At 44.8% G+C, this 71,349-nt stretch overlaps 2 protein-coding genes and 1 long non-coding RNA gene across 4 annotated transcripts; all 3 read right to left on the bottom strand.

The window, feature by feature from the left end:
* Window positions 1-11,545: 11,545 nt before the first annotated feature.
* On the bottom strand, window positions 11,546-23,203 carry LOC119149813 (L-threonine 3-dehydrogenase, mitochondrial-like). Its single transcript, XM_037391550.1, has 9 exons — window positions 23,092-23,203; window positions 19,465-19,666; window positions 19,067-19,109; window positions 17,567-17,637; window positions 16,664-16,813; window positions 16,403-16,575; window positions 15,497-15,587; window positions 14,755-15,024; window positions 11,546-14,520 (listed from the first exon to the last, which is right to left on the bottom strand). The coding sequence occupies exons 2-9, from the start codon at window positions 19,646-19,648 to the stop codon at window positions 14,381-14,383; spliced, it is 1,122 nt and encodes a 373-aa protein (XP_037247447.1). The 5' UTR covers window positions 19,649-19,666; window positions 23,092-23,203; the 3' UTR covers window positions 11,546-14,380.
* A 10,937-nt stretch (window positions 23,204-34,140) lies between these two features.
* On the bottom strand, window positions 34,141-41,282 carry LOC119150588. The gene is made up of 4 exons (XR_005105141.1): window positions 40,996-41,282; window positions 39,768-40,569; window positions 37,700-37,881; window positions 34,141-34,424 (listed from the first exon to the last, which is right to left on the bottom strand). It is a non-coding gene; the product is annotated as an uncharacterized LOC119150588 (long non-coding RNA).
* A 3,415-nt stretch (window positions 41,283-44,697) lies between these two features.
* On the bottom strand, window positions 44,698-71,070 carry MTMR9 (myotubularin related protein 9). 2 transcript variants are annotated; one of them, XM_037391873.1, is made up of 11 exons: window positions 70,268-70,434; window positions 67,575-67,680; window positions 67,305-67,413; window positions 66,451-66,576; window positions 59,127-59,300; window positions 56,913-57,130; window positions 55,154-55,315; window positions 52,495-52,636; window positions 51,713-51,933; window positions 49,358-49,509; window positions 44,698-48,650 (listed from the first exon to the last, which is right to left on the bottom strand). In XM_037391873.1, exons 1-11 carry the CDS (start codon window positions 70,317-70,319, stop codon window positions 48,499-48,501), a joined length of 1,614 nt encoding a protein of 537 aa, XP_037247770.1. In that variant the 5' UTR covers window positions 70,320-70,434; the 3' UTR covers window positions 44,698-48,498. The 2 variants fall into 2 exon arrangements, with proteins under 2 accessions (XP_037247770.1, XP_037247769.1); XM_037391872.1 differs by lacking the exon at window positions 67,575-67,680 and having other exon boundaries at window positions 70,268-71,070.
* Between the last annotated feature and the right edge of the window lie 279 nt (window positions 71,071-71,349).

The following is a 71,349-nucleotide window of genomic DNA, read 5'->3' as shown; positions in this document are numbered from 1 at the left end:
TGGTGGGGTGGGGTGAGGAGCTGAAAAGTCCTTGGCTCTGTGTAAGCACTGCTCAGCAATAACTAAAACATCAGTGTGTTATCACAGAATCGCAGCATGGTCAGGGTTGGAAGGGACCTCTGGCGATCATCTAGTCCAACCCCCTGCTAAAGCAGTTCTCCTACAGCAGGTTGCACAGGATTGTGTCCAGGCAGGTTCTGAATGTCTCCAGAGAAGATGTTACTCTCATCCTAAATTCAAAACACAGCACTATACCAGCTGCTAGGAAGAAAACTAACTCTATCCCAGCCAAAACAAGGACAGCCTTAAAAAATTAGGGACCTGACTTGCTGGACTTGCTCTGAACATCCTCAAAGGTGGCTGGGACCAGCTCCAAAGTGAGAGGTACAGTCTGAGGTGCCCCTATAGAGAGTAGCAGCCCTATCTGGCAGCTCTCAGATGAGGCTCTGGCTCCATCTCCTGACACTTTTTACTGGCCCAAGCATCCTCCCAGAAGCTGGTGGGAAAGGCACTGGGGATGCTTCTCACCCATCAGATCTGGGCCACAGGCATAAACAAAACCGCTGAGTGGCTCAGGCGTCCCTCAAAAGCCAGTGTTTGTGATGGTTCACTCACAGAACCCTTTGAAGGACTAATCAATGTGCTTCAGCAAAGCTTCTTCCAAGAAAACTATAATAAGCATGCTGACCCAAATCAAAGCACCGCCAGCACTGTGCTGAGCATGGCCCCCAGACCTACAGCAAGTTTCCCCCATGTCTGGCTCTTTCCAGTGCATCGGGGTTTGCACCTGGAAGAGGCTCTCTTGCTTCTCTAAGCTCTGTTGTCCAGAGTTTTCTCCTGGGGTGGGCTTCACAGCCCCCTAACCCCATCAAAATCCATGCTGTGACCACTGTGGGCCAGGCCACCTGCAGCTCATCCTTGGGACCTCTGCGTTGTGGAAGGTGAAACCAGGACAACAGCAGCAGAGACAAGCCAGAGAAGGGAGCATCCCTGAACCAAACCTGAGGGACCAAGTGGGGAGGTATCCCTGAGGAAGGTTTAGGGGGGAGATGATGTTATCACGAGGATGAACACGTTTAAGCAGATTTTAGTAGACCACAGGAGCAAGGAAAGCCTTCTGGAGAGCAAGAAATTACCTTGCAGGGCTGTGCTTGGTTCCCTCCTGGTCAGGCTGGACCCCCATGGGGGGTGCCAGCAGCAGCTCCCGGCGGTCCCCCGCCCCTGCTCCTCTGGCGCGCTCCCACCAGTAGATGGCAAGACAAGCCCACGTGTCGGGTGAGAGCAGCCAGGCGCCCCAGGGAGCAGACCTGCGGCAGGGAAGGGCTTCTCTGCTGTCTAATATAGGAGTCAGTTTACCCTGTGGTACATCTCTCTCTCTCTCTCTCTCCTTGGAAGGAGCTGGAGCTTCCCCTGCCCAGAATTTTTACAGACATGGCGTTCTTTGTCTCGCTAGCTCTTGGTGCAGCTTGGCTGAAATCAATCACGGGATGCAATTATTGCTGGGGAAGCACTGACAGGCAGACAGAAAATGTTGGGCATATAATGCTTCATTTCCTCAGGAAGGAGGCTGAAACTTGTCCATGGCACTGGAGCCTGAGGAAGAGCAAAGGGGAATGGCTGTATCTCAAGTCCTTTAGAAAATAACCGAAAAAGTAACACTGGCCCCGTGCAAACCCCCTTGCAGATCACCTGGATGCATTCCCTGCCTGAATTGGCCTTCTCAGGAACGATTTGGTTCACACACCCCCAGTTCCCATTTTTAATCCTTTTTGGATTTATTCCAGGGACCACTTTCCTCTCTCTCCATTAGCTTCCCATCCTCCCCTCCTGCTTATGGGGGCCATGTGGGTTTCCAAGACACGGTGCACAGCTTAGGGCAGGAAATCTCCTGTCCCCGGGGCCGGGGACCATGCTGCTAACCTCTCCTGGCTGCTGGCACAGGCTTGGCAGCAGGGTGGCACTGGCCATCCCCTAACAGTACCTGGAGTCACTTTGGGAGTTACAAGAGCCATATTTATCACCACGCATGTGACCTTGTCAGACACCCGCATTTGACCTCACCAACATGGTTGATACAGGAGAAACACAAAGTTCAAAGCAAAACACATCGTGTTGCAGAGTAACTGCATTGCTCAGGTTTAGAGTAATGTTGGATTCACTCTGTAATGCCAATCCACAGCTGGACAGGGAAGAAAGGCAGGGAAGATAGTGATAAAGTTTACTTAAAGAAGTTGTTGGGAAAGGGACAGGTGGTTTCACATAAACATGTGTATCCTAGTTGTGCACAACCATCAGTTTCCCTTAGAAAAACCAAAACAAACAAAAAAAAATCAAACAAAATCATAGAATCATTTTGGTTGGAAAAGACCTTTAATATCATCAAGTCCAACCGTTAACCCTGCACCGCAAAGCCCACCACTAACCCATGGACCTAAGTACCACGTCTATGCATTTTTTAAACACCCCCAGGGATGGTGACTCCCCCACCTCCCTGGGCAGCCTGTGCCAATGTTTGACCATCCTTTCAGTGAATGTTTCCCAGTCTCCAACCTAAACCTCCCCTGGCACAACTTGAGGCCGTTTCCCCTTGTCCTGTCGCTTGTGACCTGGGAGCAGAGACCGACCCCCCTGGCTGCAGCCCCCTCCCAGGCAGCTGTAGGGAGCGATCGGGTCCCCTCGAGCCCCCTCCTCTCCAGGCTGACACCCCAGCCCCCCCATCAGATGGTGCCCCAGCCCCTGCCCCAGCCCCCTGCCCGGCTCTGGACACGCTCCGGCCCCCCAAGCTCTGTCTGGGAGTGAGGGGCCAGAACGGACCCCAGGGCTCGAGGGGCGGCCGCACCAGTGCCGAGCATAAGGGGTCAGACTCAGTATTTGGGAAGTTTAGCATCATCAGCCCCTGCAACACATCACGCACAAGGCTTTCAAAATCCATGATGGAGGTGGGAGAGGCGTGACAATGCAAAGCAGCTTTTTCGGCCTCAGCGCACCACCTGAGTATGGAGAATCCCCCATCTTCCCACTTCTGAAATCACTCCTTGAGCAACTTCTCTGGGGTCACAGAAGAAACCTGGGCTATATGTACCTCTGACACCAACCTTGGCTGTAGAAAAGCCTTTTCCAAAGACTTCTGCTCCAGTGGTGTTGCTTGCCCCATGCCTACCCCAAATCAGGGCAATCACTGCACACCCAAGTGTCTCCCACACCCAGAGGAGCAGCAGCATTCACCACCTCAACTTCTGCCTCCCAGCCAAAGACAGCGCTAATTAATTAATGGTTTCTAGGGAGAGAACAAGTCAAGCCTTAAATTAAACTTTCTACTTCAACAGGCATCTCAGCAGGGATGGAGACCCCTGCCCTGGCCAGACAACAAACAAAGCTGCGACAGGCTCCACGTCTTGGAAGAGATGGAGATACTGCTTCTTGTGGCATGGCACATGGCTACAATAGGAAGGGATCTGGAAGCTAGCATGCAAGCAGCTCGGTCCTGGAACTCGTCAAATATCTAATCACCATCCCCGGAAAAAAAGCTATCATAAAGAAACATTGGCCAGAGCAATGAGCAGAAACTTCTTGGCATTAACTGCAAGGTGTTGGAAGAGCATCTGGGCTTTGAGTTCCCCAAGTGTAGCTGCCGGCAGCATCACCACCAGTGTGAGTGGTACTCCTCTCACTGCATTTTCATCACTGCATTCATAGAGCTTAAATAGGGCCTTTCTTTCAAAAACGTTGCCTGGTTCTGAATTGAGAAGGGAGTACTTTTAAGAAAGAAAATCAACCATGAAAATTTTATTAAACCCCTGCATTTTGGTTTAAAAAAACCCAACACCTTTTTTGTATTATTTAAAATACAATTTGTAAAGCAAATATATAACACCAGAAAACTGAAGAGAAAAAAGGAACAAGCCAACACCAATGCCATAAACAATTTTTTTCCCTCCTTTGATGATTGAGAGTACGGAGAGTGGGAAGAAATTTGGAAAAATCTTCCCAACTAAAGCTGAATCCAACTATGTTAACTTTGCTTTGTGCTCCTTGCAAAGGAGCAAGGGTGGAGGGCACCACCAGTGCCCCAGCTGGTATGTGTGGTGGGGCTGGGAAACCGTGTGGTTGGTTTTTTGGGAAGGACATCTGGCAGACAGTTCTGATCACTCCGTACAACTGGTCACCTGAAGTCCCAGAAACCTCCTGGGAAGGTCCCAAATCCTCATGTTCCATCTAGACAGTATTTCTAGGGAGATCCAAAATATCAAGGCAGGGGCTGACAACAAGATTTCGTGTCCTCCTCCCACCTCTTTGCATTCCCCTCCAAGTTCCCTGTTGCACACCTGTATCAGCTGTGGCCAGCTCCAGGAGCCTGCATTGTCCAGGCTACATAGAGCTTTCACACCTTCCCCACTTGGCCTCTTTAGGTGGTCTTCTGGGTATTGAACAGTTTACAGAGAGAGAGACAGGAGAGATGGAAGAAGATCCTGTAGGAAAAAGCAATGGGGAGACTTTGGTTCCTGTGTTTCTTTCAAAGGAGGTGGCAGATGGATGCACACCAGGGTGATGTCTGAGCCCCAAAAGGGCTACCAGCCAAGGCAGCTGGTTGCAACCTCCAGCAAACAGCTCAGGGGCTGTGGACTGGGGTCCCTCATCCTCCTTGGATTCTCAGCACAATGACTTTTTCCTCCTGTGCACACTGCAGCTGCCCTTCCCCATCACAACCCCCTTCACCACGGCGGCTGTAGCTCTGTTGCAATCTCTGGAGAGTCAAAACCCTGCCAGACTGCCCTGGACCCTTGCACAGACACACCGTCTGGAGGAGGCCACGGTGTGTCCCCAGGGACCCAGGTACAACCATTCCCATGCAATGTAGATCCTGCTGGCCCCAGTCTCCTGCCAGCTGAGGACCTGCAGGTCACTGGCAGGCATATGTGCCTGGGGATGGGTGGGAAACGTGTGTCCCCTCTCTCCCAAAGGCTCAGTGTTATCTCAGGCAAATGGCCCAGCTGCTGTTGCCAGGCTGGAGGTGGAAAATCTACTCCTGGCACTGATCCTGGGACATGCTGCCAACAGAGCAAATGCTCCCGGGCAGCCATGGGTCATCGGCAGCTCAAACATCTGCTCTGTCGTCTACAGCATGTCTCGAGTGAGACCCTACTGCCCTTGTGCAATGGATGGGGCAGTTTCTCCACCCAGCAAGAAGACAGCAAGGCTGGGGGTCAGCTGGATGAAGAAATAAAGATATTGCTGTTTTCTTGGCAGCTTATCAGTCAGCCAGCAGAGAAAGCAGCTGAGCAAACCTCTGCGTAGATCCTGTCCTCTGCTTGGTGTCATCACAAGGCTTTGCAAGTCCTCTGCCATTAACAGAGGAGGAAATATTCATAGACAAGCGCTGAAAGAGGCGGTGCCACAGTGCAAAGCAAGGGCTGAACCTTAGCTGCCGGGCACGCGGAGCTGATGTCCACAAGGCAGTTTGAGCACGCAATGCAGTGGAGTGATGGGGCCACACTGAGTCCCTCATGTGCAGTGGGGTCCTGTTGCTCCTGGCAAGAGCTCAGATTCTGCCAGAGTCCACTTTCTATCCACATGCTGGATATGAACCCCTCTGGTCTCCATCAGCACACTGGAGAGGTAGCAGCTCCTCCAGGGAGACTGCTGCATGGTCTGGTGGGGAAACCAGAAGATCAGCTGTCCTGGGCTTGGACAAGCAGGATCTGCATGTCATTGACTCCTCCTCCTCCTCCTGCCCTCAGTACCGGTAAAGATGGCAGCTACCTGAGCGGGGCTTTTTAATTTTTGTTACATATGTCAGGTTTCATACCAGCTTCAAGTGGGAAGAGACTGCAGGAGGAATTTGGGTTATTCCCAGTTTCCAAAGCACATATGGCTTCAACAAGGGCAGCTGTAACATTATTGGACCCCAGCACAACTTCAAACCCACTTAACCCACGCAGAACCATGGAAAAAAATAAGCAGATGTGACAGGGAGAGAGATGACATAAAAAGGAATAAGAGGAAGAAAGTGAAATTGCACATTTATTGACCTTTCCTCCTTTTGCATTCCCCAAAGGCAAGCGCAATGTGTGTCTGGCGGTGAGGAGGCTGGACTCAGGCAGAGGGAGGGGGTGTCCATATGCAAAAGGAACATTTTTTATTTCATTATTAGACACCCATATCAATCAGCTGCAAGACACAAATTCACACCAAACCAAGTTTCCCTAGTGCCAGAGCTCACTAAGCCATTTATGCCATGGAATGGCATCCTTGGGGTGGTGTGTCTATGTAACTAAATGCATCCAGACACTCCGATGAGCTCCCTATATGACACAGAAAATGTCATTTTAGCAGTTTATCACAATTTAGGAAATGTTGGCAAGCCGTATCTGAGCAATAATAGTGTAATTCCTGTATTCATCAAGGGAATGTGTGAATGTTGCTGTGGCCATGTAGTGACAATCTGCGAGTCCACTAAATTAAGTAAGATAATTAAAATATAAACAATGATTATAAACAAAATAGCAATAAACCAAAAATAGTAACAAAACAACTCTGCACTTTTAAAAATTAATTACAGATATTTTAGTTCATACAGCTCGTACTCATTTTCAGAAGATTTATTTGTTTCTTAAAATTATAAGGATTAGAAAGGTAGGGATTGCTTCTAAACCTCATATGAGTCTCTCAGAATCACGGGACTCCAGCAGGTAAGGCTTTAAAAAGTGCACCAAATCTCATGAATCTTGGGCTTCAGATGGCAAAGAACCAGCAGCAGTGGTTGAAGGGGAAGCGGATGGTCACTGGATGAACTTTGGACTTTGCTTTCTCTCCTCTGACACATCACTTTCGCAACAGCTCTGCTGATGACAGGGCTTTACCCTGGCATTACAGAAAAGCTGGAGAAATTAAGGACCTATTGAACCAGACAGGTAAGGAGACCTCATCTTCACAGCAATGTTCCTTTCTTGCCAAAAAATGATCGTCTCACTGGTGTCCTTGGAACTGCACTCTGATGTCCCCTGCCAAGAACCTCCTCTATCGAAAACTGGCCGAAAGGTCATCTCACCCATGCAGCAACACGCTATGACCTCACTGCAGAAGGGTAATTCCAGGGGATGCATTTATACTGCCAGAAACATGGTCCCGGCCCTTTCCTCTGGATGACAAACGTGCTGAGGAGGCCCACAGGACCAGGAACAAAGGCAAGGGACATGCTAAGCAACTAGCAGCAGGGTGGAGGACACTTCTGTTGAACTTAAGAGGGACATGGGACAGATGATTTGATTACAGGAAGATATTCAAGAGTCTCCTTGTGCTTTTTCTTACGTGTGGCTGGATGGCAAAATCCCAGGACCTTGGTAGAAAGGGTGGTAGAAAGGACATGGCCCAGCCTGTTGGTGTGAGACCCCAAGGAGGGACACATCCTAACCCACAGTGCTGTGCCACATCCCCTTTCTCCTGCTTCTTGGTTCCCATGCCAGGCACTGAGACACCCAGAGGGGAGATCACACGACTAAACTGAGCAGAGCCTGGACCCCCTCTGGCTGGCACAGTCTTGCTGTAGCCAGATAATGGATTCGTTCATGCTCCAAAGCAGGCACATCTCATCAAAACCGTCTGCTGGTTCTTGCCCTGGACTAACCCCTGACCTATTCCCAGGGATGGGGTTGGCAGGTAACGTAAGGAGAACAGGCATCAGCTGTGATCTGGGTAAAACTGTGCTGTTCCCCCCCAGCCCCAAATCCCTTGCTGCCCAAACCTTATTCCCAAACTGACAGGGATTTGGACTTCCAGCAGCTTTCCTTCTCAGGACAGATGCAGATGGTGTCAATCAAAGCTCTGGATCCAAGGGCATCCACAACCAGCGCACAGGCTGGAAGCTAACTCACGCCAAAGGTCTCATTGGCTCCTCTGGGGAAGTTTGACTGAGAAACCTGAGGTTACGTCTGTGCTAAGAAATAACCCTCCTGTGGCCGTTTTCCATTCAGCTTTACACAAACCTTCAGAAGAGCTAAGGAGATGTACAGAGATGTCTTCAAACCATTCAAGTCTATCTGCCTCCAATCATGACTTCAAGCCCATTTTCCTTTCTTCTTCCACCTGTCCATATTCACCGCTTGTCATGCTGTAAGACTTTAAAACTTTAGGGCTGGAAAGATCTTTCCTGTATCTGCACAATGGTATGGGGATTGCTCTGTGTTTAGAGACCAAAATGACTACAATAACACAAAAAATAATAAGACTTTCAAGCACTGACTTCTGTAGGAGATTGCTGCTTTTCCTAGTGCTCAGATGAGGTCTGCCCAAGCAGCCTGGGAAGGCATGGCAGCTAGAGAAATGAGCATTTCTGTGCTGGGGAAATGCCTTCTGGATCAGGAAAGGAGTGGAATTTCTCAGCGTCTGAAATCCTCTGAGGTGAAACACATTTCAAGATAAAAGGCTGCTCTGGAAAAATAAAACTGAACATCCTGTTCTACTTCTATAGTGGAAGTTTCTGACTTCACTCAAAAAAATGTCATTTATAGGAAATCTATATCTTTTCCACATAAAATGTCACTGAAATCAGCACTTTGGCACTTCCAGCTAGAAAAACATGTAGCAGTGAGTACCTGTAGCTGCTCCCAGAAAGACCTTAGTGGGCCCCCAGACTGGCTGGAGAATCTCACACCTCAGTTGGAAGGATGGGAGACAAACGAGGTGGGACCACGCTTTACAAGATGGCCAGAGGGAGAGGGGAGCAGCACAGAAATACTGAATGATTTGTAGAATTTTGCAGGATATCAGAGCTCTACTTGAGGTCAGAAGAAATATTATCCCACATTTTAGATGTCTTCTGCTGTGGGGACCCATCTGAGAGAGAGAAGAGGGCACAGTCTGTAGGTGGCATTCAGCCATTTGTATTTTTTGACAAGAAGATTAAATCCCCTCAAAGCTGAACACTAACCTGTGTGATGCACCTTCTGAGGAGCTTCAGTTTGCTCCTCAGGGAGACTGCACAAGGACTACAGAAAACACATCTCCTGGAAGATATTAACTGCATAGAAGCAACCCCTGGGTCAGGATGGATAAGGGTTGTTCTGGACAACCAGTCCAGTGCTAAACTAGATCTCAGTTTTACCAGACTGTTGGCTTGAGTTCTCAGAAATGCACAGGTAGTCTGTGCCAGTTTGAAGGAAAGCATCCTAAATGGCTCCCAATTGCAGTATAAGGTGCAGGAAGCAAATTTCTGTTCTTGCTGAGCAATGCTCACTCCAGATTTGAGTTCCACAACAGCACTGCTGAAGCATGCGCGTTTTGAAACCTGCCTCGACTGGCAAAAGCCAGCCATGTGTACCAACTCTCTTAGCTGCTGTCTGCAGTTACAGTCATCTTTAAACACCTGGTTTTATTCCAGAAGCTGGCCACGGAGTGAAGAGGCAGGCATCATCACAGCCATCCCGTGATATAAATGACGCACCCAGGAAGGACAGCAACTGTTCTTGGGACACTGCTAGCCAGTGGGTACATGCGAGCCCACCCCACCACACACCCCCTCAGCCCCAGCATGCCACAGATGCTCAGACCCGTGGCGAATTTAGAATCACATACAATTATGGTAAGAAGCCAAAAATAGCCTGAAGAGCACTTGGCTGGCCCAAGCTTCCAGAAGAGCAAAGGTTTTGCTATGCCAGCTAATGTTCGCCTAATATAGAGACGACCTGCCTCAAGGGTGTCAGGGAAGACCCCAACATTGCCTGAAACATTGGGTGTAACGCGGGGGGCTGCAAGGTGGGCATCCCAGACCCTGGAAGCTATGTTCCTGCCCTCTGGCTAACCCTGGTGCTCTCCTCTCTCCACCTCCCTGGGCTGGACTTCTCTTCCCCGGAGGCATGCAGATCTCCCAACAAACTTAAGTTAGAGCCTGGCCCTGTCCTGAAGAACAAAAAGGAGGGGTTTGCCAAAGGCACAGAGGTTAACCACCCACAGTCCTCACCCTCTTTCACCGAGGGAAGGTTTCTCCTCTTCTGCATCTCCTTCTGACATCTTAAGATGCAGAAAGCAGCTACATGTGTATGGGCTTAAAAAAAGGAATTAAGTTTGACATCTCAGGAGTTAATGATTGCAGTAGGGCCTGGGCCCAGACCCCAGCAGGACTTGCATTTCCATCCCAGGCTCGGGCAGTGACTTTCAGGGTGACAGAAAGACCCTTTCCCCAAGCCCTGTTTCAAATTCAGCACACTCTGGGTATTAACAGTACATTGCCATAGCGGCACGTAGCTCAGTACCGACTTCCAAACCCAGGGGAAGCTGAAAGAACATGCTCCATCAGCACCCACACCTTGAAAAGGAGCAGAGCTCCTTCCTTTAAAGCTTTTTAGTGTACACCAACCAATAAGCACGGCCTCAGCACTGCTTCAGCTCTGTGCGTTCCCTCTTGGGTGGGAACAGCAAAGCGAGGACAAAGAAGTCAATCGCTGACTCCAATGCAAGCCAGCAAGGAGGAGAGGTAAAATTGAGAATTAAAAGCAAAAAGGTTAGGAGGCTTTTGTTTTTGCTGCACAAATGCGATTGCAGGGTCAAATATTCTTAAATCTCTGAAGAAGAGGGTGCATGGAATAGTTGTTCTTGCAGGGCCTGAAGGACCTGAAAGGTGATGGTGATTCTCTCCTCAGCTACGCAGCTTTGGATGAAGCACCATCACCTATAGCACTTATGGAAGCCAGACCGAGCATGTGTAAACAAGAGTCAAACTAATTATCAAAATGAAGTAACTGGAAAGAGCACGGTGGTGTAAACACCCTCACTGTTCCGCAAGAAACATAATGGTTGCATTAGTCATTAAATCATGGTCAAGTGGAATGCTTCCTCCACAAGAAGTTCCCATCATTAGAAAGTTGAGGTGCAGGAGGAAAGGCCTTGTTTAACCTGAAAGGAGCGTTTATTCATCAGTTAACGAGGCAGGGTGCGTCCACACTAAGTTATCAGGAGCACGCTCCTTCTCACTCATGTCTGCACAAACCTCTCCTGATGACAACACTACTGGTTGCACAACAGCGGGAGTCAAGACCTGCACAGAGGCAGAAACGAGGACTCTATGATCTGAAATGCATGGCATGTTTTTAAAGCTCCTCCCTCAGAACACCATCGCTCTTTCGCAATTTCAAAGCTGCACAGATGTAAAAAGAGAGACAGGAACACAGCTAAAGACAGGCCTGCTGGTTTCTCCACATGAGAAGCTACGAAATCTAATGTGACAGAGAAATATTTGGAACCCAGCACTTTTTGGATGGCTACAGTCTAACAAGCACAGCCCATACACCTGAAGAGGCTTGCTGAAGGTGGAAGGGTAACCATGTTGTATCTGCCTAGGAGCGACTGCTACACAGAGCAACTGGAATAATCAGCAGAAAAGTTAAAACATACAAATGTTTGAGAGTCACTACACAGACCAGAGTGCGTGTGAGCCTTTCTCTGCGCCTCAAATCCTGCATCGCTTCTGCAGCTGAAGAAAAGGCATCAGTGCTAACAAGCATCCCTCCATCAGCACTCTTACATGCTCTAAACAAGGGTGACAAACCAAGGATACATCTGCATAGGATTTTATTAAAGTAGGCATCATCCACAACTGCCAACATTTGAAAAAAATACTCTTAACTTTTTCTCTCCTGAACAGGTAATTTAACAGCTGTAATGCTCAAATGCCATGAGAGAAGTCTCTGCCCAGAAGTCAAATTTTGAACTGGTTGCAAAAGTTTGACATTTTGTACCACATCAAATTGGTTTAATCCAGAAAATACTGTAACATAGTTACAACAGAAGTTAGAGAGGAAGATACAGAAAAAAAACACATGCATTGTTGGTCACCGGTTGAAAACCGGAATTTCATACAGGACTTGAACCTTGTAGACACATCTAATCACATTCCCTGACTATCACCATATTATTGCCTCCAAACAACTCTCTATTGCAACACGGTTTATTTCAGATTTTGCAAAGTATAAGTTTCTTAAACAGCTGCTCCTAAATTAAGACAGCAACTTTTGGCAGAATAAAAATAAAAATTGTTCAAAATGCTATAGGTCTGAATTTCACCTTCACCGTAACACCTTATCCAAAGCTTTTGTGCAATGCCTCAACCAAGGACAGTGTGTTCCAAAAGAAAGAACATTCTTGCTCTTCACTCCTGTTAGTGTTAACTGGAGCTCTGAACACAGGTGAGGGGAGTAGAGCCCAGGGCTTTGAGTGAAGTAAAGAAATGGAGTGAGGCCCATCAACAACTCTATTTTGCACGTTTTGTGGAATGGAGGCAATGGGGAGTCCCCAGAGTCTGAATTATGAGAGACTGGAATGGACAAGACGCTTCAGCTCACATTAAAGCCCTTCATCTGATGGTTCAGTTTAACAGTCCACCAGGAGATATTCCTGTTTTGGCAGGGCAGAGGACAAAACCCGAGCCAGTCTTTCCTTTTAGGGTATGAATGGAGGGCCAATTTTGCTGGCCCATTGGGCCAAATATTACACTTGAACAATGTGATAGTTACAACAGTGGCCAAAGTTTAAAAACTTGCCTTGTCAGAAATGTAAACAATATAAAAATCTTTCAATAACAGGCCACAACCTTAGAGGGTTTTGAGCTTAAGTACTTGGGAACAGAATACTTTGCCAACAGATGAAACAATAAGATACATACAAAACCAAGAGACACAAGTTTAACAAATGTTTAAAGTAACTGGGTTTCACCACAGAATCTTCATTTGGAGTTTACTTTCATGAGAAAACATATTCCCTGCAGCATGTAGACTCCTTCACAGAGACAGAAATCTGGTCATGTCAGTTATCCACTGGCTGTGGAAACACTGCAGGGCTACAGAAAGCATAACAGACTTGCAACTACCAAAGCATCACCACAGAAAACATAGCAAACAAGTTGTAGGCAAAAAAATACTTGAATGTGTTTACCTACACACACTATTGGAGTATACAAGACAATAAAGATGGAGAGCTTCAAACAGGGAATTTCCAGTAATTTTGAAAATGAGATATTTTTTCTTTGGAAAAAAAAATAAAATCAAAAGTTCCCAGATTCTGTTTCTCAAGGCATGCTATAGCTATAGTAGCTGATGGCTCAGATTCACATCCACAGAAACTGGTATTTTACCTAAAACGGCTTTCCTGTCTCTCCAGTTTGCTGTTTCTCAAAGTCTCCTAAGTAGCTTTTGAATAAACATATCTTCCTTGCACACAACTACTAAGACTCCCTTTTTAATCCCAGAATCTCCTGTGCATGAAACCCAATGAGCAGAACAGCCCTTAACTGTAGCTAGAAGATGGTTTCAGCTTCTGGATCCCTCTCTAAAGAATAAAAGCACATGACAGTTACACATAAATAGCATCTACAAATACACTTACAACACACGTGGAAAGCGTAGTGAACATGAACAGATTTCAAAGGCTGACTTGACTCTATCATAAGACTCCATCATCAGCCCACCTTTAAAACTTGCTCCAGGCAGTATGTCATCATGCTAGCATGGCAAACAACTGGGATAACCAAAAGTAGTGCTAATTAACAATAAACCCATACACGGGCATTGCCTTCTTGCAATACGCCCCAGATTCATTCACATATATGTAAACAACTCTTCGGATTTCAGAACTGCCACTGAGGTTAACCTGAAGGCTGCAGCAGTTTCAATGAATAGGACAAAGCCTAGCTTGTAAACCCTGTTTTTTTAAAGCACAGTGAGAATTCAAGTCCTGTTCGCCTTCACATTTATAAGCATTATAAGAATAATGCTACTTTGTATGCCCTCTGTACAGAAAAGCGTATGTTTATACAGCACTACATATATATATAAATATATATATATATAAATAGAAACTATTGACCAAAGTTTGATTTCAAACTAGAATTGCATCGACCCCTGCATTTTGGAAACATGAAGTAACTCTTCTGATCTCTCTTTTGTAAGCAAAGAGTAGAAAGGATCGTATCTTACTACGATCTAACATGCTCCACCAGGAGAATGAAAAGCCTATCATTAACTTTGCAGGATATACCCAAAACAGCAGGTTTGGCAATATTGCCCCATGTTGTTTGCCAAAGAAGAGGTAGGCAGCAGGAATGATTGGAGAGTCATCAGCCTGGAGTTAAGTGCTTTTTTTTTTTTTTTTCTAGCTGCTTAAGTGTGGAAGTTAAAGAACTCTATGTTTGTCATCAGTGCTGTGCTTGGAGACAGTACCAAATGATGTTGTTTATCTAACAGTACATTCTAGCTAAAGTATGTTTCTGCCCAACTCTATTGCTACTTATGAAAAATTAATAACTGACATGCTCTAAGTCTCAGAAAATTATAAACTAATTTAGTCATTTCTTCCTGGTCCTCCGTGGAAATCCGGTAACATCTTACAAAGTATTTCAGTTAGCTTGAGCAATCCTGGACTCACACCCAAGGAAGCTAAACATTGTAGCCACCAACTCTGGCAGATCATAATCGTGTTTCCAACCCCAATCCCTCCGGGCGTTCCTGTCGTCAAAGTTCATCGGCCAGCTGTCAGCTGTGGTGGAAAAAAAGGAGAAACAGGAGCATGAGGCTTAAGAAAAACATCTTTAAACTTTAAGATGCATCACCACTGGCCATTTGAACTACTGAAGCTGAATTTCAAACTGTAAGACTTGAACTGTACAGGAACAACTTGCAAGTGTCTGAAAAGGAAAGAAACTGGTCTGCCCTTAACATATGGCAGTCTTAACATCTTTTCTTACCCACTGCTAAAGAAGCTGATACTAACCTATGGCCTGCCTGACTTCATCCACATTGAAGGTCACTTGGAGCTCAGGAACATGCTTCTGCACCTCTTGCACTAGCTCTTCAGGAGTGAAGCTCATGGCACTGATGTTGTATGTCCTCATGCTCAGTGCCTCTGCAGGGGCCTCCATGACCTCTAGAGTTGCTTTCAGACAGTCATCAATATACATCATAGGGAGACGAGTGTCCGGCTTTAAATTGCATTGAAATTTGCCAGTCTTTATGGCATCATGGAAAATCTGGACAGCATAATCTGTAGAAAAGACCAGTGGATGTATGTACTCATCTGCCTCCATCTGTTGTTCACTCCACGACAGTCAACAACCCCCAGACCACCTCCAAAGTCTCCTGTCTAAAATCTAGCAGCAGAACTGTGTATTATTTACACTGAGCTGCAGGAGCGTAAGTTATTCTGAACTATCCCAGTGATATTCTAGCACTTGCACACGGCAGCAAGAGAGCAGAGTTTAAAAGATTTTAAAAGAAAATGGTCTCAATGGGTGTAATTGATCCAAAATCTCTTACTGTTTAAAGGCAAAGACAACAAAATCACACCCTAGGCTGGAGTGTACAAAAGTATCGTTGTAACAGTTTAAATAGTATCCCTACACTCATGCTCTATACTGCCACAGATTAAATTTCTACAGACACATTAAACATTACTCTATTGGCTTGTTTTTGCTCTTCTTGCCTGCAATACTGAGAACCATGTCCAAGTCACTTACCAGTTGTTCCCCCACCAGGCTGAGAGTCAGCAGATATAACTCCTGGATACCTCAGGCAGCGGAAGTCTAAGCCATACCGGTAATGGTAGTACTACAGAGGGAAGAGAGACACATAGCTTTACACATCAAGACTAGGCCATACAACTGGTTGATTTCACAGGAAGTCTGCCACAGATGAACCTTCATGCTGCAGCCATCCCCTGGCAGGAATGAAAGCAAAGGAACTACCAAACAGCCTCCATTCCCTGCCAGGTAGCTGATCTCCCTGCTTACTCTTTTCTAGTTTACATCCACATCAGTAGATATGGATTCTTGATACAGATCGGCTTCTAACGTAAGGTTTAGATCTAGTGCTCAGAAACTGAAAATTCCTCAGTTTGTGAGACATTTCAGGTTAATACAATCTTCAGACCTTCCACTGTCCTTCGTAAATTTCAAGTGTGAGGAAACTGTATGTAAAAATATCAGGTTTAATGATGTTATGTTTATAAAAAACTACAAAGCCAAAAGATAAGTTGTGCATGTACAAGCTCCCATGTTTTTAACTTCAGTGTCTTTTTTTGGAGGGGGAGGAGCAAGTGTCATCATTGTCCAGTATGCTTTCAGAAGGCTTTGTACACTGACATTTATGCAATGCCACTCATATTGGCAGATGAGGCAGAAGCCACAGTCAATATAAATTGTTTCCCTGTTTCGTTTGAAAGTTAGATGTTGGCCAGCTTCCAATTCTTTGCACTTTTTCCAACAAAACTCAAAAGACCTTTGTCCTTAAGAGCTGCCTCAGACTACTATTGAGCACTCAAGCCTCAAGGAAGGAAAGAAAGGGGAGAAGAGAAATTCAGTCGGGAATCTTACAAAAGCAATTAAGTTCTCCTACATTTGATGAAATAAATAAAAAATTCTCACTTCTCCCATGAGCTCAGCATGAACCTTGGAGACTCCATAGATTGTCCTTGGTCTCTGAATGCAGAGATCAGGAGTTGGGTCTCGAGGAGAGGTAGGTCCAAAGGCTCCAATAGTGCTTGGAACGAAGAGCCTCAAATTATGCTCAGCTGCAATATCCAGAACATTGTGTAAACCTGGAACAAACAACAGGATTTATCAGAACATACACAGCACTTTCTCAAGCCTCTGCAGAGTCACAAACTTGAAGCCCTTGTCACATACCAGTAATATTTACAGCTCTGGCCAAAGGGACGTTTGCTTCTCCAACAGCACTGAGTAAAGCACTATAGTGGAACAGCCAAGTTATCCGATTATTCACCACTATCTCACGTAAATTCTTGTAATCCAAGATATCCGCATAGATAAAAGGACCTAGAACAAATGGAACCAGAAGGAAATTGAATGTCAAGAAGAATGGATGTAAAGAGAAGTTCTACATGAAACTCACATTGCTGCTTCTTGACCATAACTGTATTCAGAATTTGACTGCACAGCAGAGTGTGTGCCTAACAGCAGCAGTCAATGAATCAGTAAATAAGCAGGAGAAAGGAGTGGAAACTACCTTCACCTCAGCAACAGACTGATGCAAGAACTCCTGTTTTATCCAGTCAACAGCATGAAAACAGGGAACATCTAGTGTACAATATTCAAGTATCTAAATACATCATTAAACAGTAACAATGAAGAAAAATTTATGCAACTTTCTAATGAAAATAATAAAAAAATCCTACTCTATATCCACCTTAACATAAAAATTGCCTAAGCATGGAAAAACAAAGCACAAATTTAATTTCCAGCTTGTTCCCTCCAAAAGAATAAATGCACCTCTTTTTGCAGCAGAAGCACAACAGTCAAGTTCAACTTGACTCAAGTAGTTACTCGGGTCAACAAAGTGGCAAAGCAACAGTGAAAAAATTCAAAGAAAAATATTTAGAAAAAGGGAATAATAGGCAGGAAAAATCCATGTCTTAGCACGATTTCAAAGCAGGAAGGTGTTATCCAGAAGTTTTGAACAATAACTTGTTCTGTCTAATCCACATGTCATTTAGACTTTGGTAATTAATCTATGAATACCAGAGATAAAGTAAAGATTTTGTTTATCATGTGCTTCCCCCAGTCACTTACCACTATAAAAAATGTTATCTGCAGGCTTCCTAATGTCAGACAAGATCACATTGTTCTTTCCAAAGCGTTTCCTGTGTAAAAATACCCATATGGTATGAGTCCACAGTCTTCAAGATAATTCATAAGTTGCTATTGCTATTTTGTTTTGCAGGAGGCAATATCAGAGGAACAATTATTTCCACAATGAAATCAGTTATTATGCTAAAAAAACCACCAACAACCCTTTAAATGTCAATAAAGCATTTTAGGAAAATTAGTAAACTACTACTAATAGCAGTGAAAGGTTGCCTAAGGATAGAGAAATTTTCTAGAAAAATTAAAATACGTTGAGAAGAACTACCTTCCTACCCTCTTCTGAAAATTTTACCCAGAGATAATCTACTCCCCTGCAGCCAGCAAAAAGCCACCGGGCTTGCTGCAACTGCAGCTACATTTATACCAACAAAGAACATAACTGAGCAATCTCTGCCTTGTGCTTTTCTAATCAACACAAGGCTGTCGCAGAGGTCAAGTCTGATGGTGCTGGAATACATTCCAGCCTTCTATTATTTTGATTATTTTAAAATAAATGTATCATAGAAAAGGTAGAAAACATTCAAACTGCACCACAGGAATGCAGTAAATTTGCTCATTTTTGGTCATAGTCCAAATCCTCTGCAACAAACACTGTGTGTTAACAATACTCTGGAGCTGAGCAGGTGTCGATATGGACAACGGTACGGGCCAGAGACAGCTCTCAGACCATTTTATATTTCTTGAAAAGATACCATGGAAAAAATAAGGTAACTGCGTATGTGAAGCAGAGCAACAGAAAGAGTCAGAATAAACGTATTTTCAATTTACTCCTTTTGCTGCATCAGTTTATCTTCCACCAAATCATAAAAACTTCCATATCTCATATCCTAATCTTTATTTTTGTTTGTACTTCACTAAATAGGGCATCTTATTCCTGAAGCCACTGAACTGAAATTATCAGAGATAAAAGTCAGCAGCTGCAGAGCCCAACAGCTGGGTAGTTAGCAAAGGACTAAGTATTTTTTCAAGTGGATGTATGTCCTTTTTTCTCTCCTGTAGTCCCTGCATAAAATCACCGCCTTTGTCTCTCTATAGAGCACTGAAATCCAGCCTTATTTGGCTATATCAAAAAAAGAGAAAAGGGAACCTGACCACCCTCTGAGGATTCAGATTCGGAATACTTCCATTTAACTGGAAGCAAACTGAACTCAGTGGCTAGTCTCTTAGACAAAATTATGTTATTTCGGGAATCGTGATCAATGTACACACAGAAAGTACATCAGTGAACCTAAACCAAGCAAAGGAGTAAAAAACTAAAAAGATGGTGAAAAACTAAAATTATTTACAAAACTAAGAGGCAAAAAAGAATCTGCAATCGTCACCAGGATTCTTTTATAAACAACCTTTCAGAAAATTATTGCTTTTAGAAGTGATGGTTAAAGCTTTAATTCCTCACTAACAGCAAGTCAGAGAATCATGACATACCTCAGAAGCTTAGCAAGTCCCACTCCAAGCTGGCCAAGACCACCTAAAATGGAATACAAAAGAGACAAAAATCAGAAAGTGGTATCAAAATACAGAGTTCCATCATTGCATGTATCGCATTAGAAATAACTACTATTTTTCCCAGTTAGTCATAAAGCTTTATTTTTTTCTCAAGGTAAACCAAATGAATAGGTTTTAGTAGATTTCCAAGGGAAAAAACAAAACAAAACAGGAAAGTTCACATGGGACACCAATCTTATCACCATGTGGGAAAGATCATCACAATTCCAAAATATTTTGAGTACTTCCAGTATTCTGCTTACCAGGGAGGAAGAAAGGGAGTGGGGGACTCAACTGAGAAGGTGGAGCAGCAATACAGTTATGGCAGGAATGCTGACCTGTAATTAGCACCCGAGGATGATCAGACTCGGAAAAAGAAACCGAGTGAAAGCTGGCATCAGAGGCCACCTGGCGAGGCGAGACTCCAATGCATCGAACTGGCACAGTGGAAATCCCACATCCACAACCAGAGCTCTGTAGCAGCTGGCTGACAGCTCTGCTCACGTTTTTGACAATTGCCATCTTCCTCCTTCAAGTATGCTGTGAGAACAAGAGAAAAAGATTATTCACATATGACTCAACCATATTAAACATTTTAAACGCTCCCTTAGAAAACTGAAGGGTTTCAGAAAAGTCTGATGCAATCCAAGTCCCAAGTTGACGTGCCAACTGAGAGCCACGTCTACTAGAAGCAGTCTGTGAAGTAAGATAAACAGAGGTAATGTATTCACCAGAGCAAGCTCAAGAAAATATCCACAGCCCCAGCACAGAGTCCAGTATAATGAACAGTGAGAACACAGTTCAAGTTTAAGCCTTTTTAAAACTGTCACTAGAAACCATGATTTCAAGCACAATAGACAACAGATACAGAATTCAACAAGTTCAGCTGCTATGATTACACAGCTTCACTGTAGGTGCTTTTGAGTGAAAGTTTTATAGACTGCATGAATAAGCAACCCTTCTTAGTATTGCATCAGCAAGACTCAGCTAAGCCAACAGAGGCTTAAAAAAAGGTCACTGCTTTGCTCAAACTTAACACACACGATGGACAGCAGCCAGGAAGCAGAACAAAGGAGAAGCAGTATGTACCCAGGACTGACGAAAATGTCCTCCTAATTTCACACACACACACACAAAAAGACATGATTCACTCATCATAACACAGCACAAAATTATCCCTATTTAACCCTGAGATACATGCAAATTTGGCTTTCTTTCTCTCCAAATCTTTCATATTGGGAAAAGAAATGGAGAAGAATGTAGCTCAAATAAATTGCATCCACAACAGGTCTTCCCTGAGGCTGCAGTTTACTTCTTTCAAATACACTTCTTAAGGAAGAATTTAAGTGATTGTGCCTTATCCCCTTCGAACAACTTTCAACTCTTTCCCGAAGTGCTAGAGTAAGTAAATTCCCACACAAAAACATATTTCAAGCTAGCTTGCTTGAGATTACCCTGTCAATTCCTTTCTCGTACATGTTCTTGTGGTATCTATTATAAAAAGGAAAAGGGGGGGGGAGAAGGGCAGCTACAACAAGAAATTACAGCAGCTAATTGCTGCAGATGAATTCCAGCACTACCAATTCTAGTATGCATAGAAAAACAAACAAGTAATTAATGTGGGTGTTCCTTTCACTTAGGGCAACACGCAAGTCTGCAAATTTTCTGATACTTTAGGGAGTCCTGCTATTTAAATACAGAAGACTTGCTAAACTACCTATCACATGCTTCATAAGATACCCCCCCAAAAAAGTGCATTACTAAAAAGCACAATTGCATATTTAAACTGATCAAAGAGACTTATTCTGAGATGCACCTCCCCTCACACCCCCTTAGACTTGTTTGCTCACTTCTTTATTACCTTGAGAAGCACAGTCAGTTAATATCCTGATGAATTAGCCAAGCTTCTGTTGCACCTCAGCCACAAACCCATCAGAGGGATCAGTCTCAGTGATTATAGGCTTGATCCATCAAAGCTGTACCTCTCCTTTCACAGTGCTACAGAAGCAATCACTCTGTCTTCTCTAGGCTTTCACAAGTCTCTTGCAATTCCTTGTTATACCCCAATCCGATATACCTGCATCTAACTCCACCTACAAAACCAGAGCAAACAGACTATTCCTTGAGTGCTGAAAGTGAAGAAGCCCCGTTTCCTGAGGACTCGATCTCAGAGGTAATTAATTGCTCTGTAAAAGGTTATGACATTGTTCTCCTATCTTGATTCTCTCATGCTGATTTGTACAAGTCAGTTTATCTTGCTGATAGGCCACAAAGATGATTAGGGGACTGGAGCATCTCTCTCCTATGAGGAAAGGCTGATAGAGCTGGAATTGTTCAGCCTGGAGAAGAGAAGACTCAAGGGGGGGGATATTATGAAAATATATATATATATATATATATATATATAAAAATACCTGAAGGGAAAGCACAAAGAGGGCAGAGCCAGGCTCTTTTCGGTGGTGCCCAGTGCCAGGATCAGAGGCTGTGGGCACATGCTGAAACAAAAGAGGTTCCCTCTGAACATCAAGAAAGATTTTTTTTTTTACTGTGAGGGTGACAGAGCACTGGCACAGGTTGCCCAGAATGGAGTCTCCATCCTTGGAGATCTTCAACAGCCATATGGATGTGGTCTCGGGCAGCTGACTGGGTGGCCCTGCTTGAGCAGGGGGTTGGACCAGATAACCTCCAGTGGTCCCCTCCAACCACAAACATTCTCTCACGCTCAGCCAAGGCACTAATGAGATTTCCCTCCCATGCAAGCCCACCTTCACAAACCAGACATATTCTTGCTATTTTTGAGGCTCAGTCCCTCTCAAACTTATTTGAAATTAGCCAACAGGTGCAAAAATAGTTACATGTAAAGAGCAAGAAGGCAGCAGGCAGATATACCCAGATAATTCAATCTCATAACCCATGTTTCTCCCTAGGAAACCAATGTAAGTTAAAGGGCAGTGTTAGGACTTTTGAAGAGCCATGATAATCCCTTCTTGTTTCAAACGGGTAATAAACACTTACAGCACTAAGAGAGACTCACTGGTTTCTGTCACCAAAAGTTTCCCCTTAAAGTACCTGAAAAAGCATTTTGCTTTCTATAAACAAAATATAAACTAAAGTTTATTGCTACCAAAAATGCCATGCTAGGATGACATTGGTTTCCCACCTACTGGGCTGGTTTCTCCAAACACACCTGGAGTGAAACCACACAGGCTTAAGCTGAGAATTTACTTGCAAGTCTAGGCTGACTCAAAAGAACAGTAAACACATTGTATACCAGACACTGAGAAATCCCAGGCTCACCAAGCAGCACAGCTGCATGTGAAAATCCCACCTCTGACATGCCTGTATTTCTATTTTAAATATGAAGGGCGGGAGGGTAACTAGCTATTAAATACTAAAGCTGCCAACAAATGCACAGATTATATATAAAGACATTAACATTACTCCTTAAAAGCACCTCCCCAAACCAATCATAAGATACAGGTAGCCCCAACACAGTGATTAACTCACAAAAGCAAACTGGGACAGAGAAGCCCATTCTGCTAGATCAGTTTCTCATTGTAAGTAACTTCAAGGAGTTAACAGCTCTGAACACAGAAAGTATTCATTTAACTGATGCAAAAAGCCTTAAATTCTTTGATAGGTTTCTCTTTCTTACTATCTCAAAGAGGAATACTTCTGCACCTTTAGGAACCGGAGAGAAAAAAGAAGTTATACATATATTTTTCTTTTCAACTCCAGCCCTCCTATATTACCTTCTGACCAGTTTCTCAGTCACTGGTTTTACTCATCAACCCAAACTGATATTAGAAACTAGCTCTTTTGTTTTCTAAATCAAGTAAAATGAAGAAGTTTTATCTTGAAGCATGGAAGTTTATTTCCTCCACCCCACTAATTTAAACTAACAACCAACGCTAATCTAAAGGATTAAGCAAGACACACTGGAATTTTTCCTCTTCTGTACTCACCTGTCCCTCAGCCGGTAATAGAGCAGAAGCAGAATGGAGACGGCAATTTATACGACACTGCCTCTTTTGAAAGCCAATCAAAACTTGACAGAAAGTAGGAGTTGTCCCACACCTTTAAAAAAAAAAAAAAAGCATGCGCGTGAGAGCTGCAGCAGCGAGGGATATCACTTCGTTCACATTTGCTTGATTTTGAAACGTCTGTAACTTTGTGATAGGCAGAGAACTCTGAAGCTATGCAGCCCGCTCCTTTAACTAACAGAACCTTACAACCTAGGGTCATCTGTGAAGGACAGGTTTTAAACTAATTGGTCGTGGTGCAAAGGATTAGTATAAAGTAAACACATGTTCAAATGTAAAGCAATAATCTCCCTGGGACAGCAGGAAATTTCTGAGTTTTCTAAGAAGATTAAAGTTCAGGGAGAGGGAAAAGAAGTGAAAAAAGTAACAGGTCTATAAAGTGACACTTAGCATGTTAAATGCCAGTTGCTATTCTTCTGCAAGGTTTCCAAAGTGTTATATAAGCAGCAAGCACTTGCTGCTCATATTAAAAAAAAATAAAAAAAAAACCCCAAACCACAAAAAGTTTATAGAAGTTAGAAATGTCTTCTGTATTTGTTATTAATAGAACATTATGGTGATAAGATAAGAAACTCACGGGTTAGGCGTGGAAAATCCCACAACAGTAAGCTTCAAAGAAAATGCAAAAGGGGTAGGTGAGAGAGGTCAGAACCAAATGCCAGATCTCCTGCAGCATTTCTGGGGGCTGCACAGCTGCTGAGATGCCATGGGATGCCCCTCCACAGAGCTAACCAAAGAAGTCCAAAATGTAAGATAGTCTCTAGGGCACAGGATCTTGCAGATCCCCAACCACTAGGACTTTCAAAACAGCCAACAGCCTCGGGCATATGGTCCACACCAAGCTATTGTTCTCACCTCATATTTGTCTTAAAACCACACAGTTTCTGCTTCAGACATAAAGAAAAGCTTCTGCACTGGAAAGCTCCTCTACTTATTTCCTGCTCTGTCAAGAGCTTGAGTGGAAAAATACTGCCCACCTGGGCACCCAGAAGACAAGCACATGCCACCTTGCCTGTCCTGAGGAACAGCCTTACTCCCCGGTGCCCAGGTGCTGCCCACTGGGAAGTCCATTGGATCACCACATTGGAAGCACTCAAGCTGCAACAACCAGGGGATACTCCCAGCTCAGCTAACACCACCGCCTGGATAGCTGGGCAGACCGAAAACCATCACACATCCCCTGGTGGCATCTCCTCAGGTTCTGAGAGCCCCAAAGCGGGGTGCAGGGACCCAAGAGACCCAAAGCAGGGTGAGGGGACCCTGCATGCCTCCCTGTGTCCCCTGGCAGGGTGGATGGGGCAGAGCTCCCGGGTGGCCAGCTGCTGGCTAACCTCAAGCTGAAATAACCTTGACACGCAGGCACAGCCCCAGCGGCTCGTTTTACTGAGGTGACGCAGGAGGCGACGCGCTGCCCCTCGCCAGGCCCGCCAAGAGACGACGTCAGCCTGCAACACCGAGGGACCCACGGGGAACCTGACCTCAGCAACCGAAAAACCCAACAAATACAGGAGTCAGATTATAGCCGCAGCTCGGCAGCGTGAAGCCCTGCGAGCGGGGAAGGAAGATGCGCCTCACGGCGGGTGCCCGGGGATGGCTGGGGGGAGGGAGGCGAGGGGCGTCCCCCAGCCCGCCGCAGGGCTCCGGCACCGGGGCCCAGGAGGGGTCTGAGGCCCAGGCGCCGCTCCCCGCCCCCCAGGAACGGTGGGGTGGTGGGGGTTGGTCCCGGTGACCGCCGCCGGCGCTGAGGCGAAGTAGAGCGGGAAGCGGCGCCCGCCGCCCCCTCAGCGGCCATTGAAGGGGGTGGGGGTGGGGGAGGGGGTGGGGGTGGGGGAGGGGGTGGGGGAGGGGGTGGGGGTGGGGGAGGGGGAGGGGGTGGGGGAGGGGGTGGGGGAGGGGGTGGGGGAGGGGGTGGGGGTGGGGGAGGGGGTGGGGGAGGGGGTGGGCGCCCCTCCCCCACCTCATTCATTCGGTGCCGGGCCGTGGAGCAGGGCGGCCCCGCGGCCCAGCCCCCCCCGGGCCCAGGGCTCACCCGCCGGCCCCGCCGCACTCCCGCCGCCGGCTCCCGGTGCCGCTCAGCCCGGCGCCGCGCCCCGCAGGCCCAGCAGCGATGGGGAGGGGCGGGGCTGCAGCCAGACGTCACTGCCTGCCGGGGAGGAGATTGGGGGAGGGGCGGGGGGCGCGGTGTGACGTCAGAGCGACGCCACGCAGGCGTGATGTCATCCCCCGCGAGGCGCATCGCTCCCTCTGGGGGGGGGGGCACGCTGCAAAGGCTGGGCCCAGCGGGGCGCTGCGGGCGGGGGTTCCCCAGGTCAGTAGCCGTGTCACCGGGCTGTCCCCCCCAGATATGAGGTCAGCAGTCACCAGCCCGGTGTCACACTGCACCGAAGGCCGAGGGCAGGCGTGGCGAGAGCCGTTCAGGTCTGGAAGGCGTGAGGCGAGGGGAGCCGTGGGGGCTGGGCCCCACCCCGCCCCAGGGTCACCCCATGGCGAACACCACTAAAAATAATGTTTCTAACCGCAGCGGCACCTGGGGCTGCGAGGTAATATGTCACACAGCCCGCCTGCCCACAGGAAGCCACGGCCCAGGTGAGGAACTTGTTCGAAGTAACGATTGAAGAAACTTCTCTTGGGGATTAGGTGACCTACGGCCCAGTGCCTTGAGCAGGATGAGTGCGGCTGTGGTGGTCCCTCTGGGCAAGAAGGACCAGCAACCAGCATATTTTGCTAAATAAAACCTTTTGATTAAACGGCTGTTGAGGAGACCATGGCAAAATGGTGAGTTCTGCAGGGGTTGTGTACCTGGGAAAAAGACTGTTCGATGATCCACATACAGATGGAAAGTTCTCCTGCCTCCAAGAAGGAATTCATACAGATGTTGAAGAGCAGGTTAATTTATGGCAGTTTAAATGCCAGAAAATCTTTTAAGTATCCAAATAAAAAAAAAAAAGGAAAATAGAAACCAGGAGCTACCACCTCATGAAGCAGGTAGAAGGCGAAAGCCCTCTAAGACCATGGTAACTGTCTTCTGTGGTAATTAATGGCAGAACACTGATGGCAAGACTTCAGGAATAACTAAAATATTAGAAAGTTGCCTCTCTGCATGGAGGAAGATGAAAAAGCAAGAGCTGGAAAGTGGTATACCTCTCCTCTTCCCCACTGTGAACAGTTTAAGACCTGTTTATGAGCAGAAATTAGGCAAGATGGAAAAACTGTCACCTGCAAAACACTGTGAAGTACAACACACCAGAAAAAATAGGTAACGTTTCAAAAATATATGTTTAAATGTGAAATCCAGGTGAGCACCTTCAAACACTATGTAACACTGCTGGGAGTGAGGGTGAACATAACTCAAGCGCTAACCATTTTTAAAACATAAACTGATAAGCTCAACACCACACAAAAATGACTGCATTGTATGAATAACAATCAAGTGGGTCCAGCCAACAGAAATGACCCATACTTAAGTATAATACCTGTGCTTAGCTTGCTTATGCCTCAATGTTCTGCTTATAATAAACTGCTTTGAAAAATGGCATTTTAATAGAGTGGTTGGTTTGCAAATCCCTGTGAGGTCCTCATCTGCTCCTTGCTTTGGTTAGGCAGGTGTTGCTCATCCCTCAGTGAACTGAAATAAGAACATAAAAGCAGCCACAGCGAATCAAGCAAAGATCATCCTACTCCAGTCTTTTTTGTCTCTAACAGCAGCTCTTTCCCCACAATACTATCACAGACCTCTGTGACGTACAGCTGAAAGACTTTCTGAACCAGACATGGTATCTGCACATTCAGTATATTTACGGTCACTTGTCATTAATGTTTTTCTCCTCCACAAACTCACCCATATGCATTTCAAATGCAGGTAGGCTTCTGGTATCAACACTAGATAATATGCCTGCTTCATATATAATTTTGTGCACTTTAATTATATGTAGCTAAGCTGTTACATAACAATCCCAAATCCACCTCCCAAGTGGTGAAATTTATATGCAGGAGGCAAGGGGGGAAAAAAACAAGTCTTGAAAAAGTCTTATAAACATCTCTGTGGCAAGTTAATCTTATCTCAAAGCCTTTGTATTTCGAGATTATTTGGGGAGTTAAATGTTTATGGTTCTGAAAGAAGTGTTTGGAATAAGCCGGGGGAGGGGTGGGGTGGGGGCGCGGGCAGTGTGTGTGCAGGGTGGGGAAGTAACATTTTCTAGTACAGCTCAGCAGAAGAAAAGAGGGGAAGGGTCTGGAGCTGTGGAAGCTCTGTAACAAATGCTGCTGGCAATGAGAAGACTTGTGAGGGTTGGCTTAAGGAAAGGAGGGTTCAGACCGCTTCTGTCTGAAAGCAGGCATTGCTGACTGCATCCCCTGTTTAAGACTTAACATGGTCCATCAAATCCATGATCCATCAAACATGGTGTCTGGTTTGCCAGCAGCTTGTCTCCTTTGTCCTTCAGAGGACATCCTACTGATCCACATATTCACGATGTTCCCCTGAGAAGTCACCTGCTCCCTCAGCCAGAAACAGCAGTAAAACCTTGATTTAGGAGTGGGATTCCCATATCGAGCCCAGCTTCCTAGGCTGCAAAAAGGCAGCACACTTGGACACTCTTAAGAGTTTTAGAAAGTGTGACATGGGATCAGATTTAAGTCCGAATACTTTGCTCAAGGCTTTCTAATCCCTCCTGGCTGCTCATTAAGAACTTCCTGCTACACACAGCTTTACCAGTTGTCTAGGAAATCAGGGGTGCCTGGACTGGATCGAATTGTGTTGTGTTACTGGGTTTCTGCAGTTTCAGCCAAGGAAGGCCCCTCTCTCGAAGGATGTTTGGCCAGTACTCCCCAAGACAATGTGCAACATTGTCCTTGCTGCCTCCATACAGTGTTACTGTATTTTCCCATTGATTTGGGGAGTGTCTGCGTATCACCCCAAACAGATAGGATTGCCTGTCAGTGGGCTGTCTGCAAACAAGAACAGACAGTTCACAACATTTGCTCAAAGTAAACCAGCCAGAGGCAGGCTGGGGAGCAGAAGTACTACATATGGGGGCAATAAATAGCACGTGATGGGCTGAGAAACAGAAGAGAGGGAGATTCACAGTCCTGAGGCAGGCAAAGGAGTGGAGAGAAGGAATGAAGAGACCAAGTGAAGGACAGCATTGGAGGAAATGGACAGAACTAGTGTGCAGAGGCCCTGATGACTTTATAAGCTGGGTGCTGTGTGCATGCACTTCTCACTGGAGACTTAGCAGTCTTTCCAGGAGAGAGTTCACCATGGACTTCACTCCATGGCTTTCCTGTTAGGCTACCAGTCAGGGAGGCACCAGCATGGATCACGGTATCTGAGGTAACACACCTCTTTCGTGCAGTCCCAGGCCAGCAGGCACTCAGTGGGGAGGCCTTCTGGGCCCTCCTTTTACCCCCAAGGGAGCCCTTTGCTCCAGCTACCTGTGCACCTCCCAGTCCTGTAGAACAAAGAAACAGCAATGCAAAAGTGCAAAAGAGATCAGCATTGAATGATGCAAACTGTAACTTGAGGCAAGGGAGACAGTCCAGAGACCTTGCACACAGATGGCTATCTATGCCAGACCAATGTGGACCGCATCTGATACCCCAGAGCCTACTTTACAGTGATGCATTTGGGTGTAAGAGAAGCATTAGTAGAGATTGCTTCCTCTGATGCTGATAGGAAACACTTGGGCAGGTGCTTCAAGCGAAGATCATTTCCCCAGAAAGGAAAATGAAGAGGCAGCATTTGTAAGCAAGAAATAGAGCTCTGATTGTGCTTTGGAGGACATGGGAAGGAAAGATGTAGGACTGCATTTTCTTCAGAAGGCTTGTCAGCTCACAGGACACATTCCTGTGATGAAGTGCATGTTGACCCTAGGGTAATAGCCCATGAAGCATTCAGTCTTTCACTTTTGTCCTGTAAAGAAGTTTATCAGGCATGTTCCAAACTAGCATAAAACAAAATGTCTCCAATGGAGAGCACCATCCGATCCCAGTTCAATGTACCTGGTATCAAGTGAATTCCCTTTCTAGGACTATTGTAGTTTTCAGTTGTAGAGTCTAACACTCAGTGAGATCCTCGCTGTGGACATGCAGCTCCACTAACTTTATTCTCTACATGTCCTCCTACTTAGAAGAGCAAGTATGTTCATAGGATGAGTTTTCTTCTTGGAACAGCTACACCCATCTCCTGCACAAAATCAGCCAGCAGGCTCTGTCTCGTGATATGCTAGAAGCTGAACAGGAGTTTGCTGAACAGCTGTCAGCTGGGGCTGTAAACGTGTGTGCACTGATAGGATGTATCTCCACTTCTGAAGCATGGTGTCACAACTCTTGGGCTGTGCAGATAGCACAAACATAATTCCTGCAGTCCCTGTTCCAGAAAAGATCCTCTTGACTGAACAAAGTCCCCTCTACATTGGTTTCTGCTCCTAAGACTAACCAGGTGACTCATGCTGCTGGGCTGAGGCCTCAGTTAGTGAAGCCACTTAGGACTTTGCAAATATGTGAGATACTGGCCTTGATGGGGAAGGGGGAGCCATCTCCTTGTATTGCTCTTTTAGGAAGCATGACCTTGCTCAGAAACACTGTAGAACCTACCTGGTCCTACCACTGCCACAGGGCTGGTGACCTCAGTAAGAGTAGGAACATGCAGAAGAGGCACTGGAAGGAAAGGCAACAGAGGCAGTTTGAAATGTGAAGGTGATGATTAGCAACTGCAAATCAGTTAGCTACTACAGCCCTCTGATGTCTGGGCAGTCAAGGACCTGGTGACACAGCCTAGGAAAGCCAATGATATCTGTAATGAGCTGCAGTCCTGATCAGGAGCATGGATAGTGTAAAACAGCCCTTGGGCACATGGACTCAACCAGACAAGGCTCATGGGAAGCAGAGAGAACAAACTACAGCTTTTCAGCCAGAAACTGATTCAAGTCACGCAATTAAGACACTAGCAGATTCTTCCATTACCAGATCGCTCACCTGGGGAAACCATACTAATCTACACTCCCTGAGAACAGCAGGTGCTGCATCACATTTATCGATGAACACTGATTTAGACCCCATTTGTGCCCTCAGACAAGTATGCGTAATTCCCATAAGAAGCAGCATATGCAGCAGTTTAGGATTATAACATGTAACTTTGGGATAAAAAAAAAATCTGCTCAAATGTCAGGGGAAGGAAGTTACACAGTCTCCACACAAGGAGAAAGTGGTACAGCCTGATGCATTTTATTTCTCCTCAAAATTCTCACTGAAAATGTGTGGCTGGGGATAATCACTGCATAGGATCATAGTGATCTGAAAGCAGTGCTAGGAGGTTGGCTCAGAGGACCCACGTGAACTGGAGAACATAACAAGACATGATATGATCACCAGAGGACAAAGGCATGAGTAAATTGTCAGTTCTAGATACAAGTTCCTGTGGTGTCTGAATGTGCCATGGTAGCCACAAAGTCACCAAGGAGGGAGACTGAACTTCAATTTGATGTCAGCTCGGCCACACAGAATGTGAAAAGAAGAAACATCTCCCTGTGGCGCTGAACTGGTTTAACCCTGATGTTCATCATCCCCAACAGATCTGACACAGGCTGCCCTTGTGCAGAAGAAGGTGTCACATTGTGTTGGCAGGCGAAAGAGAACCTCGTACTAATCAAAGTCAGTTGAAATCTTCCTTCTGTGAGTGACTGGCATTGCTTTTGCACACAAAGGTGTGTCACATGGGATTGCCATTTCCTTGAAGGAGAATAGATGGGGAAGATTTTATTTAGAATGACCTTGATCCTCTTTGGTTCAATTAGATTTGCCTAGTCTATTTTTTTTTTCCCAAATGAGAGGTGAAGCACTGTGTGAACAACGGATGCCTTATTTTTAAGATCAATGACCTGGCATCATTCCAGTTCTTGTGAGCTCCTGCAAAGTGAAAACACAGGTGTTAGCCCTTCAGGTAGGCTGCAAAGGAGGCATGCTTCTGCTGATAGTGGCTGTTCAACACTCTGGGTAAGATCACTGTCGGAAAGGTAACATTTTCTCCAGGCAGGCCAGTCAGAGAAAGCAGGAGTTTCTGCAACAGGTTTAACTCCAGCACTGGGTGCACACATCTTAGGGACTGCAGTGGCTGCAGTCACATTTCTCTGCATAAGGGGACCATATGACATCTTGAACTGTAACATACCAGGATAAAGCCCTCAGCACTCCTCAGATGCTTTTGTATAATCAACATCTTTTTGTGAACACAGGAGAGCAGTCCTGCAAGGGCAGCTCCCCTTACAGACAGGCATTTCTCCACTGCAATGTGAGACACATTAATACTGCTAATGCACTGATGGCAGATGCTCTATCTGTTTTCTTTTACATCCACGATGCTCATTTCCATCCTCATGGTGACAGGTTTTACAGGAGAGATGAGACACAATGACAGTCCAGAGCAACAAGAATTATCAAAAAACTGAGAAAAGGGGAAGGGAGCAGAGACAGTTCTGTGAAGAGCAGAAGTAGCTAGAGGAGACAAGGAGCCAATCTTGTGCAAAGCACTACCAACACTACAACACCCACCACCACATGAAATATATTGATTTCAAAGCCACGTACTCAAATAATAGGAAGATTATTCATTAGGACAAGCTTTTAGCTGTAAGGAAGTCCCGGACAAGATCACTCAGGGAGGGAGCAGAGTTTCTGTGGCAAAGAGATTTAAGAGCAGGTTAGGTAAGCCCTATCAACAAGGATGTACATCTAGTGGATCCTGTCTCAGAACAAACAGAGGCTTAACAACCTCCTCTGTTCAGATTTAGCATTTGAGTCTCTCCCCATTGCTTGCTACTTCTGAAGCCTTTATGGTTTAGCTGTGAATACAGAGCGATCCTCCACTTTGGGTGTCACCCGTAGAATTTTGAGATTTATTTAATATCCAAGTAACAAAAAATCACAAGGCAACAGTTGTTTATCCTGAGAATGTATCAGAAAGATCACTGTTTCAAGTTTTGAAGGTTACACAATCCTCAAGAAGCTCTGGCCTGCACTGCAACCAGCTAGTAGGAATTCCTAGATCTCAGAATTAGATGCATTTGTTATTTTAGGGAAGGAAACAGTTTCATTTGTTCCCTGAAGCCTTTCCTATATGTGCCTGTTTACCCACTGTCTTGCAGCTTCACATCTAAGCAACAAAACAGATGAACAAATGGATCCCAGATACAAGAACTATGATTTGAGATATATTTGCGTGTATAGGTAACAAGCCAGGCAGGGAAAACTCAGGTCCCAAGTCATAGCCTTCATGAACACTTGCTTGTACAGAGGCCATAATGTTGCTAAGAAATCCACAGCAAGCTGATGCTTGCCCTTAAGCAGGGTTTTCACACCTTGGAGTAGATACACAGAGCTCACAAGAGGCAGGCAGGCGCTCTAATTTAAAGCCACTCTCGCTTCCCTTTTGCTGACTTTCCTGTTTTTCTAGCAGAGTTCCTGCAGTATGCTGAGAGTGTCACGTGGAAGGCTCAGAACAAACAGTCCCAACCAATCTTCCTGCCCTTCACAGCTTCTATAAAGGCCAAATATGTGCATTCTGTAACAAATGTAAGTAAACACAGCCAAAAACAAAGGCAGATGGGAAACATTATATACCCTTAGCAGTTATTTTTGCAGAACTAGATCCACTAACAGTGTTTGGAGTACACACAGCATCCATTTTTCTTCCTTCCTTACTGGCCGTGACAGTGCAGCCTTCCACACAGGGGTTCATTTCAAGTAGGCTGTGAAAACAAGATGCATAATTAGCGCAGCTAATGACAAGGATGAGTTTCCAGTCTGAGTAGGAGCAGCACATCAAACAGCTCTCAGGCCAGGAGAAGAGTTTGTTCACAGTAAGTCTTCTTTGTCCAATAAATCACGGGATGCTTTCTTGAAGGTCTATCCTTCTGAACAACACACAACCCGGTATGAAAACAAGATCATACAGGTCTTTGAGGTAAGCAGATGTTGTAATGCAGTAAGGATTAAGGAATGTACCGTGCGAGATGTGAAAACCAGACTGTCTTCAAAAATCAGACAAAATGTTCCACCAAGTTACCACACATCAAAAAGAACAATGGCCATTAGCACAAAGAATTTAATTGTCTTCCTCCACCAAGGTTCATCTGGACCTGGCCTTCCAGGGTAATAGCTGGGCTGTTCAGTGCATACCTGAAAACACAGTGAGGTTTCAAGCCCCATGAGAAAGGGGACACTTCAATAGATAGGACTTTCTGATCCAAGCAGTGTCCACCTGAGGCTGGCAGCACCTGACATACCTCTCTGAGGCAACCACTGCAGTTGTTGGGATGCTTGGGTAAAGCAGAAGCAGGCCACCCTAGCAACCTTGGCGTATGGATGGAGCTGTTGGTGTTGGGGAGGAGAAGGCTTGGAAACCAAAGAATGCAAAAGAGAAGGTTTTGGAAAAACATCTTTTTTTTGTAACTTAGGTTCACGGTCAATGCAATGACGCATCTTCCTAAGGAGCTCAGAAACCAGGAAAATGTGAAGTGACCATGTGATCCAAAAGGCATGATCTACTGTGGTCTGCATGGCGGTTTACTCTTCACGGAGTGCTGATGGATTAGAGTTTCTTGATAGATGCATCAGCATATACAGTCTTTTTACGCAGTAAACACACAGCTATCAGATTAATAGAGTCATAGATACGCTCCCTTATAATTACAATCTACATTTATTGAGTAGGAAAGGTTTTGTGTCACCCCAGTCCCTTACAAACAGCTGGACAGGAGAGACAAAGGCATCCACTACTGCACAGCAGCAGAGCTGATGATGCCATCTTAGCACAAGAATGGTATCACAGGCCCCCTGTAGACATGGTCACTCTGGACTATTTCACTAGTTGGTGAAAAACCTTTGTCATTAGCAGAAATATATAGTATTGCCACATGGAGAAAAGCCCACCTCCTGACTCTTGTGGTAGGAAGAGGTTGGGCTCAGCGGCGTGGCAGGAGCAGCTGTGGAACACCACAGAGGAAGAAATCACAGCGCTGACTAAGCGGGGCACTCTGGGACAAGAAGGGTGGGAGATCACCTCCATCTGCTCAAGAGATGGAAACTTGAAACACTGAACACTCAGAAAACAGTTTATTGAAATACCCGAAATATTCAGACATTCAGCGTTTCTTCCTCCACTCTTCCCAGTGCCGCAGCTGGCTAAGAAGCCGCCTCAGGTGGAACTGGCTGAGGGCAGTTACAGCCCGTGAGGACGTGCCATTCATCAGGGTCATTTTCTGCAAGGGAACAAAGCAGAGGAGGAAAACCCTGTAATCAAGTTAAAGGCACTTTCCCAACTCTATTTTCTGAGCACATTCGTTAAATAAACTTTGGAGAATAAATAACGGGTTTATGACAAGGACTCAGGCTTCATCTGATAAAGTGATGTAAAGCGTCCCTGTCAGGGGCTCAAACCCTGTAAAATCTGTGACCGGCTGGAGCCGGGAGTAGATGCACAACTGCTCGGTGTAGCTCATTAAAGTCCAGGGAACCACTGGGTTTCACCGGCCTTGAAAAGTGTAACCTCCATGAATTAACCTGGGAAAAGCTTGCTAAAAACCAAAACATATCAGTGCATTTTATGAAATCTGCAAGGTCTTACAGACTCAAATCCCTCATCTCTGAAGTGCTCTGTTCAATTAACCTCAAAACTTTCACTGTAAATTAAAGCTGACTTTTGGCAGAAGACCTTGAAGGGAGATTTCAGGACAGAGAAGTTAAAATGCCTTTAAAACGAAATCTAAAATGGCCATCTCCACTGTTATGACAGCTGCAAAATCATTTCTCAAGTGCTAGGAGCACGCTTGGTGCGTCCAAGAGCAGGCAGACACCTTCCCAACAGGCGCAGCAGCCCCTCTCAGCTGCTCAGAGCGAGCCGAGCAGCCAGCAGCAGCACCCACTGTCCAAGAAAAGCCGCCCTAAGAATTTCTTGCCTTTGCTTGAGGGTAATAAGGCATCAAGTTACGAACTAGGGAGAGGCAAAAGCATTTAAGAATTCCATTTTGCATACAGAATTATTAGATAATCTTTATAATCTAGCATGAAGAGGCTAAAAAATTCCCTCTTGAGGTCTAATAGTCCTCTTATAGAAATAAAGGCAGCTTATTGCTTCTTCTCATTTGACATGTCTCAGGCAACAGGTGCTGTAGATCCACTTTTCAGAATCTTTCTGCATTTACAGTGAAGTGCCCTGTAGGACAGGTGATAGAGTTGGAATTACATGGGTTTTTTTTAATCAGTAGAATTTTGCTGTCATTCCTGCCAACTGAATTGTAATCGACATTCCTCCCCCCCACCCACAGCAATATGAGGACTGTTGGACTGAGGAAGGGAACTGCATGCTGCTTTCAGCTCTGCATTTACCCACAGCTTTTTGTTGGAGTAAGATACAAACATACATCAGCATATGCTTTAGTTAAAAGCAAGAGCTTGCCAACTCAAGTAGGTTGGGAATTTTCCCTCCACAGAAAAAGCAATCTCAGGGAAAAAAAAACCAAAACAAAAAACAACAAAAAACTGTCCTTGGGGGCAGAAAAGGGGATTTTGTCTAAATCATTAAATATTATTTTTCATTCCCCTTATATCAAAAATCAGCATGCTCTTGAACTAAATCCAAAGTGTTCCAAGTCACGTCAGCATTAAGTTGCATGACTTCAGGCCACTGCTTGCCTGTTGAAGCTGCAGCTTTGGGTGCCATACATTCATGGCCTTTCCAAAATCAACAGGAGAACCAAGTGCTTGATCACCAAGTCCTCAAAAAGGAACACGGATTGAAGAGGCAATTTGCAGAGGATAGCTCCATAGTATCAAACATGACAATCCAGATATAACTTCTGCCTCAAGAAGTCATTGAGTTGCTTATGACTGGAGTCTGGGAAATACCCTATTCCCTATATTCTCTCCTTAAATACCTGCTGATGATTGTTGCTGAAGACCATGCATGGAGATGCTTGTACCTTCACTCTGCCCTGTATGATCATTATTACATGTTTGCATTAAGCCAACTCAGCTGTTTCTCATGGCCATGTCCTGCTCTTGGGAGAACTTGTCTGGGCAGGAATCCAGAGCATGAAAATATGACATATAAAGTATCCCAGGCCCCTCTGAGCATACAGCTCAGTGAGCTGGAACCTTTAGCTCACCAGCCCAAAAAGGAATCCTGAAATATTAAGATGCTCTTGTTAAACGTACCTAAAGGAAATACTCTGGCAAGCTTAACTAAATAAAGAACAACATCATCATGCAAAAATATGTGTGTACAATTTTAATTTGGTTTTTTTTTTTTAGGTCTTAATTTTCAGTCAGGACAAAGACCAACGTTAAAGTATCAGAAACAATTTCCTGACAGCGAAAAACTTTCAGAGCTCTGCTAGCAAAATAAAACCCTCCACTGCACACACAGATCTCCCCAGCCTAGAGATCAGAGGCAGAGGCAACCACATGTGACAGCTATTAATCACATCACTTAACGCCTAGCTGGGCAGTAGGTGGGCGCAGCTACAGGGCACAAGTAAGATCCTACACAAAACACTGTGCCCTGATAGGCACTTATAACAAAGGGACAACACACTTCAGTTTTACTGTCCAGCCATTTCAAATGCAAGAATGGTGTGTTGTCAAGCCTGCAAAAAAAAAAAAAAAAATCCCCGGCATTTGTTGTATATACAAGATCCAAGACAGTTCAGGGTTGGGACAGAGCCTGATTTTTTTTAAATTACATCCCCCTAATTGTTCCACAGTGTTTCAAAATTAGGAGAGCAAGCAAAGAAAACAGGGCCGGTTGGTATTTCCAAGGCTTTCAGATGCTAACAAATGGCCAGTTTTTAAAACCTCAGGTCACAAAGTGTGTACACCTTGCAAAATCATGGTATAACAGAAACTGCAGGGGGGGAAATCCTTTGCTCACTGTAGAAGCTGAGTGCTCACAACTCCTGGCTCCCAAATGTTTTGAAATTGAGTTTGAAAGAACTGTTAAGTACCATTCACAAAAACATCTGTCTCTCTGTAAAAGAGGGAAAGCTACAGTAGGAAAATAAACACAAAAAACTCGTTTGACTGCAGAGCCTCAGAAAGAGGAAGCAAAGCTATCGATTATCAGCAGTATCACTGCACCTGCTATAGGTTGTGCCGTATCTTCACAAACTGAGTCAAACTGAAGGACCATCTGAATCCTGCATGCTGTCTCAAAGGCCACCAGAAGACAGCCAGGGCACAGTACACGGAGGAAAATCTAACAGCTATGCTTCCCTGGCATCCTGATACAGTATTGCTCAGGGACTTCGAGTCACAGCTGATGTCTCTGTGTTAAATAACCCTTGACAGATTTTTCTTTCCCGTGTTTAGTTGTTTTTTGAACCCATATCATGTTTGGCATCTATGATGTCCCAACGCCATGAGCTCCCCAGCTAAACCACACACCCTGCCAATTACATCTCCTTTTGTTTTGAGTGCCACCTGATAATTTCAGCTGGTGCACCTTAATTCTTGTGTGAGGCAAACCATTGTTCCTTACCCTCTTCCATGCCAATATATATTAGACCTCCACCACATCATCAGCAATCACTTTACCAGGCTGAGGAGCCTGCCACCAAATCAAAGCAAAGCAAGGGAAGAGCAGAACTTCTGGAATGACCCTCAGGAAGGGCTCCATGGTTCCAGCCTTGCAGCGAGGACACGCAGACTTCACCTGGCTGGCTGCAGATGTAAAAAGAAAAGATCCTGTTGATTCCAGGGCCCTGATCTACACGTGCAGTTGGGTGAAAGGGCTTTTTTTCTGCTCAGAAAGAATGATGCATGAAACACCAGTGGTTTTTACTGTATCTGCTAGCCTGACTCAGTGTTAAGTTCTCTTCTAGACCAGTATCATGCCAGGATGGTAGACCCCCCCAGACTGAGAAAGAAGCAGGAGTGATTTAATAACCCAGCAACCTCCTCCAGCACAGAAGCAACCATCTGGTGCATTAAACTGGCATGAACACAAGCTAGATGGAGCTTGCAGCAAGCTGGCCCTGAAACCACACGATCCTCCAGGTTCAGCTGCAATCCGAGGCCTCCTTGACACAGCCCAGCTGGATAACCCTGCTTCTGAAAGCTGAGGTGGTTGCCAACTTTTGAGAAAGAGGACAGAGCCCTGCAAGATAAAAAAAGGTAAATCTGAGGACAAAGGTAGGATTGTCGAGATGTGATAGGTGGCAGCTCAAAGCTGCAAGAGGAAAAGCCTCAATGCAGAAAATCCTGAAGGGGAGAAAACCCAACCCCAGATGGATGAGGGCACCTCAGCAGCATGGATGTTCCATTCCAGCAAAGCAGCGGAGGCCAATCCTTCCACCCGATGAGCATGTGTCTGGGCAACAAAGATACTTTGGGTGCCTTTCTTGGTGGTCAGCTGAGCCTTGTAGCTCACTAGCCCTTACCAGTGTGTATCCTACTCACAGAGTCTCTGTGCATGACAAAAGACACCCCAAAAAGCGCTGCAGGGAGAGAGGGAGGATTACAAACTACTGAGAAGCTTGCATGTTTTATATTTTTAATGGTATCCAGATTTAAAGGTATTGTGTTGTGGTTTTGGTTGCGTTTTTTTTTTAAATTTTTTTCTTTTTAATCCAGATCAAGAGACTGCAACCAAGAAAAGCCAGTCTGAAGTGCAGAAACACACTAAAGGAGGAATATTAGAAATGCAAATTAAAAGAGCCAAAGGGAAGAGAGTAGGACATGTTCCAACAAGCTGCTCTGCCTCTCAAGGCCCTGAGGGCAGGGAAGGGAAAGTCAGATCTAGGCTGGGTGTTGAGGCAACATTCTTATTAGTAAGAAATCCAAAGGAGGTGAAGAAAGCAAGAGAAAACAGTGAAAGGTTGATTTTAACTCAGGAAGGAGGACAGCTTGGTCCTCATAGCACAGCACCCTTCCTTCTGCACTCATACAGGAGGTGCCATCCTGTAACAGCAACTGAGTTAGAGGTTTAAGGATGCTCCTAATTTGGAGACCAATATATGCAGCCAGCCCTTAAGGGACCCAATTCTTCAGTAGTTAATCCTATTCCTTTTTTTCCTCTCCTCAAATGTTTCCAAAGTGGCAACAATTTTAACCTGGTACAATGCAAGCCCAAGTGATGGCCGCGTACAGACCATTTCCTTCTTCTAGGAGGGGCAGATTACTAAAACCCAGTAGCCTGGCAAACTCCAGAGCATCTTTTGCACAGCATGTGGTGGGGCGCTCCTCCAAGCTGGGACTTATGTGTAGCACTGCCAGAAGGGCCAGGGCAGGGACCAGGGTTGCTGGGAATTACTTCTGCTGCTGGAAGTCTCCAGCAGCAGACCAGAAGCACCCATCCCCTCACAGGGGGTGCCATGGAGCTGACGGCTCCTGAAGTGCTCTTGTCACTTCCTCCATTCTCCTTTACACTGCTGCCTTCTTCCTTTCCTTCTCCATGTAGCACCCAGAAATGCTCATCTTGTTCAAAGCTTTCTGCAACAGCACCTCCCAGAGCCTCAGGCTTAATCTGCTTCCCACTCCTACTCTAGATTCACCCCTGTTCCCCCTCTGCCCACTTGCTGAATGTGCACACCTTCCTCTCAACCCACCGTGCTTGGGTAGCTGAGCGAGATAAGATCTTCCCGGCCTTTCAGGACACCCAGCGACACAACCGAGCTCTTCCCATAGAGATGTGCTGCCGCCCCTTTGGTTTGCTGCTCCGCATGGTACAAGGATCACACCCACAGAGTACGGTATTTCTGTAAACCAGCTGTTTTCAGTCCTGTTGGCAATCACACAGGTGGTTAGTGCGTGGCTTTTTAGTGTAGTGGGCAAGGATCAAGGTATGGCCTCTTTCTCTTTAGCTCCACATGGGCTTCACTACTTGCTTGATAGCTCAGTCCCAGGTTAGTGCCTAAAGCTTTGATCAAAGCCATGCAAGAGCCAAGCAGTCCCTGTCCCAAACTAAACACACAAGAGGCACATGAGAACGGGAAATTTTGCCTGGACTCACTCAGCAAATGCCCTGCTTTGGCCAGGACTGGTGCAGATAAACTCACTCACGGTGACACCAGCAGTCTGCAGCAGTGGCAGGACCAGGACTTCGGTCTCCCAAATCTCAGTCCAGTGCCTAATAAACCCCTCCCCAAAATAATAAAACTCATCCTTCCAGTCTACATGAGAATCCAGTTGCAGTGACAGAGCCTTAGATGACAGCTTGTTCAGCCACATGGATTTTCACCTTACAAATCTTGCCTATGACTTGATTACTAAAAGCATCATTGTGATGTTCAACACCAGAGATGCTGACTCAGGCTGCAGGGCTTTTCCTTTTTGGCTGGGTTACTTTTCCTTACTGGTTTCTTCAATCCAGTGCACCATGTGGAATCACAAACAGCTGGACCAGCACAACTGAGGAAGAAAAAAAGAGAGGTGGAGGAGAACAGGAGCATTTTAATTCAGCATTGCCAAAGCCTTCCCCATGGTGAAACGGCAGCCTTGCCAACTGCTGGCAGCACAATGAGGATACTTCATGTATTCAGTGCTGCACAAGTGTCCCTTAAGGATCTGTGTAAGAAAACCTTTTTCCCAGGAAGCCCCAGCTTGCTTTTTTTTTTTTCTCCCCTCCTCTCCTTCCCAAACCTATGGAAATGCAGAAACCAGAGAAAGCCCTGTACTTCCCCGCTATAGTCCAAGTTGCTGTTCTCTCCCTGAAACAACTGATTAAAGAGATGGAGAGAATCCTTCACTCTAGCAGCAACGTCAACAAATCTTGAGGGGAAAAAAGCTTCAGGTCAAGTGTAGGTCTCAGTCTACTGCACCAAGTACAGTACTTACTCAAATGTGTTCCTACACCACATCTAATCCACTGGTGAACACAGACTTCAAGACTCTGTGACCATGTAGGATGTGGCCACGGTAGCTCAGATGCTCTGCACATCACAAAAAGTAGCAGCTGAGAAGATGAAGCACAGTACAGAAAAGGCAAGAAGTTATCTTCTCAAAAAAAAAAAACTAACTCTGAAACAACCCTTATTCCTGCGAGAAGGCTTTTGACAAGAAAGTTTTTATTTCATACCGTCAAGGAATTACAAGCCAAAAGGAAATGGCTAAATGAGAAAATATCCTGTAGAAAATGTTGCACGCACTTTGCTAGAGCATCACAACAAGTTTTTTTTCACATCAGGGAAGAGACTCCAGGAAGCAAAGTTCCTGTATCTCTTGTACCTTTGAATTAACCACTTGCCAAAAGGATGAGTGTTTTTTCTTCCATCAGTGATCACAGGCTACGTTGTTCAACCCTGAAACCATTACCCTGTATGGTACCACTAGTAACTGGTATGTTCCCAGTGCAGCTGGTACACTGCAAACCCTGCATCAGCACCTTCCCTGCACGTGTTCCCTGGACACCTGGCTATCCACCTCTTCACAGAAGTCTCTCCTCCTCCCACACACATTCCTTGTGTGAAGATTTATATCCTAGACACAAATACCAAGCTCAGACCATCTGAATAATTTCAAAAAAGGCATGCCGAGTGTATGAAGCACTGCCTAAGTAGGTGCTAGAAACTCCTGGAGCTGAAGGTGGCTGGGGAGATAACCTCTGGCAAGCTGTAAGACTAGGGATAAGGGGGAATGGTTTTAAACTGAAAGAGGGGAGATTTAGGTTAGATATTAGGAAGAAATTCTTCCCTGTGAGGGCGGTGAGGCGCTGGCCCAGGCTGCCCAGAGCAGCTGTGGGTGCCCCATCCCTGGCAGTGCTCAAGGCCAGGCTGGACGGGGCTGGGGGCAGCCTAGGCTGGGGGGAGGGGTCCCTGCCCATGGCGGGGGGGTGGGACTAGATGGTCTTCAAGGTCCCTTCCCACCCAAACCATTCTACAGCTGTAATTATGCCTCCTTTTAAATCAGCGTAAAGGATCCAGTCCACTAACTTTTGCTTTTTACTTTTGGCAAGCGATGAATCAGCTTTTAGCTACTTAGATTAAGTACTGAAGATTACAGCATTGGGGTGCAGCAATCAGCCCCCTGAACCAACACGCAACATGCCCTGTATCTTTCATCCTGTAGTTCAAAGAGAATATTGCTGTTGGCACTGGTACAGCTGTGAACCAAACAGATTCTCTACATACAGTTACAGTCCCTGTAAACTGTTACAACTTAACTGCACAAGCTGTAACAAGCCTGATGTTAGTAACTACACCTAGTGTCTTTAAGAATGATAAAACATGCATTTTACCGCAGTAAGTTCAAGAGGCCATGGGCATTTTGCTCTTATGACATCCCTCATTTGCAGAGCTACAGCCCTCCCGCAGCCACAAAAGCCTTCGGCATTAACATGGAGCACCTTACCTCACAGCCCTGACCCACGATGCTTATAGGACTGGCTAAAAGGTAAACGGTAGCACAAAGAAGAAAGAGCTTCAACTCCTTTTACGTAAACAAACACCCAAGTACGTTTTCCTTAAAAAGCAGCAGGAGCTAACACTGAATTTATCCAGCCAACCTGATGAATCCCCATAGGGATTTGAGAGTAACTGTGTCTTTTTTCCCATTATTTTACCTCAATCAAAAGTTTGGCTCACTACATTAGCAACCAAAACTTGTCCAAACCCCCTAATATTTATATGAGAAACTATTTTTTCTTCTCTGTGTAGTGGCCATGTTCTCTGCCAGCACTTTAAGATACTGGGGGAGCATATTCTGAGCTTTAAGAGTAAACCCTCCTAAAACCATCAGCAACACTCTTGCAACAGAACATCAAAAGATCATAATCTCTGGCGCTGAAAGACAAATGCCACAGGCTTCTCTTGACATTTACACAGCAGGAGAAACTGCGAGCAACCCAACACAGCCCAGCATCCCTGGGTTACATTTAATGCACAACAGCAGTTCCTCCTCTTTGTTTTCTTTTGTTGCTTTGGGGGAAAACACAGCATGGAAGACAGCCCTACAATGGCACTAAACAAAAAACACTTGGGTTTAAAAAAATAATAATGCCAACAGCCTCAGACTGCTGAGTTTCAGCTTCCTCAAGGTGTATTTGCGCAAGAGACTGGGATTTTGGTGCTGCATCACCACCCACCAGAGGAACCCCGTATTTAATGAGGTGAGCTGGTGGACATCCCATCTGCAGGGGTTAACTGGTCTCCCTGCCGGGCTGCTACTTCTCTAGATACTTGTAGGAACAGCAAGTGCCTTGCAAAGCCCTGTCAGAGTTGGTGAACAGGTTGGAAAGGGGAGATGGGACAGATCTGATCTCAAATGACTTCAGAAAGGGAGGCTTGGAAAGCCCGGCTAGAGTTCAAAGTGAGTCATGGACAGGCTCCAAGCAGAGTTTGCCTCTGTCTTCTCCACTCCCATGCATCAGGTGTTCCTACACATTGAATCAAAATACCATGTTTTACACGCAGATAACATGGAGTAAAGAAACCCATCGCAGCTGCCCTGAACAGCCTGTTTGCACAGTATAATCTCTTTAAAGGCAACATGTTTTCATGAATGGCATCTCTACTGTACTTTAAATCCAACAGATGGCTTTATATCCTTGTAAATATTCCAGAGTCTTTAGGTATTCTGTTTTAACTGTCAGATTACTGATGTCCTCTCACCGGCACTCAAATATAAGAAGGAAAATTAAATAAAAAGAAATTTTAACACTTGATCAGACAGTTATTTTCTCCCCTTCCCTCTGAAAAGTGAGCTTGAACCAAATCAGGCTGCCTAGTCATAGCTAAAATTATTTTAAAATAGACCCACCCTGTTTCAGCTGGGACTCTTGCAAACTTTTTGCACAAATAGGGACCGAGTATCAATCTTCTCACATCAAAACCTTCAGCACCCTTCACTGTTACCATACAGGACTACACAAGCTGCAGGGCAGCACACCCCCCCACAGCTTCCATTTGCTGAAATGCCAAAACCCACAAAAATTCTTCACCTTCCAGAGTAGTTGCAGAGACCACAAATGATGCCACAGGGAAACAGGCAGCCCAGTGGTTCACAGCATATTGACCTACCAGCCTGGAGAGATCCAGGAGCTTCCCTGGTTCACAGCCTCTGTTTCCCAAGAGCCATTTGTCCTTTTTCTGCTCCCTCCCCAGCAACTACACCCAAGTACCCCACCTCCCTTAAAAAACAAGAGGTAACTGTGACCCCAGGTCTACTGATTGACTTCTTGCAAGTTTTTGCTTCAGTCCAAACCGTTCTCCCTTTGAAGACAGCTGCCTGCCATCCTTCGGCGACTCCAATATAAGCATAAAAATCTCAGCTAACTGAATTGTTTACTTATCATACGCAGAGCTAGTATCAGAGGACCAAAACCACGGGGGCAAAGCTCTGCAAGCCATGCACACGCTCAGGGCCTCAACCTTCTCCTTTCCCTGCAGTCCTACAGCACAACCGCCTCTTCTACCACCATAGCATGCATTCAGCTGTAAAAGAAAACATGCATGAGCTGAAAAGAACCAAAGTTTCAGGCAAAAGCATACATCTGTCACATACACCCCCCCCCAATGGAAAAATGAAGGCAGTACTCAGAAATTCAACACTGTGATTAAAGAACTTTTATAGTCTTCAAGGTTTTAATTTGAACAGACATTTCTACTATGTTCTCAACATATCTACAGCAAAGTTTACAGTCACTTTGTATCTGGTTTTCACCCTCCAAATGGCTAAGCAATTTGAGCCATGACAGTTTTTCTCAGATCTGTTACTTTTTTTTTTTTTGCAATATATTTAACACCACAGCAGTTGGGATTCTGTAAATGTACATCATACATCTACCAACACAGCATACAACTCCCAGCCCTGTTACTTATTTCATCAATAAAAGAAATACAAGACTGACTGATGCAGCATCCAAGTCCAGTTAGCAATTCCAGGTGTTCAGACAGAAGTGCACTCATCACTTAAATTTGTACTAGTTGATAGACACATAGCACACATCACACAGTGCTATTCAATGTCACAGAGTTACAAAAAAAGGGAGTGCTAGTATAGACATTTTCTCCTCATACAGGAACCTGTACACGATAGCACTTTCTGGGGCTTTAGCAAAGCATACATTAGACGCCAATATGCTGTACAGTGCAATTTAAGTTATATCATATGCAACATGGACAATAGTGCACTTAAACCAGTCACCACATTCAAGAGTTAGATTAATACAATCAAAATATTGAAGGTATATATTCCCTTATGAAAACTGTGCAAGTTAGATCCTTTTCCCTTTTTTTTTTTGGTAAATGGCAGAGCGTCCGCATTGACTGACCCCAGAGTTTGGGCGAGGGGACCCTCAGTGTCCAGCTTATTACACAAATAACTATGTGCAGAAAGAGCAGAAGCAGGGGCGTCAGCAAAGGTGTAAGGCAGTGTCGGGCTAAAGAGCCCGAGCCGGGCACTGCCACAGCGCTCACAGCTCAGGAAGACACAGGTAACCTGCAAAACGGGTGTCAGCGATGGCGTGTGGCAGGGTCCGGCGGGTATCTCCCTCTAAGAGGAAGCAAACTGATCATCAATATTAGGTATGTGTATAAATGTGTGGGGCATACAGGAAAGCAAAGAACTGGAGCGCTCCATTACGTGTTACCCGAGCAGCCACCAGACTGGAGCCTGGAAAGCACTGGGAATGAAAAGGTTAAAAGAGAATATGCAAGTAGCCTGACAAAGTATCTGTGAACTGTCTTCTCCCAGGAGGCTGTAAGGGTCCATGCATATTGTCTCAGCTCCACCACCCGCACTACCTAGCAGGACCGCTCCAGATAAGGTCTCATGGTGATTACTCGCAGGTTAACTTGAGCCTCCAGCTCCTGCTATTGGCAGTGACTGCAAGGCCACCCATGGCAGAGAAATCGGGGAAGAAACTGCTGTGGCTACTCAGACCCACACTAGCATTTTCACGTGAAGGCTGTGATCCACACCAGCACTAAGCCAAGGCAGCACCCGGCACTCTGGTGTGCGTTGAGCCCCAACAGACAAGTCAAGGATGAAATGCCAGCTCAGAGATAATTTTCTGCCTTTTGTTAGCTGTCACAACTGGTTACACAATTTCCTCAGATGCCTGCAGTTTGCATGAGAGACTAGAGCCAGGCAATTAGGTAAAAACCCCACCTCTTTCCTTCTCTATTATTTAGCTCAATATATAATTACTATGTTAATAAATTGCATAACCTTTAAGTGTGTTTTATGTATAGTCCATTATGGGGAAAACAGTGCCTTCTGAATCCTTCCTATCTGGGTAGTGATAATACATTTCAGATGTACAGAAACAGTGGAAATTCTGAACTGGATAGGCATACAACATCCAGACAGGTGTAGATCCCACAGATTTACTTTTGAAGGGTGAGCAATGATTTTCAGGGCTTAGATTTGCAATGTAACCAGAAGGTAGCTCCAAAGCCAATGTCTGGAGGAAGTCATGGCCAACCTGTGCCCTCCCCTGTTACACAGTACACGTCAAGAGCCACCCTGAGCAGCACTCTGTCGGACTTGATTTAGAGAATGTCACTCTCCAAACCTAAAAGCAAACCGGTATCACAAGTAGGGGCAATTATTCTCCTGCCTTCAATGAAAAAAGATTTAAAAGGGACCTTCTTATTTTTTAAGTCAGGTGACTTCAGGACTAAGCTTAGGTTAGTCAAGAAGGAAATAATTAATGCCTTTTGCTTTGGTCCTTACTTCCTTAAGGTAGCACTTAATCACTACCACAATTTTATATCGCTTCCTTTGTTATGGAACTTCTCTTAAAATCTATTTAGTGGTTACAGGATTTTTGCAGATTACTCTCCACTTATTTCTATAACAAGTGAAGATCCTGCACTTTCACATGTATCTACCTTTGTGAGAAGTGGCTTTTAAATAAAGGCAGATTCATTCCAAACCAGCATAAATTATCATGGAAGCTCAACAGTTTCAAAGGGATCAACTCTGATCTAACGTAGGTCCACTAATTTCAGTAGAAACAGGCTAACAAAGTGCTTTTAAAATAATCCCAGCCACATATGTTGTTGTCAATTCACATCATCTCAGTCACATACAGCTACCAATGCAATCAAGCTGAACAAATGCCTAGGCGAGTTAATATTTCAGACTCACTTTTCTGGTTTTTTTTTTAAAGGAAAAAAATTGTCTAGTGAAAACTGATTTTTATAAAAGTAGATTGCAGTCACAGAAACACAAATATCAGCTACAAAATACAGTTACTTGGAAAGAGGCTTAACCCTAAAGTCTTTAAGCAATTTTAGCACCTACAAATGATCTAAACTATTAGCATTTTTGTAGTGTGACAGCTTCTTAACCTGCAGCAGCTACCGAGTATGTTAGAACACCTTAATTTCCAAATTCTGCTTTTGATGTTTCACAAAAGGTATAGTAAGAGCACTAGAGGAAGAAGCACGCCAGGTAAAGCAAAAATGTTTTGTTGAGCTGTAGATTAAATGCTGCTCTTGCATCCTAGCCATGCTGCGAACCTGTTTAAGCATACAAAACCAGCCAGTGCGGTTGGAAGTTTCAAGAGAGCAGCCTAGCCGTAGTTAAAAGGACTGCTCTGAGCCACTGTTTTGCAGTGAATGCCTCTGCCAACTACTTAACCTTTTTGTTTTCCAAGTAAAGTTTTTTATTCCTTAGGAAGATATTTGTCCATGAGGGACAATTCCACTGAAGGTCACGGCATGAACACTAGCAGCAGAATCCCTAGTTCAGTTCTGTAGTGCACTGAAATCTCTTGCTCTAGTTTGGTGTTTGACTACTGCTTCTGAGCCAATGCTTAACACAAAACCCTCCAACTGTTAGATGTGAAGGCTACTGAGACTATCTTATAGACTGGTAAAGCCTGTAGTTAAATTATACCATTTTCTAGTTTTTCTAGGAATCTAGAGAACTAAGCTGCCTTACTCTTGGCAAGTGCTTTCAGATAAAATGCCTTTACTTATCTATTCATAACTTGGTATTTTAATCCCGACGAGTGTTTGAGGAGTTCAACAAAACCTGAAAAAGTTCAAGCTAAATGTGAAACATCCTGTCTCTTGGCCCATCCTGGTCATCCATACAGCTGAGTGGAGGCAAGAGTTCCAGCTTCTGACGACACTGTACACAATTTTGAGACAGAAAAGCTGCCAAGAGAGGACACTATGCCCAGCTGTGTACATCTTCTGTAAACAAAACAAAAATCCCTCCCAGAGACCAGGGAGGTACATAGTGTGAAGTGAAGGTTTTAGCAGTGGGAGGACTGAGGGTCAGCTGACCCAGAGGGTTCTGCAATACATGCACCGTCCATATTTAGTCTTTAAAAGGGGACTGGAAAGGAAAGACCTGAGGCAAAGCCCTGCCAGCTCACAGGTTCTCCTACATCTTATCATCTGTTTCCATCTCTGCTAGCTGCCTCCTCAATGCGTTAACCTTTGCCTGAAGTTCCTTGTTGTATTTTATAATGTTGATCATTTCTTCGTGGGCTTCATCTAGGAACTTGGAAGGCCTGTTCCACCGAAGAAAGACACCTGAAAGCCCAGAGACAGTGCAAGTCAGAAGGGTTTCTTGTAACAAGGAAGAAACGTTATCCATATTTCATCAGCTCTCAAGCTATGTGCATACAGTTCATGCACTTTTTTCTCCCCCTCCCCCCCAAACAGCATTTAGAAATACTGACCCTCCTCTCCAAGTTCACCATTTTATTAAACAAGGTTAATAAAGAAAAAATGAGGGGGTTTCAGTACTTCTTTCTCATATACTGATCAGACCTATCCATGTTCAGTCTCCACCTTGCCTTGACAGCCTGCTTGCTTCACCATAAGTAAACTCTTCAGCATGCATGGGATGGAGAAAGTTTCTGCAGCAGGGACCTACCACACAATGTTGTCAGTAATGGAGAAAGGGAAGTCTTGGCTGATATAGAACAAAAGCCTGAGGCCTGCAGAACTTCTGTAGATTAGGCTACATCACTGCAGAAATACTGTGCTAAGTAGTTACGTGGTACTAGTAAGGCTCCCTGGCACAGAGCGGCACACCACCAAACCTTAGAAGGAAAAAGCATTATACCTCTTGGGATGGCACATGCTAAAAATACTTTGGAACAGATTTCAAAGGGAGTGAGATTGCCATCAGCTGGAACACAGACTAAGCATGGAGCAGAGACAGTGCTTAAGAAGCTTTACAAGTAGCCACAAAATATATATTGCCTGCCATAGAAGCAGCAAGCCTAGCTTACCTTCCCAGAGCTGCAGGCTCTGTGGGGCAACAGAGGGCCAGATGACAAGGCTGTTGGCCTCGAAAAGAGGATTCTGGAATTTTCTCAGCTCTTCAGACCTGTTCACCCAGGACCACAGGGACATAGTTTTTTGTGGCAGCTTCAGTTTAGACCTAACAAACCCATAGGGACAAGTTAGCTTTCACTTTTATATTGTAAAGAGTCATTGTGTGAGACCCTCACAGACTAGAAGGCCACAAGCTTTTTCATGTGCTACTAGCCCAGACAGTTCAGGCTAATCCCTTCAGTACCTCTCACCAATGCCACTTTAGGCTTCTACCTTGTCCCATTTACTCAACCTGGCTGATTACAGTCAGTTTTGAAGAAACAATGGGGAAATAACATTTATAAGTTGGGTGAAGTTAGCTGCCTGCTGTCCAGATGAAGTCACCTGCTCGAAGTGGTTCGACTGCCAGGCTTTGAAAGGGACTGAACTCCTGTGTTAAGACAGAGCTGGGAGGTGTGGCAGGTCTGCATCAAGGACAGACAGTAGTGCAATTCTCAGGGTACATTAAGGCGGCAGAACCGCTGGACTCGTGCAATGGGCACATCTGGTTAGGTCCCTCTGGTGGCAAGAAGCATCAGAGCACAGAGAGAAAGCCACGCTGTTTTCCTGGGTCAAACTACCTCCACGTTTGGAGTTATACAGAGGTCTGGGTCTGTTCCTTAAATTCTGGCAAACTTCATTCTGCTCGCACTAGCAAATTGAACTGCCACCCAGGCAGGAGATTGACTGTCCCTGTGAATGCTTCAGACAGCACAGGCTTAACATCAGACTTCAAACATTCTCTGTGCTCACAGGCTGACATGGTCAGATGTGACAGGCAGGTTATTACATGTAACATTCAATATTCTTTCAAATTTCATTTTACTGGTTTCAAGTCTAACTTGGTTTTGCAGATGACCAAATCAGCAGCTCTGCAGAAGAATCTCTTCTAAGCAACATTTAAGGGCAGACACGTTTATAGGAAGCTTTAAATTGCCTTCCTTATCTGTAATTATCAGTTCTGTTTTTCCCTTTTACTCATTCAGCGGTCTTCAGTTAAGGAGGACACCATCAGACACGGTCTTACCAGGGTCAGCAATCCTGAGAACAGAACTGCCAAATTCAGAACAGGAATCCAAACCTCTCTGGCAGCTGGCATCTGCCACAGAAGGCTCCAGTCCTCTGGGGCTCCACCGTGTTTACTACTCCCAGTAGCCCTACTCGGGGCATGCCTAGAGCTGCCCCACCTGGTACAACACAGCACCTAGCCCAGGCTAGGATTTCAGGAGCTAGGTGCTGATCTGCTCAAGCTTCTAAAAAAGCTCAGCACAGGCCTATCACAACCTGACAAGGCAGACTCCAGCAGAATGCAGTCCTGGCTGCTTCCTTTCAAAGCTGCACAAGCATCCCCATCCAAGAGCTCATAGCGTTCACTCAAAAACTCAACCAATGCAAACTGACAATTCACACTTCTCAGAGTAACAGGTTACAGCTGGAGGGATTTTTGGTCTTTCCATTGAAGTTGCAGTACTGCATGGACAAAGAGACCTCAAACCTAATCCTGACGCTCAGAGCCAAACAAGTAAAACTTTTGCCAAGGTGTAACTGAGGCTGAAGATGTTCAAGGCCAGGTTGTACAGGGCTGGGAGCAACCTGGGCTAGTGGAAGGTGTCCCCGCCCATGGCAGGGGGGGGGGGAACTAGATGATCTTTATGGTCCCCTCCAACCCAAACTATTCTATGATAAGATCTTCCACAGTTTCCACTTGCAACAGTTAATGGATGATATAAAAACCCAAAGCCTTCCTTTCCTGGTGGTATTGGGACCACTGGGCTGCAGTCATCTTCCTCCCTGACAGTTAAGGTAAGAACCAGACTTTTCAACTTTGGCTTCTGACTGCCTTGACCTTCTCCTCCAGGCCTGCATGGACAAGTTTGCTTCTCACCACTATGAGTCACACCATTGCTGAACTCTAGCTGTTTATTCTTTTATGGGAAGAGTTTCTGCATAAGAGACTATATAAACTGGTGATGGGCAGAGATCTTTCAAGGCCACAGAGGGAAACCGAAAAGACAATCTAAGGTATTAGCTTGGACTTGAAGATTAATTCAGCTCCCTGCCCATACCACAAAATTTATTTAGTCACACTGTCCCACTTGTAAGAGGGACAAGCCCCCTAACATTGCATCAGACTACATAACTGCAACGAGAAGTTCACCCATGCTAAGGGAGACTGCGCAAGCACCCTCACCGTTTTTCAAAGCGAGGTACCTTTATTTTTATCAGATACAGTCCAATAGTTAGAGTTCAAAGCAAGAATCCTCACCAACCTTTCGTTTTCATTGTTTCCCAGGAAAGTCCCAAACTGTGAAGCGTAAGCATGTTCGAAGAGCATAATGAGGAACTGTTCATTGAATTCAAAAGAGCAAGGGAACTGACGAAGTATTTGCCACACACAGTCCAAAAAGAGCAGAAACACTGGGGCCTCCCATTTCTGCTTGCCATTTGAATAGGCTGACTGGGCACAGCGCTGCTGGAAGGGGTGACCAGCCTATACACAAGAATCAGAGAAAGCATCACACAGACTAATGGGATGTGAGTACATGTAGCAAAATGACTTTAGGTTTAGTTCTGTCCATGCAACAATGCTATTACTACTCTCATCTACAACAGTAATTTCTTCAAGCATCCAGTCACAAACTGCTAGGAACCATGACCAACTTTGCTGCCTTTTTCAGGCTATGTAAATAACCTTGTATTTGATCAGAGAATTTTTACCAAAACAAGCTGGTGCACCAAAGGACCAGGCTGAGGATATTAGCTGCAGAAGTGCAAAGAGTAGAACTAAGTTTGTGGTTTAGTCTGAACAGCATTCTCTAAATTTAGAGATGTTCACCCCGAGCACACAAAACAGGTAAATCCCCAAAACCAAAACACTACCATGAGAGGCAGAGGCACAAATGAGTCAGTTAATGATGTTGCTCTTAGGACAAAGGCCATTCACACTACACAGGGCTGCAACAAGGTCCAACCTATTTGCTGCCTCTCAGGCTATTTCTCAATACAACTGTCACTGGAAAAGATTGCCGCTTTGTCCATAGGCATTTCTTACCTGAAGCCACTCCCTCACAACAAGAGATTCAAAGCCACGTATGGTCCTGCACCTCGGATCCAAGATAATCTGTGCCAGAGAAGTGACCTGGAGCGTTGAATCAGTTCCTTCAGTCCCATGGACTAACACTGATGCACCTTCCCTGTAAAAGAAAAAGGTGGAAAGGAGTAAGGGTATGAACAAGCAGAACACATCAAGGACATCTGCATCCCAATGGACACCATGACAACCCATGGACACCAGTATTGCTACCATGACAATGCTGAGGTTTTGCTGGCACTTTATCATTTCCTCTCTCTCATAAGCTCCGCATCCTGCATGGAAGCATACCACCTTCTCCACGTGGATACTCAACCAACACTAACCAGAGCTTTACATCACTTTAGGCTTAGCTTCTTGCTAAGCATTCTGGAAATCCAGAGCTTTTGCCACATTGACAAGAGATGCATGGTGAGATCTCTTTCTGGTTCTCACAATTGTGAAATGGTACCCCTTTGAGTTATAGCATGGAAATGCATCTCAAAATTTGCTTGTGTCATTTATTGGATTTGCTAAGTACTCTGAAATTTTCCCATAAGCACTGCAATGAAGACACATCATCCCCTCAGATGCTCTGCAAAACAACACTCAGATTCTTCCTCAAACTGGGCTTAATTGCATTTGGGCCTCAACTGGGGTTTACTGCAAGAAAAGCTAGCCAATAAGCTGGTTCAGGAAAAAAAGAAAGATGGACAGAGCTTGGCCTCCAGAAAGGCAGCAGAGTTCGCATGCCGAGCAAGGAAGCTTGTCAAAGAGCCAAGCCCAAAGGTTCTTCGCTCATCAGCCAGCATAAGTGAATCAACAGAACAGCATGAGGAGAGTGCCCTCAGAGTTTGGGGCAGGAAGGTTTTGCACATTGCTAGGGGCCCAGGTGCTGTCACCCCCTGCCCCAATCCAGTAGGGGCTGCCCAGGACAGCCAACTGCCTCCCCTCTTCTCCATCTTATGCTGTATTTGGATACAATATCAAAATCTCATCCATATGCTCCTGAAAGAAAGACTATAGTGTTAAACGGTATTTGTTGCCTTTACTCTTCCCAAACTTTGGCTCAATGTCTCACTTCTGCCAACATCCTTACATCTAGAAAGTGAATTGCAGGTTGCATTTGTTTCTATACAGAGATCCAAGGTACACAGCAAAGCATTGGTAAGAAAAATCAATCTACCAAGCAAGTAGCCTTGCAGATATGACCTGCTTTTTGAAATGAAGAGCATAAAAATCTGTACCTTAAGTACTGCAACACCTTTGTCTATAGTCCTACATCTAACCCCAACCCATTTATGGTTGCCTCTATGGTATAAATAATATTCAGATCCTTTCCTCTCTTCCTCCCCAAGGCAGATAAAGAGGCTGCTTAACAGTCAAGCACAATTGCAAAGGCTAACCGCAAGCCTACATGCTCCTCAAAACGGGGCACACCAGGATGACACTATTTTCACCTTTCATCTTTCAGGCCCCAGACCTTCAAGATCTGTCCCAGCCATTCCCTCCTTGCAGCCGATATAACTGAACCACCCTTGTTAGCCCAGCTGTAATCAAGGCAGACCAGACACCAATGCCAGGCTGGCATGCCATAGCACCAGGTAAACAGAAAAAGCAAAGCTAAAGTTAAAAAATGATGGAATTGCTCGTTGTCCCAACAAGCCAGAGGAGTTTCGTCACCGATCTTTCTCATTATACACACGCAGCAAAGAATTACAGATAAAGCTATTGATCAAGAGCAATCCTTTTCTGGCACAGTCAATAACTAAACAAGCACAGCCAGTGCTTTTAAAAAGCACAGCAGCTCATACTTTAATGCAGTAATGCTGTTTTACCAATGAGACTGCATTTCAGCCTACTTGTGTATCTGTGTAATATTCCCTAGCTGGTATGAAAAGCTAGGTTTTCCCCAGGTTTTGAGAAGGGCCTTCCCCGACAGAGCCACAAAGAAATCACATTTAGACCCCTGCATTTGGTCTTACAAACCGTGGCACCCGACAGCTAGCTTTTGTTCTCCAGCCAGAGGTCTGAAGACAAGTTAGCCAAGTCAGCAGTATGTTAAAGGAATGTCAGGTTAAAAGAAGTCGCAAGCACTTAAAAGGGATGAACAGGATTGCTTAAATAGGCCTATGGGGATAAAACTTTCAAGAATAAAAAGCACCAGACCAATTCCTGGGGAAAATAAGAAAATGCCATTGTTTTAATCTTTAGAAGCAAGGTGGGGTATTGGAAAACTTCAGCTGCAAAAAAAAAAGCCACCAAACAACAAACTTTATAACCACTTCTGTGTTCTCAATTTACTAGGCTACTGAACAGATACATGTCTGAGATGGACAGATTCTAACGTAAACCTTCAATGAAGTTAACTACATTAGATTGGTTGCATCAGATGCAGGAATATACCTTAACTAGATGATCCAATACCTATTCTTAGTCAATATTTCCTCCTTCAGGCAGCTTGTACTTCTAAAGATGCAAGCATGATTTATTGGAGAAACATTCCTCAACCATGATGAAATGGTATGTTGCATGGGTACAAGCAAGCCAGTTACTAATACTTAAAGTGGAAGCAGAGGTATTTAACAAGCAATCTGTAATGAGTGAATGAGAAACTCAAGGCTCTCTGAAAAAGATTTACCTGTCAATACACTGAGCAGCTAGACAGGCTGCAGTTAGTATCTCCTTGATGTGAGTCAGCCAGTTGGAAGCTTCCAGTTTACTAAGCCAGCGGTCCATATTGTGTGACTGGTCATTACAAGCTTCCACAAGTTTGATGAGGCTTTCCTGCAGAATATTAAACCTTTGGGAAAAGCAAAATATTATTGATAAGCAGTAACAGCAACAAGGACAACATGTTTACAGAAATACACTGATCTCAAAACCAAGCACTACAATTTATATGCAGTCATTTCAAAAAGCATGACCCTATAGAAGTGAGGTCTCCTGCTTTCAACGGTAATGCCAAACCAGGGCCAACAGCCAGCACAGTGCCACTCTTTGGACATAAGCAGTCTCTTACTTTTCAAAGCAAATTGCTTCATAAGGCATTACAACAGCAGGGTCTTTTCCTTATCTTGAGCTGTGTGTGTGTGCAGCCATATCTTAACACTTTCCATGTAGAAAGTGTTACAGTAGCCTCACCCCCATTACCAAATACAAGTGTGACGGTAGTACAGACATTAGCAAGTGTCAGCCAAGCTTCAAGTGCTGCATTTTCACTCTCTGTACTACACCAGAAGTTTTGGGGGAGTTTTAACTTGTAGAGCTGCAACAGGAATCTGAAAGCCTTCCAACACAAGGACACATCTCCACTGTGACACACATTTTTAAACTAGACTCAGCTTTGCAACATAGAAATTAGTTTGGCTAATTTCTTAAGAATGAAAGAAAAACAGGGGCAGGGAACATTTCTGCATTTGCTGCATTATGTCCTCAAGCCCTGGAAAGCTGGCATTCAGCATACAGCTGATAAAACCAGACGCTTCTCTGGTCTTGTTTCACACTACACCTGCCAGGGACACCAAACTACTGATGGATCAAACACCACTTAACACTGATTCCAGCATGTGCTCAGGTCTAATAGAGGATGCAACTAGCAGACTGGATCAAAGAACAGATCTCTGACAAAGCCAAATGACAAAGAGATATTTAGTCTTCACATATTATGGTTTATTCATTCCTCTATCTGATGCTTAAATCCACCTGTAAAATAATCAACATAAAATTTAAGTCCACCTAAGATTTTTAGAAGCAAAGCCAAACACTTCAAAGCAATGGGCAGGAAATTCCTTATACTAGCTCCTCAAGAGCTGGCCCATAGAGTGGTGAGAGGAGCAACTGCTTTCCAATAGCCCCAGTAACATTACTGCATGCCCATGTAGAAGGATTCTCCAAAACTAAGCCTTGAAAGCAGTTGAATAAGGTCAGACTAAAAGTCTATTAACTTAGTAGCTTGTTTCCAAATAACCCAATTTTAGAAGTCTAGAGAAATTTACTGTGTAACAGAAGCATGACTGCCACAGAACAAATCCTCAAATGCAGAAGTTTTCTGGCCAGGTACTTGCTAATTCCTGTGCGCTACTGCAAAAGGGGAACACAGGAAAGCTGGATCACAGCTACATATGGTCAGAGAAAGAGACGGCAAAGGGAGATTGCCTGATGTCTGAAACCTGCAGTAGGTTGTTCAGAATAAGGAACCAAACACACCTTTCCAAAGCCAAACACCTTTATCATGCACATACCCCAATTTTGTCAAAAACAGAACGTGACTCTGTTGACAGGAACCAGGCTACATGGCCACTTCTTACAGAAGCAAACACTTGGTGGAGCTAGCATGGCTCTGCCAATGCAACCCTACAAAGCCACACACAGAGGAGAGCCTGTGCTATTTCACCCACCTCTCAATACATTTGTGAATCCTCCTCCATTGGGGATAGTGTACTTCTTGTTCAAAGCCCCCTCCTTTGGCCCTGGCCTGCTGGGCAACATTCAGGGACCTCGTATCAATGATGTAGCCACGCTTGCCAGGCCGTAGTGTGGCATTAATAAGCTTCTCATCCTCTTTACACCGTCTCCCATTTGTACCTGTAAGAGGCTGGCTACTTCGCATCATGACCTGCAGAGACAAATAACCATGACTTAGGCATTTCTCCAGGGAAATAGAGGGACTTCAGACTGAAAGCCACTGATCACCTGAGCGCCAAGCCAAGAACAGAGATTTAAACTCAGTATGCAAAGGACACCCCTCCATTAAAGGATTTCTCAGGGGTCTGTAATGCAGACTGCAAACTGATGCATTAGATCATTGGTTCTCAACACCAGGCATGGAGGACAGTTCTCTAGAGAAGTGTGCTACTGAAATTCACCCAGGGTGCTCCTGTTTTCCTTCACAGTTCAGGTCACCTGTTACAATGCTTATGGGAGTGAGATAGTTCAACCTTAAAAAGCTTCCTCTGTCAGTTGAGGGCTAAAATTCAAGTGGGGCCCTCCTGGATCTCCAGCTCTTTTCTGTGGAGTTTCACCAGCAGGTGCAGCTCTCACCCCACCATGCTTCCTACTTCCATCTGCTTCAAGTTTGATCCACCACACCTGGACCCAGACAGACAAACGTCCTGATCTGCACTGCCTGATGCACAGAAACATCCCCTTAGTTCTTCCTACAGCTGCTGCTCTCCCTTGCCCTGAATCATTCAGTTTTCAAGCACAATCCCTTGCAGGGACTGAATTTATTTGAAAAACAGAAGTAGAAATCCTTGACTTGAGCGATCATTTGGCAGGCTGCTTTCTAACTTACGGATGCCTTCTTAGAGGCTTTATCCCTTTAATTATTCCCTTAGTACCACCTTTGTGAGCCACTGAACTGGCTTCCTGATGATAGTTCCTTTATCAACCAACATCTTCAGGATTGTCATCTTTAACATCTCTTCCCAACTGCGTTTTTAAAACACTTGAGTCATTCATGTGTTAGATGCCTCTTAGGTATAGTTTTACTTAGTGGCTAGACTAATAAACCTTGGGTCCACAGATTTATGAGCTGAGATTTCTCTTTAGCAAATGCCTTTCAATTCCGAAAGCATCCCAGCAGCTCAAATAACTGAAATGTGAGGGCAGCCAGTCACCAAGCCAAGCTATGCTCATGAACTCTGAGTCAGGAGAGCAACATGACAGCCAGCGTTACTGTCACAAGTTCAAGCACTCTGAGCCAAGTGCTATTATATTCCTCACACTTGAACTGTGCACAATTTGGAGAGGCAATTGAACAAATCTTCCCTCAATAATTTTCAATTGAGCCAAGAAAAAGCAGAAAGCACAACTGTTATGAAGTTGGTGGATGGCTGATTTTAAAGCAAAGCAAAAAAACCCAAAGGTACTACTAAGTCAGACTAGACATCCTCCAATTCAAGCCTTACAAGTCTCAGCAACAGGAGGTGAGAACACTTCAGAGCACTTGACTCAGAACCCTGGATCAAGTTGACAAGCTGCAGGTTGGACATCCCAACACCCTCAGAACTAGTCATATCAGCAAGAGATAAAAAGAATTAACTCAACAATTTTATTAAGTACATTTCTTAATTACAGTGCATCATTCACTCAATTAGATTTTTGGCTTGTCAAAAGGTGCTAAAGTCTGCACAACACCAAGAATTTGCTGCTCCTGAAACCTGTTACACATTGTTCCTTCAACAGTTACACAGCAGAAGTGGTGCTGGCTCTGGGCATGCTTGCTGTCATTGTGACTGTTAAAAAGGAAACAGCCCACCACCCAGAGACAGGACAATGTGGTTTCTGCCATCTTTTCAGCACAAAACCTCTTGGCTGACAAAGCAAATAAAGGTGCCAGCAGTGGCTTTACAAGTCTCATCTTGCTCTTACTGCTGCAAGCAAGCTTATGCCACACACACTCCCAAACAAGCAGATTAACAGCTGTTTCTAGGATGGAGATTACTCATTCCATCACCCAAAATGAGTTTCACTGCATACACTTACTAAGTTGGAAACCAAAATAAGCAAACTTTGTGTGAACTGTATTAAGTCTAGAGCTCAAGTTGTTTTTTCATTCAATGGATTCACACACTTCCTGCAGGTACAACCATTACTCAAACGCAGCTTACCATCCCATTCTTCTTATGATAATAGCTCAGGACTGGGAAGCGACTGCCATGGCGAAACATGGCAACTTTCCGAAGCGCTTCATCATCAACGGATTTAGGGACAATGACAACTGGAGGGTAGGAGGGGCAGACAGAGAATTCCTTATTGATGCAGCTTAGACGCCATTCATCTGTCTGAAAAAGATCAGAACACATAGGCTTTGGGTCAGAGAAAACATTACTACTGTTACAGCATAACATATTAGGGCAGAGGATCTTCCCTATTCAGGACAAAGCACGCACAGAGTAATATTGGTGATCTATGCTATTTGCACCACAGATGAAAGTTCAGTTGTCACTACTGACATAATCACTTTTGTTCACACAGGAATCTGGACCCCCCATAACAGCACAACTACACTAATCTGTCAGATCAAATCCAGCACCACATCTTGTCTCAAACAAGAACATGGCAGAAGATGCCATTCAAGAACAAACAAGCCACTCTCTACAGTGTCTTCCTCACCCACTATCTCTCAGATGTTGTATTACAGATGCTTTAAGGTATATCCCTACCTAGTCCTTTTAATATCCATTTATAAGCTTATTGACCAATTATTTCTGGCTCCCACACCTCTTGATGCTGCCTGCAATCATAATAGCTTGTTGCAGCTGCTCCCAGAAGCTCATTACCCAGCATGCAGATAACTTCTTCTGTTGCTTATGAGCTTTATCAGGTGACTCCAGTTCTTGAGGTGCAGGAATTGAACAACTGTTCCCCATCTGGTTTATCCACATCCTCAAACAGCACAAAATAAGCCTGCGTGGTCAGAAATGGGCAACTGTAGCTTTTAGTTATTTCACAGACACAGCAGACAGCATGTCTGCAGTACACATTACGACATAACTCAGAAAATTTGCAGACAGCTTCAATCTCATAGGAAGTAAGAGCATGGTATGCCTCTGGGAAGGCCCCAGAACAGAAAAGTATTCCTACATCAGCAGACTTAGAGGAAAAAGGTTGATTTAGATGCAGGTAACACAGGCTTAAACCTCTATCTGTACTGAGAGCAAAGTTAGTAATACTATCCACAAGGCAACGGTGGCCAACAAAGGCAAGAATGTCTACCAACCCCAGATGATAAAGCTGCTTTGAGGTGAAAACTGCAGTTTAACATTTCCAGCTTGGCTCTCTTCTATGGGCTCTGCTTTCATAAAGCACTGCAGCTCTTCCTCCAAAAGCACCTTCTGGAACCAATACAGCATCTAAGCCCAAAGGTCTCATCGTGAACTCCTGTTACATAGTTTTTCAGCCAAACACTTGTGAAAGAAGTGCTGAATATTGGCACCCTGCATGCACTTGGCATGAGAACTCAGGCTACCCGATACCCAGGATCAGACGCAGGACTTGGCTCAGTCTCAGACAAACCCAAAGGTCAATGAGCAACCTTGCTGACAAGGTGTCCTCGCTTACCGAAGTCCAGGCTGGAAGAGCTGACACTGCCCTAACTACAACCTTGGACAAACCCAGCCTTCATGGAGGGCTTGCTGCTTCTGGACTGGTACTGCACCACACTCTCCTGCATTGAGGATACCATCCAGGTATGCCAAATGGCCACAAGGCATATATTTTCCACGGGGGCACATATCACACAGCAGAACCTTGCCTAAAGTTTGGCAGGGAACTGAGCTCATGGTCCCTGACGGCAGGATGGTGGCTTGACTGGGCTGTATCTTCAGTCAGTGCATCCTTACCCTACCTTTCTTATGGCCAACAAAACCTACTGGCAGAAGCCTCAGTGGGGGGAAAATGACCCAGAAGCCTCTACATGTTTTAATTTTAACAGCAGTGTTAAATTCTTAAAAGCAGCAGCAGAACAGCAGTCAAGTTTGCTTGTAAAAGCTCCAGACACAAAGTAGTAAAAATGAAATATAAAAACGTTTTGAAGAGGAAGAGGCAGCTGCTTTGAAGGTGGATTTTTCCTTTAGTTCCTAGGCATTGACATGACACACGTGTAAGAAAGCAAACAAGACCTTAAGTAACCCCTCAGCTGAGGTGGTTTTGGTAGACTGGGAAACATTTGCATGCCGCTGCAGTAGGCAGAGACCTCATACAGATGCCATAAAAATACCTCTACTCATTTGTGTTCAAAGAAAGCTTCAGCTAGACAAAAAAGTAGGGGGATAAAGCAGGTATCACAGAAAGTAAGAGAAGAGCATGACAGTTAAATTATACTGTAACAGAATACACAGAAGCCCACATCAATTCAGAAAGGTTGGTTTAACATGCATTAATTATACAGCTCTGATCAGAGGTAGGTCTCGTCTCTTTCCTCTCTTCCAGAGGCTTGCTGCCTCTTGCCCCTACACCTCCTGCTTGGTACCTGATCATAGAAACCAATCTGACTGGCTCACTGGTCCAATGGTAAACTAGGACTGATTGAGGTAGGATTTCTGGCAATGAAGTCTTTCCATCAGAAGAACAAGCTGGTCCAATTCACAACACAGTTTTGTCATCAGTAGATCCAAGGCACACAGGCTGTGGCATAGGAGACAGCAAAACTGTCCCTTTTGGTAACAGCCCAAGAAAGAGATGCTGGGAAAGGTACATGTGCATTATCATCATCAAGAACAGCAACTGCTACTAGTGTTTAGCAGCCTATCCAGACAGGTTTGCACCATCCTTGCTTATTTATTATTCACTAGCCTCAAAACAGCTCTGAACATCTACCTTTTATAAAAAGCGAAGGTCCTCCCAGATGCAAAGCTAAATTGCCTCTGGCAGTCACGTCACAGGTAGAGATTAAAAGCCCTGGATCATGTAAAGGAGGCTGGCTGGTCACAGCTCATGCTTTTATGTTAATGCACCAACAATGATATTTTTTTTATAGCTTTTTGAGGTGTCTACTTTAAGTTAGAGCAGATTTCATATGATTGTGTGCAATTTGTTTACAATGAAAAAAGCATGGATATAGAACAGAACTGATAAATACCTTACTGCCACACAGGATGTGGAGAAGGCAAAATCAGAACTCTGTGGTATGATTTGAGAGACTGACTGTCACTGATATCACCAGCATGAAAAGGAATGGAAGAGTATTGATCCTATTTATCTCCCACTTTGGTAATTTAACTCTGCCCATAACCTCCCCTCCTCACCATTTATAATGCAAGACAGACGATATGTTATGTCATCCAGTTATAATTTACTGTTACATGGGAAGGATGAGGATCGTGGCAGCAATTGGCACCATTTGTCTTCTGTAGCATAGCTACTTCTGCAGAGATCCAGTTAACCTCTGCAATGCCAGCTTCAGACTGCGAAAAGTATACTCCAAGATGAATCAGACAGTAAAACCCAACAGTGCAAGTATCTTCTTGGCTTTTGCTTGGGGTATGTCTGCAATTTGGAAGAAAAAGTTGCCATTACAACTGGAAGAGCAGGTAACAGCAATTTAAGTATGTGCAGCAGTAGATGCAGATACAGGAAACAGGACTGCAATGAAAGAGAAGAGGTAGATCTCACCTTCAGACATCACTGGATATATATGCTGCATGAAGCTCAGAGGAAGTACAAGGTTAACATTTACTTCTCCCAGCAAGAGATCTGTACTTAAAGGATTCAGAAAAAGTCACTTCCACTTCAGGCTAGAAGCAGCAAAGGATTGGTGGTTGAGCATAAAGGGGAGAGGACTCCAAAGAAAACAAAGTAGTCAGAAGTATTGCCTTGAACACAGTGCAGGATTAACTTTTACATTTCTAGTTTTGTCATAGTACTTGTTCAGAGATACTGATTTTTCAAATGTTACTGAAAGGCTAAAAACAGTTATCTTTCCTCCTAAAACTTACAATTATTAGGAGAGGTTGTTTTGCACAACACTGTGTGAAACGACTCAAGATCTACTAATAAGCCTTAAGAAGAAAAGTAAAGAAACCAGCATGGACTTCAAAGGATGCTGCAAAGCAGCAGAGACAGAGGCTATTCCCAAGAACAGGCAGAAGGCAACAAGCCCTGTTAGTAAGAGACTGAGTGTGGACAAGAAGTATACAACATATGCAAAGACTGATGTTTGCCTGATAAGAGCAAAATACGGGCTTTTCACACCATTGCAAACTGAGCCCAAACCCAGGAAGTTCAGCTTTTTTCAAGAAGCTCCAGTACAGAATACAGCACACACAGCTGAACTGTCCAGAACCTTGAGCTCTTTCCTACAACAAAACAGAGGGCGGGGGGGGGGGGGGGGTGGGGGCAGGGGAGAAAAAGAAAAAAAAAAGAAAAACAGTGAATGAAGAAAGTGAATTTTGTGGCAATTTAATACCTTCATGTTAATTATACTGTTAGTATACAACCTTCTCATGGCCTCTTCACTTAAAGTTAAGAAGAAACTGAATTTTCCAGAGTTACAATCTGCAGTATCTTGCAGCTGTAGAATTTGGCAGAAGAGAAATCTATTAGCTTTTATCAAACTCCTCAGAAAAAAATAAAACCTCCTGTGTGTACTCTTAATTCCATTCAGCCACTCACTGGTTACATAGTAGTACAGTGAAGAAATTTTTTTTTTCCCCACATGTTTCACCTGACATACCTATAACCAATCCAGATCTCACGTATCAACCACCCAGTGCTTCAAGCAAAAACACAACACACAACAAAAAGCTGGATAACCAAGTATTAACTATGCTGTGCAACTTTACTCCATTCATATATTTGTCTATAGTATCTTTAAATTCTCATCTCACAATACAATAATTCGGAGCCTGCAGGAACTGTGGAGTTTTCGCTCTGACATTTAGTGAAATGTTGAGCTGATTATATTCATATGATTTAATTGTCAACTGAACTATTCTGTTGATCTGTCGGGTTTATCAGAACAGCAGTTCACAGAAAGACACTTGACAGAAGCCCTGCTTCCCTGTGCTGTAGGTTATTCCCAAGAAAATAAACAGGTAGTACACACACCAGCAACCATCGGCAAACAACAGCCCACTGAAACTTTTAATTCCTCCAGTTTTTTTAGATCAAATGAAGACATTTGACTTAACAGCTCTTCCCTTTACACCTTCATGGACTAAATGCAAGACTGCTGTGATAGTATATAGCACCCTCCCTCATCCTGGAGCTGAGCTGCAGGGACAAAGCACTTACGTGGTTTCTATCAAATTCTAGGGGTGATGCTAGGTCACACTGTCAGACCAATAAAATTGAGCAAAATCACACAGTGGGTATGTGTGTCGGGAGAAAACACATTTGGCACAACATACACCAAGATAAATAACTATACAGTATAATAACTACATTTTTACTGTATTACCTAACTTTTTTAATCTTTAATTTTTATAGTTTTACTTTGCCACTATAGAATGGGTCAGTTTTTAAAACAACTCTCCTGTAGCAGAAAAATGTGGAATTAATCTGTTACTAGGGGTGCAATGTGGATGAAACACGGTTTTTGACAAGTTGTTACCATACTGGGGAAGGTAAAGGCATAACAGTTCCAGATGGATGATTTAATGCAGAGGGAGGTAACTCTCCATTTGACTTATGGGAGGAGAAAAATTAAATCAGCCATTTACTCATTCTAGCCTGTCATGTAAGACAGTTCAATTAAAGAACAATAAATATTTGGTCCACAATATATTCATCTCTTGTTCAGGAAACACAAGTCATTTGAACACAGCTTTTGTTTTGTTGAACAGCTTCACTGTTTTGTTGAAGTGGAGGTTTTTTGTTAAAGTGGAGCTGATGTTTTGGGTTAAAAGCCAAGAATTAATCAACAGCTGTTAGTCACCTTTTACAGAAATTAATTATTGCCCTTGAAATGTAGTGCTGCGAAGTAATCAGGTTTTTAAACAAAAACCTTCCAAGGAACATATGTTCCAAAAGCCAGGAGATTCATAAATAAGCTGTCAATTCATTTTTAAACCTCTGAAGGAAAAAAGGGAAAAAAAAAAAGGGGGGCATCAACAGATCCATGTTAGCACCTGTATCATGCTAGTAAGTACAACCATCAGCAGTCATCTGATCCCTGAAATCTAAAAAGGATTTTGTCTACATGTAGAAAGCAAAACACAGAGGCAGAACCATCTCCTGCAATCTTTCATTGAGCTCCAAAGGATTTCCTTCTGCTGCCTTCAACCCTGCTCTCACACTCCTCCCTTCTCACCGATAGCACCTCTACTGGCCTTTTGATTCTCAGCGAGATGCCTGCAAGCTTCCTCTGCTGAGCTGGGAAGGCATCTGCTGCTTTGCCACCAAACAGGAGAACACTCTGATCTTTGACTTCTTCAGCTGAAATTAAAACTGAACTGTGGTGCTAGTTATAACAACAGGTCAGTTTGTATGTCTTTATTCAACAGATGAAGATAGGACATAGAGTACTCTAATCAGGAGACAAAAATAGAAAGGTCTCTTAACTCCTTTAATTTTCTAGTGATTTCAAATGAAGCTGGTCAAGCTAATCATGTTACTCAGTTATTAGTCATAAACAGGAAGTGATAAATGCTGCAGACAAGAAAAAAAAAATCAATGTTCTTTGATGCTGTACTAATGGATGTGGTCTCAGAAACCTAAGATGATGCAGCAAGCACACATATTTAATGTGAAACAAAGACTTGGACCAAAGAGATGCTAACCCAAAGCACTATTAAAACAGGCAGGCAACTGCAACCGAGCCAGTTCCCACTATCAAATTCAGCATCCTAAAATGAAACTTGCATAACAGATACAACAGGCAACACCCACAAGAACAATTCCTACTTCACAGTTACCAAAATAATACCAACATGTTCTCAAAGCACCTGGAAGAATAGGACTGGAAATTTCCTGCTCTCTGAACCCTCCCAAACACAAACTAGAGCTAAGAGTGTTTCAAATTGGGTACCTTTATCTACTGTCATCGTGCTAGAGCGCTAAGAAATCCTTAGCAATTTTTTAAAGGCAGCCTCATTTCAATTAAGAGGTTGACAGAGATTCATCGATGCAAAGTTAAGTACAACAAACCTGGGCCAAAGGTCTTAAATTGGTTCTTACAATAAGGCAGGCCATCCCCATAAGGACCAAAACATTTCTGACCTTCATGTCCTCCCAGGCAACTTCAAAACAGGCCTCAAAACTCCATTTGTACAAGGTGAAACACAAGTGTGAAATAGGAATAGTGAGCACAAAAAGAAATTCCTGATGTTTACAGAGTGACTATTTGAACAACACCCAGTTTTCACCCAGGCACCAGACTGCTATTCTTACCATCCAGGATTTCCAGTCCAGACACCAGTGGGTGAAATACCTCACAAGCTACCTGCACGAGTATATCCAAGCACCTGTGCATACCCATAACATCCAACTTACCACTGAACTAAGGAGCTCAAACTCTTGGTCAGGCAGAAAAGAGCGCCAGCCATCTTCAACAATTTCAAACATGGGCCGGTAGAAGAAAGGATACATGAGAGTGACAGAATCCAGGGTGGAAAGTGCCTGTGTGGGAGACAGAAATAAACAGCTGCTTAATTCACTCAAACTGCTATTTTATTGCAGGAAAACATACAGCAAACAGTGTTTTCTTCTAATATTGGTGATGCAAACTTAAGCCACCCGGAAGTATTTCAAGTTTAGTGGTCATATACTAAGTTACCTGGAAAGTCTTTTAATGTACATAAAAAACCAGCAGCACAAACAAAAGCAGGTAACAGACAATCTAACAGCAGCTGTGGGGTTGTACACAGTATCATTTCTGCAGGCTACCCTATGCAACAGCACACCACAGGATGAGAAAGATACACACTGAACAGGTATAACTAATGGAACACACCCTATGTAGCATTTACCCCATTACTGACAACACAATTTAAACTCAAGAAGTCATGTTGTTTGAGATGCATGAAATTCAACCAGCCTGATTTTGTTTTGCCTCCTCACACTCTGGCACGATGAATCCAAGCTTCATTTTCCCAAATGCTAGAACAACATACTTGATCAAGAAAAGTAGGGTGGTTGGTTGGTTGTTTTTTCTTGGTTGTTTTTTTTTTTTTTTTTTAAAAAAAACCCACACCTACAAGCAACAATATTTTAACAATAGAAAGGAAATCTCCCACAGCTGTCACTTGCCTTCCAGAACATCAATGAAAACCTTCTTGAAAAAAAGGTTGTTGAGATCAGATCAAGATCTGGGAATGTAGGAGTAATTTATCATTATGAATTCTTACCTCAATAGAGCTAGCAATGTTCAAACACTCCTCCATTCCAGGTATATCCAGCTGAATAATTCGCAGATCTTTGCATTTTATAATGATGGTACCCAATGAGCCCACAAACCTACAGCAAGACACAAAGAAAGAGCCTCTTAAGAATGGGATCTTCTAAGGTACGAAGAGGTATTATAGCTCTTCCCACAACATATGCCTACAAGACAAAATTCCATTAGTAGTAATTTATCTGCAATATCATCTTTAAAAAAATAAACAAAACAAAGTCACCTCTTTATTTGGTATTTGGAAGTTGTTGTCCACTTTTTTAATTCCATCCTTGGGATACGGCAGTGATTGGATATGAGATAAAGAGAAGGTTTTCCTCCCAGCTTTTCTTTAAGACATGACAGAGAAAAGGTGTGTTCAGGTATTTTCGGATAGCACTGGAAGTTTCCAGTTTCACTGAAGTAATGCATTGAAACTTTTAATATTGCTACAAACACGTGAGGTTAATTTGCTTTTTAAAATAACATTTCAGCCTTGCTACGTTACACTCCCTTGTCTTTTACAAGAAAGTTTGGTTTCTGATACCTGCAGTGCCACGAAGCAATTTGCTCTGCAGACCTCAAGAGAAGTCAACGTCTTACCACTGCTAGCTACAATGCAAGTCAACCCAGAAAAAGCTCTATGCTACCAAACAAAAACGCAGCTCACAGACGCCCTCGCCAGTCTTCCTTATGTACCTAAAAGAAGGATGATTCCTGAACAGAAACAGCGTTTTCTTTAACTAGCCGCTAGCATTCACAGGAATGACATAGATTTTGGTTCGCAAAGCAGCGAACTGAGGAAAAGCAGCTGAGTTTCCTCACACACCACAGCAGTGCTTGCAGCAGCCAAGGGTGATGCAAGAAGCAGAAGCAGGCAGGACCTGCAGGACCAAGTTTCAGTCCCTCGTGGCCTAACCCTCAGTCAGACGAGGCATGCACCAGGAAGGGCAGAGCTGTACACACTCCAAGGAGAGCTGTTGCTCAGCTCTGGGTTGCTTCACCTCTGCTACAGAAGGCACCTGTAATTTATTGTAGCATTATTACTACCACAGAAAGGTCATTATCTATTTCTTCCGTGCAGACAAAGGTTAACATGCAGAACCAATTATAATTTGGGTAGTGCTGAAGGAAGAACTACAGGCATTTTGACAGAAAAGTTTCGCAACTCCAGCAGAGCCAGTCTGTGCATCGTTTGCCCTCGCTGCAGAGCTATTTCACAGGTCTGAGATAACAACACAGTGCAGCTATAATGCATCACCAGGGCTCCATTTCCTTTAACCAAAAAGATCATAGGAGACCACCAGAGACTGTTCTGCTTCTCAAACAAACCCTACAGGCCTTACTTCAGTCACTTAAAAAGCCACAAAAATTTAAGCAGCTGATTGATGACCATCTGATAATTAGAGAAAACACCATTTTGTACAAAAGACACTCCTACCATGAAAGCAGAAAAGATGTTATGAACCTGGCACAATGTAACAGTTGTCATGCACTAATAACCTGAAGTAGTGCCAAACTGGACCCTTCCACAACCTTTAATGGTTTAAAGGCCTTGTTATTCCATTCTCTCAGGCACCGAGAATATACTCTTACCCTGTTGTACAGCAAAGTTTCATTGTCGTTATAATCACACATAGCTACTCTCAGGGAAGGAGATGTCTACTCTAGAGACCTTCTAGAAACCAGGGCTGGCAATAAAGGCTGCAAGTACGTGCAGATGTACCTAACTTATTAATCACATACTAAGCTAACAACACACTACCCCTTGCCGTAATTTAAAGTGTTCCTTGCTTATTTGGTATTAACTTACATTATAACTGCAACTAAGCTCATAAAAAAATAAGAAAGAAAAGCTTGTCTACAGTAATTTTCACAACAGAGCTACAGATGGTTTAGTACAAGCATAAGGAGAAGGACAAACCACCCTGATGACTGAGCAGTACTAGATGGGAACTAAATTCCTGAGGCTTCCACCATGCTGTTCCTCTCCACCCTCAGGCCAAGATGCAGCATTTGTCAGAAATTCTCAGAGAAGTCTGGAACATGGGAACAACCTTATTCAGCATCCAGTCCTTCACCCATTCTCCGATTCTGAGGCAATCTGGTATCTTTAATTACTGCTGCTTGATTTTTCCAGGCTTGCTGGCAGAAAGGATATCTACCAGATGTCCTTCAAAGGCAGGGGAAACAGGGAAGTGACTTTGTAATTAACAGCAAAAAGAAAATATTAGGAGGAAACTGAAAAAAGGTGAGGAAGCAGAAGACAATGACCAGGTGAGATGGGACTGCCACTCAACAAGGAAAGCATGATGGGGCAATAGCACACAAAGCACACAGAAGTGATGGTATGGAGGCTCATCCCTGAAGTCTTTTTAACAAAACGGGATGGGCAAGGAGAAAAAAAGTGCTGCAGCTCCAGTTCAAGTGTTATTGATTTCCATAAGCAGCTGGAGAAGTATGGGGATGATGCTGTTGAGCAGTAGGGGGCTGATCTGGGGCTGAGAAAGTTCAGAGCCCACTCCTGTCATCAGTTTTGCCGAGTGACCCAAAGCAAATGACTTTATCACTGCTTCGGCTTCCATCTTTGTTTAAAGGTGGCGGTAAAGATGCATCTTTTATAAAGCATTTCGAGAACTACTGATGAAATGCAATGAACATTTAACACAGAATACTGTCAACAAAGGCTTTTAAACATTAAAAATTCTGACCCTATATATGACAGAAAACCCCTCTTAAGATGCGACAATATCCAAACAGATCAAGAATCAACCTGCCCATACCAACATTCTGCCCCATGCTCTAATTGACTGTCCTTTCTCCTCTCCCGACCTAGATTTGGGACAGCTGAGGTGCAAGCCAGTATTGACAACCACTCTTCAACCCGTGGGACACAAACAATTTAGTATGGGTAGGCAGGGAAATTAGGAGGCATACCTTTTTTCAATAGAATCAATGTTGGAGTGCAGCAGCCACAGCTCCTCAGCATTGTCTTGACGCCGTGAAGAAAAAATGAGGTGATGGCCAGTCAGACAGAGAGTCCCCTCCACTGCTAGGTAGAAAGGGCGGTGCAGGACGACATTGTCTGCTCGAGGGGTCTTGATCAGCTCTGCAAACTCCATGCTTGCTAGGAAAGGGAATGGGCCCAGGGAGGCCTTTGCCACAAAAGCTTTCTGGAGGAAACAGAGGCAGCCTCAACAACAGCAGCAGGGACGGGATGGAGAATCTGGGGACAGCCTGAAACCGGCGGGCAGCCCTGTCCGATGCCACCGGAGGCAGGCGGGGGCATAACCCGCGGGTGGGCCTGTCCCCCGGCCCGCTGCAGGAAGCCAGCCAGAACGCGGGGATGGGGGGAAGGCGATGCGGGGAGCCGGAAGAGCGGGTGCTACCACAAACCCCGCTCAAAGCAGGCCGACGCTCTCACAACGGCCCCCGCTTTCCCAGGGGGACGCCCAGGGCCTGACCGACAGGGCTCCCTTGGCGGCTCACTGAGGGGAACCGGCGGGGAGGGAGACCTTCGGTGCTTGACAAAAGGAAGGACAGGGCTGCTGCTTGGGGACGCGGCGCAGCGGGGCGGGAGGGCAGCGGAGGAGCCGGGGAGGGTAGCCCCGGGCGGCGGAGGGGGGCGGCGGAGGGGGGCAGCGGCCGCGCCGAGCCGCCCCAGGACCCCCGGGCCCCGCTGCTCCCAGCAGGCTCCCGGCAGAACGCTCCCGGCCGGAAACTCACGGGCTCTTTCCCGGATGTTGGGCGCTCACGTGACCAGCCAGACCCAATCACCGCCAGCGGCCGCCCTCCGGGGGCGGACCTCTTGCTCTTACCGGAAGCGGTGCTACCGCGAAGAGCCCGGTGCACCTCACAGCCCCACGACAGCCGTTCCGGGGCCTCACGGGGTATTTAAGGGAGGTGGGCGGGGCCGGAGGGGCGGGCTGGGCAGAGAGAGGCGGGGACTCACCGGAGGAAAGCCAATGGGGGAAGGGACAGGAGCGGGGAGGGGCTTGGGGCGGGCCTGGACGATGCCG

Source organism: Falco rusticolus, chromosome 6 (assembly GCF_015220075.1).
Source record: "Falco rusticolus isolate bFalRus1 chromosome 6, bFalRus1.pri, whole genome shotgun sequence".
NCBI classification, from domain to species: Eukaryota; Metazoa; Chordata; class Aves; order Falconiformes; family Falconidae; genus Falco; species Falco rusticolus.
The sequence above is the reverse complement of the archived record's forward strand: the minus strand, read 5'-3'. Positions and strand labels throughout refer to the sequence as shown.

What these genes read in the sequence shown, in the direction of transcription:
- LOC119149813 (XM_037391550.1), bottom strand. Translation starts at nt 19,648, where the DNA reads ATGGCAATTGTCAAAAACGTGAGCAGAGCTGTCAGCCAGCTGCTACAG. An exon ending in GGACTTGCTAAGCTTCTGAG is followed by an intron (nt 17,638 to 19,066) that starts GTATGTCATGAT and finishes ATTTTTACACAG; the next exon opens with GAAACGCTTTGGAAAGAACA. An exon ending in CAGAGCTGTAAATATTACTG is followed by an intron (nt 16,576 to 16,663) that starts GTATGTGACAAG and finishes TGTTTGTTCCAG; the next exon opens with GTTTACACAATGTTCTGGAT.
- MTMR9 (XM_037391872.1), bottom strand. Translation starts at nt 70,452, where the DNA reads ATGGAGTTTGCAGAGCTGATCAAGACCCCTCGAGCAGACAATGTCGTC. An exon ending in ATCATAAGAAGAATGGGATG is followed by an intron (nt 57,131 to 59,126) that starts GTAAGCTGCGTT and finishes TTGTCTCTGCAG; the next exon opens with GTCATGATGCGAAGTAGCCA. An exon ending in GGAAACAATGAAAACGAAAG is followed by an intron (nt 49,510 to 51,712) that starts GTTGGTGAGGAT and finishes TGGGTTTGTTAG; the next exon opens with GTCTAAACTGAAGCTGCCAC.